Source organism: Rana temporaria, chromosome 1 (assembly GCF_905171775.1).
Source record: "Rana temporaria chromosome 1, aRanTem1.1, whole genome shotgun sequence".
In the NCBI taxonomy this organism is placed as follows: domain Eukaryota; kingdom Metazoa; phylum Chordata; class Amphibia; order Anura; family Ranidae; genus Rana; species Rana temporaria.
This window is the reverse complement of record NC_053489.1, coordinates 666,934,434-667,006,522: the sequence shown is the minus strand read 5'-3', so window position 1 is coordinate 667,006,522 and position 72,089 is coordinate 666,934,434. Positions and strand designations below refer to the sequence as shown.

The 72,089-nt window shown below is 46.4% G+C and overlaps 1 protein-coding gene across 1 annotated transcript; it reads right to left on the bottom strand.

The window, feature by feature from the left end:
* Positions 1-16,233: 16,233 nt before the first annotated feature.
* LOC120924586 lies at positions 16,234-62,021 on the bottom strand. The gene is made up of 9 exons (XM_040335572.1): positions 61,860-62,021; positions 52,596-52,889; positions 50,878-51,000; positions 42,603-42,683; positions 35,675-35,773; positions 32,758-32,856; positions 30,979-31,095; positions 23,461-23,544; positions 16,234-16,499 (listed from the first exon to the last, which is right to left on the bottom strand). Exons 1-9 carry the CDS (start codon positions 61,894-61,896, stop codon positions 16,435-16,437), a joined length of 999 nt encoding a protein of 332 aa, XP_040191506.1. The 5' UTR covers positions 61,897-62,021; the 3' UTR covers positions 16,234-16,434.
* Between the last annotated feature and the right edge of the window lie 10,068 nt (positions 62,022-72,089).

Genomic DNA, 72,089 nt, shown 5'->3' with positions numbered 1-72,089 from the left:
TCATGCAATGCATGAATGTATGTTATTTCAGTGGCGGTGCGGAGCCACCAGAGGGGGCGGCGCTCCAGTGCCCTCTATGGACGGACCGCCCCTGGTTGTATATAAAATGCACTTTTTATCCAGCAAAAAGTGTTTTCCAGCACTAAACCTTTCATCTTTTTTCTAAATTTCTGCATTTGTAAATTCCAAAAAAGTACCGATACCTGTGGGTTTTTAATCAATCTTGTTTTTTTTTTTTGTATAAAGGCACGGTTCCAATTTCGAAATAATTTTCGTACGAATTCTGCACCGTTAGTGGGCTGCAGCAACAGCCGATTTTCGTGCGGCAATCAAATTTGAGGAATCGGACATGTTGGAAATTTTTTGAAAAACGAACGATTTTCTAATCAATGATGGGAGAATCGTGCGAAAAATGTAATAGAAACAAAATGCGCATGTGTAAGAAAAGACATTTCCCGTAGAGAAAAGAATATTCCCGGACACGGAAATTATTTTCTGTAGCAACATGAAGGTTTGGTCGGCTGAATTTCGAAAATCAATGGTGGCATCATCAGATCAAAAAAACAAACAAACTTTCTGATTATGAAAAGAAAATTTGTTCGAAATTCGACCGTGTATGGCAGGGGTGTCCAAACTTTTTTCAAAGAGGGCCAGATTTGATGAAGTGAACATGCTCGAGGGCCGACCATTTTGCCTGACATTCTTTGAACCATTAAAATTATGCCTAAGTGTGTTCATCCGAGCAACTAATACACAGCCCAACAAGAATTCTCTTGCATTTGTGGCTGTGTGTGGAGAAGAGATGAGCTCAGGCGTATTATTTGGATATACCGTATTTATTGGCGTATAACACGCACCTTCACTTTAACCACTTGCTTACTGGGCACATAAACCCCCTTCGTGCCCAGGCGAAATTTCAGCTTCCGGCACTGCGTCGCTTTAACTGACAATTGACGCCCACAAGGTGTCTCTCAATTGCCAGGAGGATGTCTTTAGACGTCCTCGGCTCCTCCGGCCACTGGGGGGCTTGCGAGCGCCGCCGGCGGCGTGCGCCCGCCGCATCACTGAGATGCCGATGCGCGTGCCTGGCGGCCGAGATGTCCGCCAGGCACCCGCGATCGGCGGTTACACAGACAAGGACGTGGATCTGTGTGTGTAAACACAGAGCTCCACGTCCTGTCAGGGAGAGAGGAGACCGATGGTGTGTCCCAGGGGTCAAGTCCTGGGGAAAAAGTGTGGGAACTTCCACCCAAGATCCACTCCCCCCACCAAAAAAAAAAAAAAGATACACTCATATGCATAATTACTAATTACTAAATAATTACTAAATCGCATGTTTCTAAATCCCGCGATAACTGGCGGCAGACCTCCGCAATGTCTCCTGGGAACAATGACAAAAGCTCCCAGGAGACATTGCGGCATCAATGGAAGTGATGGAATACCCGCATACTACCCGATGAATCCATATACAGGAAGCGGCCAGTAACATAAAGGATTACTAAGGTTCGCCTGCCCCTGACAGTGACTCGAGCTGGCATCGCCGCTTAGTGAAGGATTGGCTCGGGCGGCTCAGCTGCTCTCGGCTGCTCTAGTCCTGCAAAGGGAACTGCGTTCCTGCTGTGAAAAAAGTGCAGGAACTCCGTTCCCACGCGTTCCCTCAGGACTTGAGCCCTGGTGTGTCCCCTGTAAATAGGGACACAGATCGGTCACCTCCCCCGGTCAGTCCCCTCCCCCCCAAAGTTAGAAACACTATGCAGGGTACACATTTAACCCCTTTCTCACCCCCCCTAGTGTTAACCCCTTCCCTGCCAGTCACATTTATACAGTAATTAGTGCATATTCATAGCACTGATCGCAGTATAAATGTGAATGGCGCCAAAAATGTGTCAAAAGTGTCCGATATGTCCGCCATAATGTCGCAGTCCCAATAAAAAAATCGCAGATTGCCGCCATTACTAGTAAAAAAATAATAATAATAATAATAATTCCGTCCCCTATTTTGTAGGCACTATAACTTTTGCGCAAACCAGTCGCTTATTGCAATTTTTTTTAACCAAAAATATGTAGAAGAATACGTATCGGCCTAAACTGAGAAAGAATTTTTTTTTTTTTTAACCACTTGCTTACTGGGCACATAAACCCCCTTCGTTCCCAGGCGAAATTTCAGCTTTCGGCACTGCGTCGCTTTAACTGACAATTGCGCGGTCGTGCGACGTGGCTCCCAAACAAAATTTACGTCCTTTTTTCCCCACAAATAGAGCTTTATTTTGGTGGTATTTGATCACCTCTGCGGTTTTTATTTTTTGCGCTATAAACAAAAAAAGAGCGACAATTTAAAAAAAATATATATTCTTTTTACTTGTTGCTATAATAAATATTCCAATTTTTTTTTTAAAAAAAACTATTTTTTTTCTCAGTTATGGCCGATACGTATTTTTCGACGTATTTTTGTAAAAAAAAAAAAAAATTGCAATAAGCGACTGATTTGCGCAAAAGTTATAGCGCCTACAAAATGGGGAACAGAATTATGATTTTTTTTCATTATTTTTTTTTTTTTTACTAGTAATGGCGGCGATCTGCGATTTTTATTGGGACTGCGATATTGCGGCGGACGTATCGGACACTTTCGACACAAATTTGCTATAAAAATGCACTAATTACTGTATAAATGTGACTGGCAGTGAAGGGGTTAACACTAGGGGGTGAGGAAGGGGTTAAATGTGTAGCCTGGGTGTGTTCTAACTGTGTGGGGGGAGGGGGGTGACTGGGGGAGGTGACCGATGCTGTGTCCCTATGTACAAGAGACACAGATCGGTCTCCTCTCTTCTGACAGCACGTGGAGCTCTGTGATTACACACAGAGCTCCACGTCCCTGCTGTGTTACCAACGATCACGTGTACCCGGCGGACATCGCGACCGCCAGGTACACGCATCGGGTCCCCAGCGATGCGGCGGCACAGTGGTTACCCGCCGCGCGCCCCCCAGTGGCGCGCGCGGGTAATGCATTCAAATGACGTCCAAAGACGTCCAGTTGGCACCTGAGAACCGCGCTGTTGACGTCTTTTGTCAATAGCGCGGGTCTCAAGTGGTTAAAGAAAATTTGTATATTTATTATAACAAAAAGTAAAAAACATTGTGTTTTTTTTTTCAAAATTGCCGCTCTTTTTTTGTTTATAGCGCAAAAAATAAAAACCGCAGAGGTGATCAAATACCACCAAAAGAAAGCTCAAGGACCTCAATTTTGTTTGGGAGCCACGCCGCACGACCGCGCAATTGTCAGTTAAAGCGACGCAGTGCCGGAAACTGAAATTTCGCCTGGGCAGGAGGGGGGTATATGTGCCCAGTAAGCAAGTGGTTAAAAAAAAACTGCTGCGCAAATACAGTGTCACATAAAAAAATGCAACAATCGCCATTTTATTCTCTATGGTCTCTGCTAAAAAAATATATATAATGTTTGGAGGGTCTAAATAATTTGTTTTTGCAAAAAATACAGATTTTTACTTGTAAACAAAAAGTGCAATAAAAAGTCTGGTTAGCAAGTTAAAATTATATGCAAAACCCAAAATAGAATAAAAACTAAGTAAAGAAAAAGGCTTATAGCTAGATTCAAGTATCCGTGCCTAACGTTAGGCAGGCGTAGCGTATCTCATATACGCTATGCCGCTGTAAGTTAGAGAGGCAAGTGCTGTATTCACAAAGCACTTGCGTAATAAGTTACGGTGGCGTAGCTTAAATGTGCCGGCCTAAGCGCGCCTAATTCAAATGAGGAACAGGGAGCGTGTTTTATGTTAATGAATCGTGACCCGACGTGATTGACGTTTTTAACGAACGGCGCATGCGCCGTCCGTGGACATATCCCAGTGCGCATGCTCCAACTTTACGCCGCAAAGACTTATTGGTTTCGACGTGAACGTAAATTACGTCCAGCCCCATTCACGGACGACTTACGCAAACGACGTCAAATTGTAAAAATTTGACGCGGGAACGACGGCCATACTTAACATTGGCTGCGCCACCTATTTGGTGGAATAACTTTAGCCTTGAAAACGCCTTACGTAAATGGCGTATCTTTACTGCGATGGGCAAGAGTACGTTCATGAATAGGCGTATCTCGCTGATTTACGCATTCTAGGCGTAAATCAGCGTCTTCACGCCCCTAGCAGCCGGCGGAAATAGACAGCTAAGATACGACCGCGCAGGCTGTCGTATCTTAGCTAGATTTAAGTGTATTTCAATTTGAGAATACACTTAAATTTACGACGGCGCAGATTCAGAGTTACGACGGCGTATCTACTGATACGCTGGCGTAACACTCTCTGAATCTGGCTATTAGTCTATGGGCTAGATTCAGAGAGACTTAGGCTGGCGTATCAGTAGATACGCCAGCCTAAGTCTGAATTTGCGTCTGCGCTAATTTAAGCGTATTCTGGTAACCAGATACGCTTAAATTAGGCTCAGATACGAGCGGCGTAAGTGTCTTACACCGTCGTATCATAAAGTGTAATTTTTAGGCTGACCGCTAGGTGGCGCTTCCATTGCGGTCGGCGTAGAATATGTAAATGAGTAGATACGCCTATTCACGAACGTACGCCCGGCCGACGCAGTACAGATACGCTGTTTACGTAACACATTATCAGGCCTAAAGTTATTCCATCAAATAGCTGGAATAGTAATGTTAAGTATGGCCGCCGTTCCTGCGGCGAAATTTGAAAATTTTACGATGTTTGCGTAAGTCCGTGAAAATTGTTTTACGTCATTTACGTCCACGTCGAAATCAATAGGACCGTGCGGCGTACTTTGCCGCAATGCACACTGGGATATGTAGGGGGACGGCGCATGCGCCGTTCGTAAAATACGTCAATCACGTCAGGTCAAGCCTCATTAACATAAAACACGCCCCCTCAGCCTATTTGAATTAGGCGCCCTTACGCCCGCTCGCTTTAGGCTACGCCGCCGTAACTTAGCAGGCAAGTACTTTGTGAATCATGTACTTGCCTCGCTAACTTACGGCGGCATAGTGTAAACATGATACGCTACGCTGCCGCAAAGTTAGGACGCCCTTTCTGAATCAACCCCTATGTATGGAAGAGCCCTGGGGCCATTATAATTTTTTTTTGTTTACAGAAATCTGTTTGGAAAAAAATGTAAAAACTTTTATATATGTATGAAACCATAGAACATGTAGAAAGATGATCATAAATAAAAAAGAAGACTTTATATTACACATGGAATTGAATAAGAATAATTTACTGATAAGGGGCTCCCTCTAGTGGGACTGCATGTAAATACACATAAAGAAAGAGAACAGTGTCATGTGGGAAGGTGGAGGCGCTTACACACCCATACCTCCCAACTTTTTGAGGTGGGAATGAGGGACACCTATCAGCAAAAGTATGTAGATATAGGACACACCCCTTGCCACACCCCCTTATAGGAGAATAAAAAAAAAAAAAAAGGTTAATTAAACCCACAAGTGCTTTTTTTTCACTACTATTCCTTTATATTGGCTCTTGGAATTTACAAATGCAGCAATTTAGAAATCAGATGAAAGATTTAGCGCTGGAAAACACTTTTTGATAGATGAAAGGTGCATTTTATATACATCTGTATAGATCAGACCAAAATGAGGGACAAATGAGAAGGAAAGAGGGACAGAGGGACATTGCTCCAAATCAGGGACAGTTGGGAGGTATGCTTTACCTGTTTCCACTAGAGCAGTGATGGTGAACCTTGGCACCCCAGATGTTTTGGAACTACATTTCCCATGATGCTCAGGCACTTTGCATTGTAGTGGAGCATCATGGGAATTGTAGTTCCAAAACAACTGGATTGCCAAGGTTCGCCATCACTGCAATAGAGCAGGGGGTGTCCAAACTGCGGCTCTGGGGCAGGATGCGGCCCTTTGCTTGCCTTTATCCGGCGCCCTTGGGGCACTATTCCATCCACTGACAATGACACTGACACTGACAATGGGGAATCATTCTTGTTGCTGAAACCACCAATGGGGCATTATTCATCCAACTTACACTATCAAAAGGGCACAATTCCTTCTATAGGCACCAATAATGGAGCGCTAGTCCTCCCACTGACACCAATGATATGGTATTGTATACTCCCACTGGCCCTAGTCCGGCCCTCCTAAAGTCTGAAGGCAGCACCGGCCCAAGACATTGTGCTGCCTGGGACCAAGAATGAAGTGCTGCCGCCCCCCCCCCCTCCAGAAAAAAAAACACGCCAACCAAAAGGCCCCCACATTCATTATTTTATATCATGATAACTAAAGGGGACCCGTCATGGCTCTATACATGTATATAGGACTATAAAGAGGACCTGTCATTGCTCTATACATGTATAAAGGAGTATAAAGAGGACCTGTCATGGCTCTATACATGTATAAAGGAGTATAAAGAGGACCTGTCATTGCTCTATACATGTATAAAGGAGTATAAAGAGGACCTGTCATGGCTCTATACATGTATAAAGGAGTATAAAGAGGACCTGTCATGGCTCTATACATGTATAGGAGTATAAAGAGGACCTGTCATGGCTCTATACATGTATAAAGGAGTATAAAGAGGACCTGTCATTACTCTATACATGTAAAGGAGTATAAAGAGGACCTGTCATGGCTCTATACATGTAAAGGAGTATAAAGAGGACCTGTCATTACTCTATACATGTAAAGGAGTATAAAGAGGACCTGTCATGGCTCTATACATGCATATAGGCGTATAAAGAGGACCTGTGCCTGGCTCTATACATGTAAAGGAGTATAAAGAGGACCTGTCATGGCTCTATACATGTATAAAGGAGTATAAAGAGGACCTGTCATGGCTCTATACATGTATATAGAGGACCTGTCATTACTCTTTACATGTAAAGGACCTGTCATGGCTCTATAAATGTATATAGGACTATAAAGAGTACTTGACATGGCTCTATACATGTATTAATTGAGTATAACGAGGGCCTGTCATGGCTCTATAGAGGTATAAAGAAGTATAAAGAGAACCTTTCATGGCTCTATACATGTATATAGAGGACCTGTCATTACTCTTTACATGTAAAGGAATATAAAGAGGACCTGTCATGGCTCTATACATGTATACAGGAGTATAACGAAGGCCTGTCATGGCTCTATAGATGTATAAAGAGGGCCTGTCATGGCTCTATAGATGTATAAAGAGGGCCTGTCATGGCTCTATAGATGTATAAAGAGGGCCTGTCATGGCTCTATAGATGTATAAAGAGGGCCTGTCATGGCTCTATAGATGTATAAAGAGGGCCTGTCATGGCTCTATAGATGTATAAAGAGGACCTGTCATGGCTCTATAGATGTATAAAGAGGGCCTGTCATGGCTCTATAGATGTATAAAGAGGGCCTGTCATGGCTCTATAGATGTATAAAGAGGGCCTGTCATGGCTCTATAGATGTATAAAGAGGGCCTGTCATGGCTCTATATATGTATAAAGAGGGCCTGTCATGGCTCTATAGATGTATAAAGAGGGCCTGTCATGGCTCTATAGATGTATAACGAGGGCCTGTCATGGCTCTATAGATGTATAACGAGGGCCTGTCATGGCTCTATAGATGTATAACGAGGGCCTGTCATGGCTCTATAGATGTATAAAGAGGACCTGTCATGGCTCTATACATGCATATAGGCGTATAAAAGGACCTGCCATGGCTCTATACATGTATCCAGGAGTATAATGGGACCTGTGAATTGCCGGTGGCCACAATGTCTTTTGCGCAAACTAATCAATGTACGCTAATTGTGTTTTTTTTTTTTTGGTACCAAAAATATGTAGAAGAATACATATTGGCCTAAACTGAAGAAAATAGTTTATTTTTCTAAATTTTGGGGATATTTATTATAGCAAAAAGTTAAAATATATATATATATTTATAGCACAAAAAATAAAAACCGCAGAGGTGATCAAATATCACCAAAAGAAAGCTCTATTTGTTCGGAAAAAAGGACATTGATTTTATTTGGGTGGTGGAACGGGCTGGCGGGCATCAATATGCTGCCCCCCCTAAAAGTGCTGCCTGGTACCCATGGTGCCACCCGGTTCCATCATAGGGCCGGCCCTGCCTGAAGGACAGTAAACTGGCCGTTTGTTTCGAAACTTTGGAGACCCCTGCACTAGAGCATCACCCTAGACCAGTGATGGCAAACCTTGGCACCCCAGATGTTTTGGAACTACATTTCCCATGATGCTCCACTACACTGCAGAGCATGAGCATCATGGGAAATGTAGTTCCAAAACATCTGGGGTGCCAAGGTTCACCATCACTGCCCTAGATCTCCAGTGCCAATGGAGCATGGTTATACAGGCGTTGAAGAACATTGGAGAATGGAGACCAGCCCCCAACTGGTCACCCACGATTAGAAAAAATGGACTATCTCGGTACCAAAATACACTGAAGAATTATAAAAATGTAGATTTTTATTTATACAAAAAAAATAAATAGGGGTATCCCAGTATGGAATAAAATAGGATAGACGTGGGATACCCCTATTTTATTATTTTTTGTATAAATAAAATTCAAATTTTTTATAATTATTTTGTGTATTTTGTCCAAGTTGGTACAGAGATAGTCAATGTTTTTCTAATTATGGGTGACCATTTGGGGACTGGTCTCCATTCTCCAATGTTCTTTAACACTTTTTGGATGATGGTACCTCCCATTGTTTCCATATAGCATACCCTAATAGAGGAGTTGGGGACTGCTCTCCCTTCTCCAATGTTCATCAGTTAGAGTCAGTTAGCACCAGTCCCTGATTGCCCGCCACACTATCACAGTCCCTCTATAAGTCGCTGATCACCACCATTGCTAGTATAGTGTCTATTCGGATCAGTATTGTGGTCACGGTCAGAACTATACTAGTGTCCCCAATAGTATAGTGAAAATGGCGAGTGGTGCTGCGCTGCCAAAAATATATACAAGATTACTATGAATTATATCAATCCAGGTACAATATAAAATATAAGCACATAAAAATAATACAGTGCAAAATATATAGCTGGATTCAGGTACATTGCCGCATCTTTGCGGCGGCGTAGCGTATCGTATTTACACTACGCCGCCGTAAGTTAGCTAGGCAAGTACTGTATTCACAAAGTACTTGCCTGCTAAGTTACGGCGGCGTAGCGTAAATGGGGCCGGCGTAAGCGCGCCTAATTCAAATTAGGCTGGGGGGGCGTGTTTTATGTTAATAGTGGGTTGCCTGACGTGATTGACGTTTTTTACGAATGGCGCATGCGCCGTCCGTGTACATATCCCAGCGTGCATTGCGGCACAGTACGCCGTAAGGACGTATTGGTTTCGACGTGGACGTAAATTACGTCCAGCCCTATTCACGGACGACTTACGCAAACAACGTAACATTTTCAAATTTCGACGCGGGAACGACGGCCATACTTAACATTACTAGTCCAGCTATTTGATGGAATAACTTTACGCCTGAAAATGGCTTACGTAAACAGCGTATCTTTACTGCGACGGGCGCACGTACGTTCGTGAACAGGCGTATCTAGTCATTTACATATTCTATGCCGAACGCAATGGAAGCGCCAGCCTAAATATTGCACCCTAAGATAGGACGGCGCAGGCTGTCGTATCTTAGCTAGGTTTAAGTGTATCTCAGTTTGAGAATACACTTAAACTTAGGACGGCGCAGGTTCCGAGTTAGGTCGGCGTATCTACTGATACGCCGGCCTAACTCTCTATGAATCCACCTAATAGTCTGCAAAACAAAATCATGCAAACGATATGTATCACATCACTGAATATATATAAAAAAGGATTGTAAAGTGCAGCCAATGCAAGTGAATCAATACCATGCAAACATGTCTATCAACATTTCTATCAATTGGTGATCAAATATATATAAGTGGCATCCAATTAATACATGAATAAAGTGCAAAGTGAAATAATTAAAGTTCTAAGCAGTCCAATATATTGTAATAAGATGTAACAGTCGATTACGGAAGTCTCGTGGGTAGGTGTATCCCTTCACCATGGTCAAAGATGTGTGTCTTCTTCTTTCTCCACTGTGACCCCTCTATGTTCTGTAGCCTCTCACCTTAGAGATGCTTTGATTAAAGCATGGGTCTTCAAACTACCGCCCTCCAGTTGTTCAGGAACTACAATTCCCATCATGCCTAGTCATGTTTGTGAATGTCAGTGAGTTACAATGCCTCATGGGCTGTGGAGGGCCGTAGTTTGAGGATCCCTGGATTAAAGCATATACTGTAGACATCCTCTCCATTGGTGGTCTCTCCATACGCGTCTAACTCTAGGGGTCCTCGTATGATCCTCCCTTCCTATTGGGACTCTATGGTGTATGGAGCATCCTCTATGGTAAATCTTGGTCTGCATTTACAGGTGCATCCCAGGTTGTATAGGTATGAAAAAGAGACTTCCCATAGTGTGGTAACACTTGATAAAATAATTATTACAAACTAAAAGCAGTGTTACATTTAAAACAATGTACAGTGTGTAGTATCCACGAGTAGCAAACTTGTACGTCTGTTGACGTCACTTCCGGTATGCTTCCGCTCACAACCTACGCGTTATGCCACGGGCACGTGACTTCTTCAGGGGGCCCTGAAGAAGTCACGTGACTGTGACGCAACACGTAGGACGTGAGCTCCAAAAAAAAAAAATGTGGTGATCAAATAGCACCAAAAGAAAGCTCTATTTGTGTGAAAAAGTTATATACCCGTATATACTCGAGTATAAGCCGACCTGAATATAAGCTGAGGCACTTGATTTTACCACAAAAAAATGGGGAAACTTATTGACTCGAGTATAAGCCTAGGGTGTCCATCTGCATGCCCCACTGTGCCCATGTCCATGCCTCACTGTGCCCATGCCTCACTGTGCCCATGACTAGACTGACGTTTAACATGGGAGTCTATGAAAGGGGTACCCGGTTTGAAAAATCGGTGCTGCCCAGCCGTAGTTCTCCCAGACAACAAACTTTGTACACTTGTAGAGGAGAAATGGGACTATATGTGCGACAAGATCCGGGTCCTGGGGACCTACGACCGGCCGGTACCGGGTCCCCAAAGTAACTGGAGAAATGACCGTTTAACATGGGAGTCTATAGAAGGGGTGCCCGGCTTTGAAAAATTTGTGCTACCCAGCCGTAGGTCCCCCAGACAACAAACTTTACACACTTGTAGAGGAGAAATGGGACTATATGTGTGGCAAGATCCGGGTCCAGGGGGGCCTACGACCGGCCGGTCCCCAAAATCTCCAAAGAAATGACTGTTTAACATGGGAGTCTATGGAAGGAGTGCCCGGCTTTGAAAAATCGGTGCTCCCTGGCCGTAGGTCCCCCAGACAACAAACTTTGCGCACTTGTAGAGGTAGAGGGTGGCTACATGTGTGCCAAGCTTGGGGTCCAGGGGCCAGTACCGGGTCCCCAAAGTCCGGGAGATCAGGCGCAAAAAGGTGACTCGAGTATAAGCCGAGGGGGGCATTTTTCAAAAAAAATTCCCGAAAAACTTGGTTTATACTCGAGCATATATGGTAAATGTTATTTGGGTACAATGTTGCATGACAATGCAATTGCCAGTTAAAGTAGCACAGTTCTGAATAGCAAAAATATATCCTGATTATGAAGGGGCTAAAGCCTTCCAAAAGTCAAGTGGTTAAATATATAAAATATTTTTATTTTTTTATTTTTACTGACTATTACACCACCTCTTTTAGTACTTGCTGTGACGGCTACAGAGGACAGAGTGGTTGGCTGGAAAAAGGAGGGTTAACATTTAAAAATAACCACACAAAAGAAAAAAAACACAAAAATGTTAATCCTTTAAAAGCGCATTTATTTAACAAATGAAAAATTCACAGCCGTGTTTTGCACCTTGCAAAAAAAGCATGGGTCCCTAGAACAGTACATTGTAAGAAATACAGTAACTAAAAAAGCAACAGTCATTGGGCCAGATTCACAAATGAGATACGACGGCGTTTCTCCTGATACGCCGTTGTATCTCTGTTTCTATCTATGTGACTGATTCATAGAATCAGTTACGCATAGATATCCCTAAGATCCGACAGGTGTAATTGTTTTACACTGTCAGATCTTAGGATGCAATACCGCGGCCGCCGCTGGGGGGAGTTCGCGTTGTAAACCAGCGTCGGGTATGCAAATTAGGAGTTACCGCGATCCACAGCGGTTTTTCGCGTTCGCTACGTCGCCGCTAGTCTAGTTTCCCGTCGCAAAGTTAGTCGTCGTTTTTTGGTGCCCTAACTTTAGTCAGCAAACGTATTGCTGTCTAAAGTATGGCCGTCGTTCCCGTGTCGAAATTTAAAATTTAACGTCGTTTGCGTAAGCCGTCCGGGAATACGGAAGTACACTACGCGCGTCGCCGTTCAAAAAAATGACGTCACGGCACGCAAAGCACGGCGGGAGTTAAGAAATGGAGCATGCGCAGTAGGTCCGGCGCGGGAGCGTGCCTAATTTAAATGGCACACGCCCATTTAAATTTGCCCGCCTTGCGTCGGAGGCCGCCGGCGTAGTTTTCATCGCAAGTGCTTGGTGAATCAGGCACTTGCGATGAAAAATTGCGGCGGTGTAACGTATCTAGGATAAGTTACGCCGCCGCGATTCTACGTGAATCTGGCCCATTGAGCTCATAAACCCTTTCCTAAAGCTAAAAAATGCAGTAAGAATGTGAGGTTTACATCAAGTTTCTACCAGGTCAAGGGCTATGTGGTAACAAAATATAAAATAAAACAAATGACAGATGTAAATAAACATAAACTAAGTTAGAATAATAAATTCAAGTTAAATAGGTAAAACAAAATATCTTTACACTTGACCTGGGTTTTTCCAAGACAGTCTTGCTTTTTCAGGACAGTTTCGTGACATCTGTGTCCTGGGATTAAAGGCCAGGGCATGGGGAGGGGGGCAGGAAAAGCATTAAATAATGGATATTAAATAAACTTCCCCCCTTCTCCGCCCCTCCTCTACACAAATAGGCCCCTTTTCTGCCTATTTAACCTTTTTCATGTAAAGTCTCCGGCCTGCCCCCCCCCCCCCCCCCAAGCAAGTCACTCTCCTACAGGGGCGGACTGACCATTGGGACTCTCGGGCACTGCCCGGGGGCCCTATGCCACTAGGGGGCCCCATCAGGGTTGCCAGGCTCAATAAAACCAGGGACAGTATGTAAACATCTGTGTTTTTTTTTACATCTGTCCCTGATATGTCCAAAACCGACGTGCTTTTAATGTGAAAATCCTGAGATTTTATCTGCCCTGCCTATGCAATGCCTCCTGGCGTGGTGGCCATCTGTAAGCCCGGGGGCCCCATAATCTTCTATTGCCCAGGGGCCACATGAGTTGTCAGTCCACCCCTGCTCTCCTAGATGAATGATCTGCACAGTAGACAAAAGATATCTCCCATGGGACTTTGTTGCAGCAATAGAAATCACACAATTACAAGTTGGTATATAAAAAGTAGAAAAACTTTTATTGGACAACAGGTTTAAAAAAAATTGGCTGGACTAGACACGTCACTTCCTGACCTACAATGTACATATACTGCAGTGATATGTGAAATTATTAAAAATATATTGCATTTCCACCAAGTCAACTCTACGCGTTTCAACTTATTTAACGTCTTCATCAGAGAATAAAGGAAGTGGAAGCAATCAAAGATATAAACGTGACTGGATGTCCAGACCGACAGGTAATGGCTCAGTGGTGCAGACCACACGTGTCTCAGCCCAACCCGGACCTCAAGCCCCACAGAAGATCAATAAATATCAAGGAGAAGGCAACAGAGGCGGCTTGCTGGCATTCACTAATGGAAGAGTAAGAGGCCACAAAACATATATGTATAAAGCTGGATGGTAGACAACCGCAGCAAAAAGGAGAGCAATCTCCTATAAAGCCATCCAGCATGGGTTGACAGTATGGACTTTACTGGTTCCACTCAAGAGATGTAAATAAACATAAATTAAGTTAAAATAATAATTTAAAGTTAAATACGTAAAAAAAAAAATATCTTCATACTTGATCTGGGTTTGCCGGGACAGTCTTGCTTTTTTTGGTGTTTTGTGACATCTGTGTCCTTGGCTGTGTCCTGGGATTAAAGGCCAAGGCATGGGGACATCTGTGTTATTGGCTGTGTCCTGGGATTGAAGGCCCAGGCATGGGGACATTTGTTTCTCTGGCTGTGTCATGGGATTAAAGGCCAAGGCATGGGGACATCTGTGTTATTGGCTGTGTGCTGGGAATAAAGGCCAAGGCATGGGGACATCTGTTTCTCTGGCTGTGTCCTGGGATTAAAGGCCCAGGCATGGGGACATTTGTTTCTCTGGCTGTGTCCTGGGAATAAAGGCCAAGGCATGGGGACATTTGTTTCTCTGGCTGTGTCCTGGGATTAAAGGCCCAGGCATGGGGACATTTGTTTCTCTGGCTGTGTCCTGGGAATAAAGGCCAAGGCATGGGGACATCTGTGTCCTTGGCTGTGTCCTGGGATTAAAGGCCCAGGCATGGGGACATTTGTTTCTCTGGCTGTGTCCTGGGAATAAAGGCCAAGGCATGGGGACATCTGTGTCCTTGGCTGTGTCCTGGGAATAAAGGCCCAGGCATGGGGACATTTGTTTCTCTGGCTGTGTCCTGGGATTAAAGGCCCAGGCATGGGGACATTTGTTTCTCTGGCTGTGTCCTGGGAATAAAGGCCAAGGCATGGGGACATCTGTGTCCTTGGCTGTGTCCTGGGATTAAAGGCCCAGGCATGGGGACATTTGTTTCTCTGGCTGTGTCCTGGGAATAAAGGCCAAGGCATGGGGACATCTGTGTCCTTGGCTGTGTCCTGGGATTAAAGGCCCAGGCATGGGGACATTTGTTTCTCTGGCTGTGTCCTGGGAATAAAGGCCAAGGCATGGGGACATCTGTGTCCTTGGCTGTGTCCTGGGATTAAAGGCCCAGGCATGGGGACATTTGTTTCTCTGGCTGTGTCCTGGGAATAAAGGCCAAGGCATGGGGACATCTGTGTCCTTGGCTGTGTCCTGGGATTAAAGGCCCAGGCATGGGGACATTTGTTTCTCTGGCTGTGTCCTGGAAATAAAGGCCAAGGCATGGGGACATCTGTGTCCTTGGCTGTGTCCTGGGATTAAAGGCCCAGGCATGGGGACATTTGTTTCTCTGGCTGTGTCCTGGGAATAAAGGCCAAGGCATGGGGACATCTGTGTCTTTGGCTGTGTCCTGGGATTAAAGGCCCAGGCATGGGGACATTTGTTTCTCTGGCTGTGTCCTGGGAATAAAGGCCAAGGCATGGGGACATCTGTGTCCTTGGCTGTGTCCTGGGAATAAAGGCCCAGGCATGGGGACATTTGTTTCTCTGGCTGTGTCCTGGGAATAAAGGCCAAGGCATGGGGACATCTGTGTCCTTGGCTGTGTCCTGGGATTAAAGGCCCAGGCATGGGGACATTTGTTTCTCTGGCTGTGTCCTGGAAATAAAGGCCAAGGCATGGGGACATCTGTGTCCTTGGCTGTGTCCTGGGATTAAAGGCCCAGGCATGGGGACATTTGTTTCTCTGGCTGTGTCCTGGGAATAAAGGCCAAGGCATGGGGACATCTGTGTCTTTGGCTGTGTCCTGGGATTAAAGGCCCAGGCATGGGGACATTTGTTTCTCTGGCTGTGTCCTGGGAATAAAGGCCAAGGCATGGGGACATCTGTGTCCTTGGCTGTGTCCTGGGATTAAAGGCCCAGGCATGGGGACATTTGTTTCTCTGGCTGTGTCCTGGGAATAAAGGCCAAGGCATGGGGACATCTGTGTCCTTGGCTGTGTCCTGGGAATAAAGGCCCAGGCATGGGGACATTTGTTTCTCTGGCTGTGTCCTGGGAATAAAGGCCAAGGCATGGGGACATCTGTGTCCTTGGCTGTGTCCTGGGATTAAAGGCCCAGGCATGGGGACATTTGTTTCTCTGGCTGTGTCCTGGAAATAAAGGCCAAGGCATGGGGACATCTGTGTCCTTGGCTGTGTCCTGGGATTAAAGGCCCAGGCATGGGGACATTTGTTTCTCTGGCTGTGTCCTGGGAATAAAGGCCAAGGCATGGGGACATCTGTGTCTTTGGCTGTGTCCTGGGATTAAAGGCCCAGGCATGGGGACATTTGTTTCTCTGGCTGTGTCCTGGGAATAAAGGCCAAGGCATGGGGACATTGTGTCCTGGGATTAAAGGCCCAGGCATGGGGACATCTGTGTCCTTGGCTGTGTCCTGGGAATAAAGGCCCAGGCATGGGGACATTTGTTTCTCTGGCTGTGTCCTGGGAATAAAGGCCAAGGCATGCGCCACGTCATCGGGAGGCCCGCTGCTTCTTCCAGGCTCAGCCCCCGATGACGTCACAAAGAACACGAAGGTATGGGACCGAGCGGTGGCAGAAGACAAAATTAAATTTCATAACGGACCTCCAGCATCCAACTTGGACTCTTCATTCGTGTTACTTTTCCTTTTCTTCCAGCCTAAGCAACAAAATACATAAATAAATAAAATGTTAAAGTGGAACTCCAGGAGTTTTCTATAACGATGGTTATCATTCATACTGGATATTACCGTCAGCCCTGATATTCTGGCATTGCAGGTCTCATACATTGAAGAGAGACTATTGTTTACCCTTCCTTTCCCTGTATCCATTCACAAATTACAAAGCTTTCTATGAATGGACAAGGGAAGAGGGAAGGGAGGGTAAATGGCAGGATCTTTCCTTGTCTACTAACCCTTCCTGCCCAGCGTATACTAATATGACGTCCGCAGGAACCTCTTGTCCCTCCGGGGCGGACGTTATATGACGTCCGGGCATTCCCGGCCGTCTAGGGGGTGCGCACCTGCCGCATTGCTCGGGACACGGTGCGCGTGCCCGGCGGACGCGATGTCCGCCGGGCACCCACGATTGCCCGTAATCACGGCAGGACCATGGATCTGCGTGTGTAAACACACAGATCCATGTCCTGTCAGAGGTGAGGAGACCGATGTGTGTTCCCAGTACAGAGGAACACACATCGGTCTCCTCCCCTTGTGAGTCCCCTCCCCCTACAGTTAGAATCACTCCCTAGCCACTTCAGCCCCTGGACCATATTGCTGGTCAATGACCGGGCCACTTTTTGCGATTCGGCACTGCGTCGCTTTAACTGACAATTGCGCGGTCGTGGCTCCCAAACAAAATTGACGTCCTTTTTTTCCCACAAATAGAGCTTTCTTTTGGTGGTATTTGATCACCTCTGCGGCTTTTATTTTTTGCGCTAAAAACAAAAATAGAACGACAATTTTGGAAAAAAAATTATATTTTTTACTTTTTGCTATAATAAATGTCCCCAAAAATATATAAAAAAAATGTTGTTCCTCAGTTTAGGCCGATACGTATTCTTCTACCTATTTTTCGTAAAAAAACTCTCCCTATGATGCCAACGATGGGGCACAATTCTTCCCAAAAACACAATTTTTTCCAACACACCAACAATGGGGCACAACAACACCAACGATGGGGCACAATTCTTTCCACTTACACCAAAGATGGGCTGTTCTTTTTTTCCACTGACATCAAGACCTTTTCTACACCCAATGACCAAAGTCCGGCCCACCTTATGTCTGAAGGAGCCATAAATTGGCCCTTTTTTTTTCGAAAGTTTGGAGACCCCCTGGATTAGACCATCTATTTTATAAAAGCTTTTTTTTTTTACATATAAACTTTCCCATAACATGGGTTTTTTATTTAGACCATCTTTTATTGTTCACAGATATTCCAGCATGCGCTCCTAATGGGTTGGATTTCTGACGAAACGCGTCGAGTTTTGAAGATACAGTCCCCATTTCCTTCATTGCTTTTATGGTCAATTATTTGTCCATCACAAGGTTTATTCCATCACACTCATGTACTATGTATACTTGCTTCCCTATTATGGCAATCATGTTTTACATTATGGTTATATGTATGAAATGCATTACACTCAGTGGCCCAGATTCAAGTAGAATTGCGCAATATTTGCGGGGGAGCAGGGCAACGATTTTGCCTTGCGCCCCCGCAAATATTTTGCGCTGCCCCCTTTAACGGAGCAGTAGCTACGTGAATTGCGAGGGCGCGCCGGCAAATTTGCCCGGCGTAAGCGCGCGCAAGTTAAATGATCCCGCCGGGGGCGGGATTCATTTAAATTAGGCGCGCTCCCGCGCCGAGCGTACAGCGCATGCTCCGTCGGGAAACTTTCCCGACGTGCATTGCGGCAAATGACGTCGCAAGGACGTCATTTGCTTCTAAGTGAACGTGAATGGCGTCCAGCGCCATTCACGTTTCACTTACGCAAACGACGTGAAATTCAAATTTCACGGCGCGGGAAGGCCGGCTATACTTTAGCATTGGCTGCCCCTACTATTAGAAGGGGCAGCCTTGCGCTAAAAGTAGCCGTACGGAAACTCCGTACCTGGCTTGCGCGGGGCAAGCTTGTGAATCAGTGGTAGTATGCAATTTGATACACAACGTGAACGCCCCCTAGCGGCCCCCGCAAGAATGCAGCCTAAAATCTGCGAGGCATAAGAGCCTTATGCCGCGTAGATTTTAGCCTGCAGTCGGTGTAACGAGGTTCCTGAATCAGGAGCACTCGTTACACCGGAGCAAGTAAGCACTTGCGCTGCGTAACCTATGGTTGCGCGGGCGCAAGTGCTTCTTGAATCTGGGCCATTATTTTAGGGTCTTTGTATATGCTTTGAGTATTTACTTTTCATGAACAATGCTGCGCATCTTGGGCCGGATTCAGAAAGAGATACGACGGCGTATCTCCTGATACGCCGTCGTATCTCTGAGTTCCGCCGGTCGTATCTATGCGACTGATTCAGAGAATCAGTTACGCATAGATATCCCTAAGATCCGACAGGTGTAAGTGACTTACACCGTCGGTTCTTAGGCTGCAATTCCAGGCTGGCCGCTAGGTGGCGATTCCGTATTTTTACGCGAGGAATATGCAAATGAGGATTTACGCCGATTCAGAAACAAACGACCGCCCGGCGCTTTTTTTTTTACGTCGTTTGCGTTCGGCATTTTCCGGCGTATAGTTACCCCTGCTATATGAGGGGTAGCTAATGTTAAGTATGGCCGTCGTTCCCGCACCGAGTTTTGAAATTATACGTCGTTTGCGCGAGTCGTTCGCGAATACGGCTGGACGTAATCCTTGCGACGTCATTTAGAGCAATGCACACTGGGATATTTTACGGACCGCGCATGTGCCGTTCAAACAAAACGTAAAAAAACGCGGGGTCAACACACATTGTAATAAAACACGCCCCCTACATCCCCATTTGAATTACGCGGCCTTACGCCGCAACACATACGTTACGCCGCCGTAACTAAGGGCGCAAGTTCTTTCTGAATAAAGAACTCGCGCCCAAAGTTAGAGCGGCGTCACGTATCGGAGATACGTTACGCGGGCCGGACAGATACGCCATTGTATCTGAATCCGGCCCATTGACACTTATGCCAATAAATATTTACTCCCAAATTGTGTTTCAGCCTCCCTCACTCAAAGTCCCATACTTTTTTTATTCTTTTGAATTCCAATAACGAGGAAAGGGAGGGTAAACAACAAGATCTACCCTTGTCCATTCACAGAACACCTTGTAATCTTTCACAAAATACAACGGCCCAGATTCAAGAAGCAATTGCGCCCGTGTAACCATATGTTACACGGCGCAATTGCTTACTTGCTCCGGTGTAACGAGTGCTCCTGATTCAGGAACCTCGTTGCACCGACTGCAGCCTAAAATCTGCGCGGCATAAGGCTCTTATGCCTCGCAGATTTTAGGCTGCATTCTTGCGTGTGCCGCTAGGGGGCGCTCCCATTGTGATCTGTGTATAGTATGCAAATTGCATACTACCAACTGATTCACAAACTTGCGCGGGCCCCGCGCAAGCCAGGTACAGAGTTTCCGTACGGCAACTTCAGCGCAAGGCTGCCCTTTCTAATAGCAGGGGCAGCCAATGCTAAAGTATAGCCGCAGCTCCTGCGCCGTGAAATTTGAATTTCACGGCGTTTGCGTAAGTGATTCGTGAATGGTGCTGGACGCCATTCACGTTCACTTTGAAGCAAATGACGTCCTTGCGACGTCATTTGCCGCAATGCACGTCGGGAAAGTATCCCGACGGAGCATGCGCTGTACGCTCGGCGCGGGAGCGCGCCTAATTTAAATGATTCCCGCCCCCGGCGGGATCATTTACATTGCGCGCGCTTACGCCGGGCAATTTTGCCGGCGCGCCCTCGCAATTTACGGAGCTACTGCTCCGTGAATCGAGGGCAGCGCAAAATATTTGCGTGGGCGCAGGGCAAAATCGTTGCCCTGTGCCCGCGCAAATATAGCGCAATTCTACCTGAATCTGGGCCAACGTTTTCTGTAAATGGACAAGGGTAGAGGGAAGGGAAGATAAATGACAGGACCTCCCCTTGTCTATTCTGAGAACGCCTAGTAGCTTGTAAACGGAATTCAAGATGATTTGTGAATAGACAAGGAAAGATGAAATGGAGGATAAACTATAGGATCGTCGCTTGTCTATTCACAGAACATCAGGGGGCAGATCCACAAAGAGAGTACGCCGGCATATCTACTGAAACGCCGGCGTACTTTCAAATTTCCTGCGTCGTATCTTTAGTTTGAATCCTCAAACCAAGATACGACGGCTTCTGGGTTAGATCCAACAGGTGTACTTCATACGCCTTTGGATCGTAGATGCAATACTTCGGCGTCCGCTGGGTGGAGTTCGTCGTTTTCCGCGTCGAGTATGCAAATTAGCTATTTCCGACGATCCACGAACGTACGCACGGCCGTCGCATTCTCTTACGTCGTCTCTAGTCGGCTTTTTCCGGCGTATAGTTAGAGCTGCTGTTTTGCGGCGTATAGTTAGACCTGCTATGTTAAGTATGGCCGTCGTTCCCGCGTTTCATTTGAATTTTTTTTTTTTTGCGTAAGTCATTCGTGAATCGGGATGGACGTAATTTACGTCCAGATCAAAACCAATGACGTCCTTGCAACGTCATTTAGCGCAATGCACGGCGGGAAATTTAGGGACGGCGCATGCGCAGTTTGTTCGGCGCGGGGACGCGCTTCATTTAAATGAAAGACGCCCCCCTACTCGCCGATTTGAATTAGGCGCCGTTACGCCACAAGAGATACACTACGCCGCCGTAACTTACGGCGCAAATTCTTTCTGGTTTCGAACTAAGGACAAGTAAGTTACGGCGGCGTAGCGTATCTCTGATACGCTGCGCGGGTGCAGATCTCTGTGGATCTGCCCCCTTGTATTTTGTAAATAGAATACAAGACAATTTGTGAATAGACAAGGGTAAGGGAAGGTAAGAGTAAATTACAGAATCTCCACTTATCTACCGTATTTGCCGGCATATAAGACGACTGGGCGTATAAGACGACCCCCTAATTTTCCAGGTAAAATGTTGGTTTTGGGATATACCATATTTATCGCGGTATAACGCGCTCCCGCGTATACCGCGCACCCCCAAAGTTGACCCGAATCCTGTGGAAAAAAAGTTTTTTTGTGGTTTTTGTACTTACAGTTTTGGCGTCTTGCGCGGAGTCCATCGGCGGCCTCGTCGGGTCCGGCGTTCGTCTGCGGCTTCGGGTGTCCTCTTCGGCGGGTCCGGCGTCCTTCTGCGGCTTCGGGTGTCCTCTTTGGCGGGTCCGGCGTCCTTCTGCGGCTTCGGGTGTCCTTCTGCGGCATCCTCGCGTCCTCCCCGCTCGTTTCCCGCGCCGAGTTTGAATACTGCGCCGACATATACAGAGCGCAGTACACTCGTGTATTGTCGGCAATGCTCGGCTACTCGCGCTGACGTCCTGTACGTCCAGGACGTGAGCGCGAAAGGAGACGAGACTGCCCGACTATACCCGAGTGTACTGCGCTCGGTATATGTCGGCGCAGTATTCAAAACTCGGCGCGGGAAAGCGGGTATCGGCGTATACCGCGCACCCACGATTTTGCCCTGATTTTCAAGGCAAAAAAGTGCGCGATATATGCCGATAAATACGGTACTCACCATATAAGACGACCCCCTTCCTACTAGTCATGCCTCGCCTCACCTCACTGTGCCATTACATGCCTCACTGTGCCACCGATACATGCCTCACTGTGCCACCGTTACATGCCTCACTGTGCCACCGATACATGCCTCACTGTGCCACCGATACATGCCTCACTGTGCCACCGATACATGCCTCACTGTGCCACCGATACATGCCTCACTGTGCCATTGATACATGCCTCACTGTGCCATTGATACATGCCTCACTGTGCCATTGGTACATACCTCACTGTGCCATTGATACATGCCTCACTGTGTCACTGCATGTCTCGATCCCTTACCTTATCCCTGTACCCTGACATGCTGAATCTCAGACCGTGGCCGTCCATTTTTCAAAAGCCGCGCCTCCTCCTTCTGCTGTTGTGTGATAGGCAGAACACACAGCTTCCCAGGAGACACTGGGGCAGATCAGGTACCGCTGCGCACTCCTTACGGAGGCGCAGCGTCCCGTTTTTGCCCTGCGCCCCCGCAAATTATTTGCGCTACGCTTCATTCACGAAGCAGTAGCCACGTAATTTGCGTGGGCGCTCTTCAAAAATGCCCGGCGTAAGGGCGTGTAATTTAAATGATCCCGTAGGGGGCGTGGATCATTTAAATTAGGCGCGTTCCCGCGCCGAGCGTAGTGCGCATGCTCCCTCGGGAAACTTTCCCGACGTGCATTGCGGTAAATGACGTCGCAAGGACGTCATTTGCTTCAAAGTGAACGTGAATGGCGTCCAGCGCCATGCACGATTCACTTACGCAAACGACGTAAAATGTAAACTTCGTGACGCGGGAACGACGGGTATACTTTAGCATTGGCTGCCCCTGCTAATAGCAGGAGCAGCCTTACGCGAAAACCGACGTACGCAAACGACGTAAACTGCGTACGCAGGGCTCGCGTAGGGTTGTGAATCCGCGTTAGTATGCAATTTGCATACTATACGCTGACCACTACGGGAACGCCCCCTAGCGGCCATCGTAAGAATGCCGCCTAAGATATGCGGGCATAAGAGCCTTATGCTAGTCATATCTTAGGCTGCAGTCGGCGTAACGAGGTTCCTGAATCAGGAGCATTCGAAACGCCGGCGCAAGTAAGCAATTGCGCTGCGTAACTATGGTTACGCAGACGCAATTGCTTTTTGAATCTGGGCCACTGTGTTCAGTGTTCCGCCTATCACGGATGCCCTCTCGTCCGAGGACGAGAAGGCATCCGTGATAGGCGGAACTGGCGTAAAAGACGACCCCCAACTTTTAAGAAAAATTTCAGGGGTTAAAAAGTCGTCTTATACGCCGGAAAATACGGTAATAAAACAAAGAAATATCGTAATTAATTGTGCCAAAACAGTGTTCCTAAAACAAATATAATACTTACAGCATAGAATGAAGATCCCGATTTTCAAAATCACGAGCACCAGAGGGAAGGCGATCAGAGCCCAAAGAGTGACATTTGCCGCGTCTGGAAAACAGATATCATGACTATTAAGGAATCATGGATGATGATCTTTTAGTATCTTTATTCCTGCTGAACCGGCCAAAATTGTGCCTGGCAGGAAAAATCGGCCTACCAGCTAGAGCTGCACGATTTTGGACAAAATGAGAAGCGCAATTATTTTTTCTTGCTTAGAATAAAGATCACGATTCTCGGCGTAACATCATCTTTTACATTATACCAAATAATTTCAGCTAGCTTTACTGTTTTTTTTTATTGATGGAAGTGCATTTTCTCCCAAAAAAAATGCATTTGAAAAGCTGCTGCACAAATACGATGAGACATAAAATATCGCAACGACCGCCATTTTATTCTCAAGGGTCTCTGCTAATATATATATATGTGTGGGGGTTCTAAGTAATTTACTAGCAAAAAAAAAAAAAATTACGGATTTTGGGCCAGATTCACAAAGGAGATACGACGGTGTATCTACAGATATCTACAGATACACCATCGTATCTCTGACTTACACTGGTCCTATCTATGCACCTGATTCATAGAATCAGATACGCATAGATAGGGCTAGATCTGACTGTGTTACACTGTCGGATCTTTTTTTCAATTTAAAAATGGCGCCGGGGGCGTTCCCGCTGATTTACGACAAATAATATGTAAATCAGCGAGATACGCAAATTCGCGAACGTACGCGGACCCGTCGCAGTGTTCTTACGTCGTTTCCGTAGTGGTTTTCCGTCGTATACTTACCCCTTCTTTTATCAAGCGCAGCCAATGTTAAGTATAGCCGGCGTTCCCGCGTCGAATTTGAATTTTCCTACGTCGTTTGCGTACGCCGATTCACGAACACGCGCGTCGCAAGTCCCGCTGCAACCACTGACGTCCTAGTGACGTCAGTGGGAGCAATGCACGCCGGGAAATTCCCCGGACGACGCATGCGCATTTAAATCGGCGCGGGAACGCGCCTGATTTAAATATGACACTCCCCTAGCCGCGGAATTTGAATTCCGCTGGGGGATTTAGGATCCGCCGTCGCAAGTTTGGAGGTAAGTTGTTTGTGAATTAGCCACTTGCCTCTCAAACTTGCGGGAGCGGATCTTAATTCACGTAGATCGAGCGGATCTATAGATCCGCTGCGCTACGTGAATCTGGCCCTTTAACACTAATAGGTAGATTCACAAAGAGTTAGGCCGGCTTATCTACAGATAAGCCGACCTAACTCTGAATCTACGCCGACCTATGTTTAAGCGTATGCTCAAACAGAGATAAACTTAAACATACCTAAGATAGGCTGGCTTGCGCCATTCTATGTTAGGTTGCAATGTTTCTTTTGGCCGCTAGATGGCGCTGCCATTGCGGCCGGCCTAGATTATGTAAATGAGGGGATCCGCCGATTCCCGATGATTTACGAGCGTACGCCGGGCCTACACCGTCGAGTTACGTCGTTTCCGTACGCGATAGGCCGCCTAAAGTTATTCCACCTATGAGGTGGAATAACAATGTTAAGTATGGCCGCCGTTCCCGCTGCGAGGTTCGAATTTTTTACGTCGTTTGCGCAAGTCGTCGGGATTTACGTTGTTTACGTACGCGTCGAAATCATCCCGTACGGCCTACTTAGCTGGAAAATGTAGTCGCCCGGCGCATGCGCAGTGTAAAAAACGTCAAAAAACGTGAGGTCAAGCCTTATTTCAATAATACACGCCCTCCTCCCAGTCATTTGAATTAGGCGCGCTTACGCCCGCTCATTTTAGGCTACGCCGCCGAAAATTTGAAGGTAAGTGGTTTGAGAATCACTTCTAACCTAAATAATTTTCGGCGGTGTAGCCTAAAAAGAGTAGGCTAGGCCGTCCTAATTTTAGGAGCCCCTACGTGAATCTACCCATAAATGTCAGAAAAAGGCTCATGCCTGACGAAGGGGCCCTGCGTGGCTCCGAAATGTTGCACTCTCTTTGTGTTGTGATTATGCAATAAAACATCCGTTTGGACGCTATTTACGTCGTTCCATGGTGTGCCGGAAAATATTCCTACTTAATCACTTGAAGACCCCCTCACGCCGATATACGTCGTCAGAAGGGCACGGCTGGGCATAGGTACGTCGCCTTTAAGAGCCCAGCCGTGGGTCGCGCACGTGCTGCCGGCGGTGCGCTCGCGACCTAGTCCTGAGCTCCGTGACCGCGCCCGCGGGACCCGCAGACCCGATCGCCGCTGGTGTCCAGCGTTTGGATCACAGGAGCTGTTCTTCTCTGTGGTTTGTCATTGATCGTCTGTTCCCTGTCATAGGGTACAACGATCAGTGACATCACATGTCCAGCCACGCCCCCCTACAGTAAGAAACACACAATAGGACACACTTAACCCCTACAGCCCCTACCTAGTGGTAAACCCCTTCACTGCCATCGTCATTTTCACAGTAAGCAGTGCATTTTTATAGCACTTTTCGTTGTAAAAATGACAATGGTCCCAAAAATGTGTCAAACGTGTCCGATGTGTCCGCCGTAATGTCGCAGTCGCGAAAAAAATCGATGATCGCCGCCATTACTTGTAAAAAAAATAAATATTAATAAAAATGCCATAAAACTGTCCCCTATTTTGTAAACGCTATAACTTTTACGCAAACCAAGCAATAAACGCTTATTGCAATTTTTTTTACCAAAAATAGGTAGAAGAATACGTATCGGCCTAAACCGAGGAAAAAAATTTTTTTTTATATATTTTTTGGGGATAGTTATTATAGCAAAAAGTTAAAAATGTTGCATTTTTTTCAAAATTGTCGCTCTATTTTTGTTTATAACGCAAAAAATAAAAACCGCACAGGTGATCAAATACCACCAAAATAAAGCTCTATTTGTGGTAAAAAAAGGACGCCAATTTTGTTTTGGAGCCACGTCGCTAGACCGCGCAATTGTCAGTTAAAACGACGCAGTGCCGAATCGCAAAAAGGGCCCAGGTCCTTTACCTGCATAATGGTCCGGGGGTTAAAGCGGAGTTCTACCAAAAAATGGAACTTGTGCTTAATCCACTCCTCGCCCCCTTACATGCCACATTTGGCATGTCATTTTTTTGAGGGGGGGGGGGGGGAGTGGGGGCTTCAGGAGGAGTGGGACTTCCTGTCCCACTTCCTCATTCCGCCCAGGGACTGCCTAGGCGTTACGTCATATCGCCTTTTAGCGGCCCCTCCCTGTAGGCGATCGCCTGGGAAACGTGACAGGTTCCAGGAGATCGCCTGTCCAATCAGGTAGTGCAGAACTGCACGCGCATGCGCAGTGAATGCCTGGCCATGAAGCCGAAAGCTGTCACGGCCGGGTGCCCACAGTTAGGATGGAGGCGGGGGAGAGGAGCAGAGCTCCGGGAGGAACGTCGCTGGACCATGGAGCAGGTAATTGTCTGTTAATTAAAAGCCAGCAGCTACACTTTTTGTAGCTGCTGACTTTTAATAAACATCAAAAAAGGCGGGAACACCCCTTTAAGTGGTTAATCACTTGCCGACCAGCCACAGAATATATACTGCAGCAGCTCAGCTGTGCGAAACTATGTACCTGTATGTCATTTTGTGTAATAGACAGCGGGGGTGCCAATCAGCGGGTCCGATGGACGCGATATCTGCCGGCCACCCAGGATCGCTTCCCAGAGAGGCAGAACGCAGGTCTGCCTATATAAACAAGGCAGATCCCTGTTTGAAAAGGAAGAACACAGTGGCCCGGATTCAGGTAGATTTGCCCCTTATTTACGGAGGCGCAGGGCAGCGTTTTTGCCCTGCGCCCCCGCAAATTTACTGCGCTACCCGCGATTCACGGAGCAGTAAATTGCGTGTGCGCTGTGTAAACTTGCCCTGCGTAAGGGCGCCTAATGTAAATGATCCCGTAGGGGGCAGGAATTATTTAAATTAGGCGCGCTCCCGCGCCGAGCGTAGAGCGCATGCTCCGTCCGGAAACTTTCCCGACGTGCATTGCGGCAAATGACGTCGCAAGGACGTCATTTGCTTCAAAGTGAACATGAATGGCATCCAGCGCCATTCACGATTCACTTACGCAAACGACGTAAATTTCAAATGTTGCGACGCGGGAACGACGGGTATACGTAGCATTGGCTGCACCTGCTTTTAGCAGGAGCAGCCTTACGCGAAACCCGACGTACGCAAACGACGTAAACTGCATACTCAGGGCTCGCGTAGGGTTGTGAATCGGCGTTAGTATGCAATTTGCATACTATACGCTGACCAGAACAGGAACGCCCCCTAGCGGCCAACGTAAGAATGCAGCCTAAGATATGCGGGCATAAGAGCCTTATGCCAGTCATATCTTAGGCTGCCGTTGGTGTAACGAGGTTCCTGAATCAGGAGCATTCGTAACGCCTGCGCAAGTAAGCAATTGCGCTGTGTAACTATGGTTACGCAGACGCAATTGCTTCTTGAATCTAGGCCACTGATCTTGTGTTCCTGCTAAGCAGAAACACGGATCTCTGTGTTCATCCAGTTAATCCATCCCCCACACAGTTAGAAAGCACCACCTAAGGAAACAGTTAACCCTTTGCTCGCCCCTGATGTTAACCTCTTCTCTGACAGTGTCATTAGTACAGTAACAGTGCATATTTTTTAGCACTGACCACTGTATTGGTGTCACTTAGACATGTGCAATTATTTTTGTTCCAAATTGGGGGGGCGAAGGAGAGCCTCGGAAACACTCGGAAAGGCCCAAGGACAGCTCGTCTGAACCCAAACCTTGGAAAGGCTCGGGAACGGATATTTCTGAGGTTTCCCAAGCATTTCCGAACGGCTCCGCCCGCCTCTTGCGCCCCCCACCTTAGGCCAAACGCTGTGGCTTGAATTCTGCTCGTTTTGCGAAACAACACTTAAAAATACAGTGCTTGTATTGCGAAACACTCGTTAACCACGTTACTCGCAATCCGAGTTTCCATTGTACTATAAAAAAGGTTCTGGGCGGAGTAAGCCTTTAATTGCATTTCACCCGTCAGCTGTAATTGCTCCCATATCAGAGGTGTATTTAGGTTTTGTGCTGCCCTAGGCCTGACTTTGCACCTCTGTCCCCTCCTCGCACCTCTGTCCCCTCCCCGCACCTCTGTCCCCTCCCCGCACCTCTGTACCCCCTCCCCGCACCTCTGTCCCCTCCCCGCACCTCTGTCCCCTCCCCACACTTCTGTCCCCTCCCCGCACCTCTGTCCCCCCTCCCCGCACCTCTGTCCCCTCCCCGCACCTCTGTCCCCTCCCCGCACCTCTGTCCCCCCTCCCCGCACCTCTGTCCCCTCCCCGCACCTCTGTCCCCTCCCCGCACCTCTGTCCCCCCTCCCCACACCTCTGTCCCCTCCCCGCACCTCTGTCCCCTCCCCGCACCTCTGTACCCCCTCCCCGCACCTCTGTCCCCTCCCCGCACCTCTGTCCCCTCCCCGCACCTCTGTCCCCTCCCCGCACCTCTGTCCCCTCCTCGCACTTCTGTCCCCTCCCCGCACCTCTGTCCCCCCTCCCCGCACCTCTGTCCCCTCCCCGCACCTCTGTCCCCTCCCCGCACCTCTGTCCCCCCTCCCCGCACCTCTGTCCCATCCCCGCACCTCTGTCCCCTCCCCGCACCTCTGTACCCCCTCCCCGCACCTCTGTCCCCTCCCCGCACCTCTGTCCCCTCCCCGCACCTCTGTCCCCTCCCCGCACCTCTGTCCCCTCCTCGCACCTCTGTCCCCTCCCCGCACCTCTGTCCCCTCCCCGCACCTCTGTACCCCCTCCCCGCACCTCTGTCCCCTCCCCGCACCTCTGTACCCCCTCCCCGCACCTCTGTCCCCTCCCCGCACCTCTGTCCCCCCTCCCCGCACCTCTGTCCCCTCCCCGCACCTCTGTCCCCTCCCCGCACCTCTGTCCCCCCTCCCCGCACCTCTGTCCCCTCCCCGCACCTCTGTCCCCTCCCCGCACCTCTGTCCCCCCTCCCCACACCTCTGTCCCATCCCCGCACCTCTGTCCCCTCCCCGCACCTCTGTACCCCCTCCCCGCACCTCTGTCCCCTCCCCGCACCTCTGTCCCCTCCCCGCACCTCTGTCCCCTCCTCGCACCTCTGTCCCCTCCCCGCACCTCTGTCCCCTCCCCGCACCTCTGTCCCCCCTCCCCGCACCTCTGTCCCCTCCCCGCACCTCTGTCCCCTCCCCGCACCTCTGTCCCCCCTCCCCGCACCTCTGTCCCATCCCCGCACCTCTGTCCCCTCCCCGCACCTCTGTACCCCCTCCCCGCACCTCTGTCCCCTCCCCGCACCTCTGTCCCCTCCCCGCACCTCTGTCCCCTCCCCGCACCTCTGTCCCCTCCGTCCCCGCACCTCTGTCCCCTCCCCGCACCTCTGTACCCCCTCCCCGCACCTCTGTCCCCTCCCCGCACCTCTGTCCCCTCCCGCACCTCTGTCCCCTCCCCATACCTCTGTCCCCTCCCCGCACCTCTGTCCCCTCCCCGCACCTCTGTCCCCTCCCCGCACCTCTGTACCCCCTCCCCGCACCTCTGTCCCCTCCCCGCACCTCTGTCCCCTCCCCGCACCTCTGTCCCCCCTCCCCGCACCTCTGTCCCCTCCCCGCACCTCTGTCCCCTCCCCGCACCTCTGTCCCCCCTCCCCGCACCTCTGTCCCCTCCCCGCACCTCTGTCCCCTCCCCGCACCTCTGTACCCCCTCCCCGCACCTCTGTACCCCCTCCCCGCACCTCTGTCCCCTCCCCGCACCTCTGTCCCCTCCCCGCACCTCTGTACCCCCTCCCCGCACCTCTGTCCCCTCCCCGCACCTCTGTCCCCTCCCCATACCTCTGTCCCCTCCCCATACCTCTGTCCCCTCCCCGCACCTCTGTCCCCTCCCCGCACCTCTGTCCCCTCCCCGCACCTCTGTCCCCTCCCCGCACCTCTGTCCCCTCCCCGCACCTCTGTCCCCTCCCCGCACCTCTGTACCCCCTCCCCGCACCTCTGTCCCTTCCCCGCACCTCTGTCCCCTCCCGCAGCTCTGTCCCCTCCCCATACCTCTGTCCCCTCCCCATACCTCTGTCCCCTCCCCATACCTCTGTCCCCTCCCCATACCTCTGTCCCCTCCCCGCACCTCTGTCCCCTCCCCGCACCTCTGTCCCCTCCCCGCACCTCTGTCCCCTCCCCATACCTCTGTCCCCTCCCCATACCTCTGTCCCCTCCCCGCACCTCTGTCCCCTCCCCGCACCTCTGTCCCCTCCCCGCACCTCTGTACCCCCTCCCCGCCCTTCTGTCCCCTCCCCGCACCTCTGTCCCCTCCCCGCACCTCTGTACCCCCTCCCCGCACCTCTGTCCCCTCCCCGCACCTCTGTTTATGTCTGTACCCTCCCCCTAAATTTATGAGGGAGCCGGAAGGCGGACGTGGGAGCCGTGGGTGCCGCCCCCCGCAAAGTGCCACCCTAGGCCTAGGCCAAGATACATCCCTGTCCCATATCCCTTGTGGAAAGTTCTACTTACACAGAGAGAAATACAAGAAGCATATGCAAAATGGAAATGCCAGTGACTGCGCACACTCCATAACACAGCGGCATCGGGCCAGATATTTCTTCACAAGATTCATATTTCCTCCATCACCTGGAAAATAACATTTGTACTAAGCCTATATAGATAGATACTGTAGATAGATAGATAGATAGATAGATAGATAGATAGATAGATAGATAGATAGATAGATAGATAGATAGATAGATAGATAGATAGATAGATAGATAGATAGATAGATAGATACTGTAGCTACAGTGCCTTGAAAAAGTACCACTTGAAATTTTCCATATTTTGTCATGTTACAACCAAAAATGTAGTGAAGTGGAAGGAAAATTATAAATGTTTTTTTTTTTTTACAAATAAATATGTAAAAAGAGTGTGAGGTACATTTGTATGGCGCCCCCTTTACTCTGATACCCCCAACTAAAATCTAGTGGAACCAATTGCCTTCAGAAGTCACCGAATTAGTAAATAGAGTCCACCTGTGTGTCATTTAATCTCAGTATAAATACAGCTGTTCTGTGAAGCCCTCAGAGGTTTGTTAGAGAACTTTGGTGAACAAAGAGCATCACAAAGGCCAAGGAACACACCAGACAGGTCAGGGATAAAGTTGTAGAGAAGTATAAAGCAGGGTTAGGTTATAAAAAAAATCTCCCAAGCTTTGAACATCTCACAGAGCCTCTGTTCAATCCATCATCAGAAAATGGAAAGAGTACGGCACAACTGCAAACCTACCAAGACATGGCCGTCCACCTAAACTGACCGGGCCGGGCAAGGACAGCATTCATCAGAGAAGCAGCCAAGAAGTCCATGGTAACTGGAGGAGCTGCAGAGATCCACAGCTTAGGTGGGAGAATCTGTCCACAGGACAACTATTAGTGGTCTCTCCACAAATCTGTCCTTTATGGAAGAGTGACAAGAAGAAAGACATTGGTGAAAGAAAGACATAAGAAGTCCTGTTTGCAGTTTGTGAGAAGCCATGTGGGGGACACAGCAAACATGTAGAAGAAGGTGCTCTGGTCAGATGAGACCAAATCTGAACTTTTTGGCCTACAAGCAAAACACTATGTGTGGAGGAAAACTAACACTGCACATCACCCTAAACACACCATCCCCACCGTGAAACATGGTGGTGGCAGCATCATGTGGTGGGGATGCTTTTCTTCAGCAGGGACAGGGAAGCTGGTCAGAGTTGATGGGAAGATGGATGGAGCCAAATACAGGACAATCTTAGAAGAAATCCTGTTAAAGTCTGCAGAAGACTTGAGACTTGGGTGGAGGTTCACCTTCCAGCAGAACAACGACCCTAAACATACAGCCAGAGCTACAATGGAATGATTTAGATCAAAGCTCATTCATGTGTTAGAATTTGCTGTTCACAAACACTCTCCATCCAATCTGACAGAAATTGAGATATTTTACAGAGAAGAATGGGCAGAAATGTCCCTCTCTAGATGTGCAAAGCTGGTAGAGACATCCCCAAAGAGACTTGCAGCTGTAATTGCAGAGAAAGGAGGTTCTACAAAGTATTGCCTCCGGGGGGCGCCATACAAATGTACCCCCCACACTTTTCATATGTTTGTAAAAAAAAAAAAAAAAACATTTATCATTTTCCTCCCACTTCACAATTATGTGCCACTTTGTGTTTGTCTATCACATAAAATCCCAATAAAATACGTTTACGTTTTTGGTTGTAACATGAGAAAATGTGAAAATTTTTGATAGGTAGATAGATAGATATTGGTAACTTACATTTCCATGCAAAATATATCCAGACACCAGTAAGAAAGACTTCCGTTACTGTAAATGAAGCAGCAGCAGCTATGAACCTGTTTGTTTTATATATATCACCTGGAGAGAGAGAGACATTACAGTTACCTTGTGCTTGGAGGCCACCTTATGGAACAGACAAGAGCCATACAGAGGATATTATACCGGCGGGCACATCAATCTCCACACCAGAGGAGCTTACACTCTAATGTCTTATAGGTAGATTCAGGTAGAGTTAGGCCGGCTTATCAGTAGATAAGCCGACCTAACTCAGAATCTACGCCGACTTATATTTAAGCGTATGCTCAAACAGAGATACGCTTAACCACTTAAGCCCCGGACCAATATGCTGCCTAAAGACCCAAGGGGTTTTTACAGTTCGGGACTGCGTCGCTTTAACAGACAATTGCGCGGTCGTGCGACGTGGCTCCCAAACAAAATTGGCGTCCTTTTTTCCCCACAAATAGAGCTTTCTTTTGGTGGTATTTGATCACCTCTGCGGTTTTTATTTTTTGCGCTATAAACAAAGATAGAGCGACAATTTTGAAAAAAATTCAATATTTTTTACTTTTTGCTATAATAAATATCCCCCAAAAATATATAAAAAAATTTTTCTTCAGTTTAAGCCGATACGTATTCTTCTACCTATTTTTGGTAAAAAAAAATTGCAATAAGCGTTTATCGATTGGTTTGCGCAAAATGTATAGCGTTTACAAAATAGAGGATAGTTTTATTGCATTTTTATTATTTTTTTTTTTTTTACTACTAATGGCGGCGATCAGCGATTTTTTTCGTGACTGCGACATTATGGCAGACACTTCGGACAATTTTGACACATTTTTGGGACCATTGTCATTTTCACAGCAAAAAATGCATTTAAATTGCATTCTTTATTGTGAAAATGACAGTTGCAGTTTGGGAGTTAACCACAGGGGGCGCTGTAGGATTTAGTGTACACTTAGTGTGTGTTTACAACTGTAGGGGGGTGTGGCTGTAGGAATGACGTCATCGATCGAGTCTCCCCTATAAAGGGGATCACTCGATCGATGCAGCGCCATAGTGAAGCACGGGGAAGCCGTGTTTACATACGGCTCTCCCCGTTCTTCAGCTCCGGGGAGCGATCGCGACGGAGCGGTAATAGACAAATAGCCGCGCTAGGCGCCCGGCGCATGCGCAGTGAACAAAAAACGTCAATCACGTCGGGTCAAAGCATATTAACATAAAACACACCCCCTCAGCCGAATTTGAATTAGGCGCGCTTGCGCCCGTCGCATTTACGCTACGCCGCCCTAAGTAAGGAGGCAAGTACTTTGAGAATACAGTACTTGCCTCTCTTACTTAAGGCGGCGTAGTGTAAACACGCTAGGCTACGCCGCCTTATAGTTGCGCGCCCCTACCTGAATCTACCTATTAGATTTTAGATTTTTATATAAGATTGCATTTTGAAAAAAGGCTGCATGCATGGGTAAATGTGTAATGGTTTCTTAGCCTGATGCCGCATACACACAGTTGTTTCTCAGCATGAAAAAAAAAATGACATTTTTCAGCATGTCCAAAAAACGACGTTTTTCCAACGACGTTGCCCACACACCATCGTTTTTGAAAAATGATGAACAAAGCGCGGTGACGTACAACACGTACGACGGCACTCTAAAGGGGAAGTTCTATTCGCCTGTGGGTTGCTCTTAGCTGATTCCTTGATTCCTTTTTTGGGAGCATCCAATCTGATGCTCCCAAAAAAGCCACCACATAACCGCTTTACTCACTGACAGTACTTGTCCTGCACCATGTCCACAGCCCATGATCTCCTGTACCATGTCCACAGCCAGTCAAAGCCAGTCCACATAGGAGGCTTATATTTAATGCTAGAGGAGGAGCAGCTGTGGGGATCCTGAAGTAAGGGGAAGCTCTCTGGGGACTCTGAAGTAAGGGGAAGCTCTCTGGGGACTCTGAAGTAAGGGGAAGCTCTCTGGGGACTCTGAAGTAAGGGGAAGCTCTCTGGGGACTCTGAAGTAAGGGGAGGCTCTCTGGGGACTCTGAAGTAAGGGGAGGCTCTCTGGGGACTCTGAAGTAAGGGGAAGCTCTCTGGGGACCCTGAAGTAAGGGGAAGCTCTCTGGGGACCCTGAAGTAAGGGGAAGCTCTCTGGGGACTCTGAAGTAAGGGGAAGCTCTCTGGGGACTCTGAAGTAAGGGGAAGCTCTCTGGGGACTCTGAAGTAAGGGGAGGCTCTCTGGGGACTCTGAAGTAAGGGGAGGCTCTCTGGGGACTCTGAAGTAAGGGGAAGCTCTCTGGGGACCCTGAAGTAAGGGGAAGCTCTCTGGGGACTCTGAAGTAAGGGGAAGCTCTCTGGGGACCCTAATGTAAGGGGAGGCTCTCGGGGGACCCGGATGTAAGGAGGGGTTCTCTGGGGACCCTGGTGTAAGGAGGGGTTCTCTGGGGACCCCGATGTAAGAGGGGGATCTCTGAGGACCCTGGTGTAAGGGGGGGGGCTTTCTGGGGACTCTGATGTGAGTAGGGAGGCTCTCTGGGGGCCCTGGTGTAAGGGGGGGGCACCCTGATGTAATGATTGGTTCTCTGAATGAATGAAAACTTAGCGCAACACATGCGAACTTAATCGCCTCTGGGGCCCTAATGTAAGTAGGCAGGCCGTCTGGGGACCCTGATGTAATAAGGGGAGCTCTGGAGACCCTGATGTAAGTGGGGGGCTCTCTGAGGGACCCTGATGTAATAAGGGGAGCTCTGGAGACCCTGATGTAAGTGGGGGGTGGGGGGCTCTCTGGGGACCCTGATGTAACAAGGAGGGCTCTGGGGACCCAATCAATCAATAATAACAAACTATGAAGACATGAATTCAGAAGACATTCGGCGGTCTAATAAATGGTGTTTTTGGTCTACTCACCACAACAGGCCAGTGAGATGAGGCTGATGATCTGGAAGACCAGAGAAAATACTTTAATGGAGATACAAGCGGGTTTTATCCAGGTCCTGTCCTGTTTACCTAAAAGGTAAAAGACAAAGATTCATTCTAACACACCCATTTTATAAAATACTATTAATATAAAAATGTAAATTGTCTACTTTTTTTTTAACTACTTCAATACCGGGCTTTTATACACACCTCCATACCAGGCCCATTCTGGCACTTCTTTCCTACATGTACAAATCACATTTTTTTGCTAGAAAATTACACAGAACCCCCAAACATTATATATGTTTTTTTAGCAGACACCCTAGGGAATAAAACGACGGTCATTGAAACGTTTTATCTTGCACGCCATTTGCGCAATAATTTTTCAAACGCCTTTTTTTGGGAAAAAAATTGTTTCATGAATTAAAAAAAATAACAAAACAGTAAAGTTAGCCCAATTTTTTTGTAAAATATGAAAGATGATGTTACACCGAGTAAATAGATACCTAACATGTCACGCTTTAAAATTGCGCACACTCATGGAATGGCGCCAAACTTCGGTACTTAAAAATCTCCATAGGCAACGCTTTGAATTTTTTTACAGGTTACCAGTTTAGATTTACAGAGGAGATCTAGTGCTAGAATTGTTGCTCGCACTCTAACGCACGCGGCGATACCTCACATATGTGGTTTTAACGGTGTTTACATATGTCGGCGGGACTTGCGTGTGCGTTCGCTTCTGCACGCGAGCTACCGGGGACAGGGGCGTTAAAAAAAAATGTTTTATTTCTTTCTTTTTTTTTTACATATTTATTTATTTTTTTACACTTTTTTATTTTTTATTTTATTTTTTTTATTATCACTTTTATTCCTATTACAAGGAATGTAAACATCCCTTGTAATAGGAATATGTGTGACAGGTACTCTTTATGGAGAGATGCAGGGTCAATAAGACCCCACATCTCCACGTGTAAACACACCTTCCCCGTGCTTCACTGTGGCGGCGCATCCATCGTGTCATCCCCTTTATAGGGAGACACAATAGATGACGTCAGTCCTACAGCCACACCCCCCTACAGTTGTAAACACACACTAGGTGAAACATAACCCCTTCAGCGCCCCCTGTGGTTAACTCCCAAACTGCAACTGTCATTTCCACAATAAAGAATGCATTTTAAATGTATTTTTTGCTGTGAAAATGACAATGGTCCCAAAAATGTGTCAACATTGTGCGAAGTGTCCGCCATAATGTCGCAGTCACAAAAAAAATCGCTGATCGCCGCCATTAGTAGTAAAAAAAAAAAATTAATAAAAATGCAATAAAACTATCCAATATTTTGTAAACGCTATAAATTTTGCGCAAACCAACCGATAAACGCTTATTGCGATTATTTTTACCAAAAATAGGTAGAAGAATACGTATCGGCCTAAACTGAGGAAAAAATATATTTTTTTAATATATTTTTGGGGGATATTTATTATAGCAAAAAGTAAAAAATATTGATTTTTTTTCAAAATTGTCGCTCTATTTTTGTTTATAGCGCAAAAGATAAAAACCGCAGAGGTGATCAAATACCACCAAAGGAAAGCTCTATTTGTGGGGAAAAAAGGACGCCAATTTTGTTTCAGTACAACATTGCATGACCGCGCAATTACCAGTTAAAGCAGCGCAGTGCCAAATTGTAAAAACACCTCTGGGCATTTAGCTGCATATTGGTCCGGGGCTTACATGGTTAATAAAGTTTATGTCAGAGGATCATTTTGAGCAATGGCTTTTTTTTGTATTCTTGGTCTGGATGCAGTTTGGCAAAAGGACTGTTGCAGGGAACCAGTAGGGTAGAGTGGAGTAGAGTGGAGTGAGCTGGATGTGGGGTTAGAGCCTCCGTCCCTCTGTGATTTGTATATATTATATTGAGGGAAGTCTTTGCATAAATATGTCTTGCCTCCAACAGAACAGGTTTTTTTTTTTTATATACGGAAAAAGAATGGCATCTCCGTCCATCCAGTCCTGAGATATACACAGCTCTGTCACACAGCATAGTGAACTGATTTTTATTGCAAAACATCTAGGTCACCTTCCTGCCCCAGCCTGTGACTGGACAGTGAGCAGCAGAATACTAATGAGGTCACTTTGTGCTCTCCTTCTATCACTTTAGCCCTGGTTCACACTGGGCTGCGGGAGTGAAGCCGTGCGAGTTCAGCTGAACTGGCACGATTTCACTCCCGCCGGCAGTCCCGATTTCGGACACGATTTAAGAGACATCTGTGCAGGTTTCTGCACAGATGTCTATGTAAATCGCGGCCCGAAATCGCAAAAAGTAGTACAAGAACTACTTTTTGAAATCGGTGCAGCGCCGCAGATGCGGCGTCGCACCGATTAGGACGGCGCCATTGCCGACAATTGGCGGCATTTGAGATGCGATTTCACATGTGAAATCGCATCTCAAATCGAATGAAATCGCACCCAGTGTGAACCTGGGCTTAAGGCCGGATTCACAATTTCAGCTTTCTTATCTCTGCAGAGAGATAAGAGAAGTGTTCAGCAGATCAGCTCTGTTTTTTTAAATGCAAATTTAGAGACCTGGGACAGGGGAGGGGGGAAGTGTATTGAGCTGAATGAGAGAATTCCTGAAGAGAAATGAACACATCTGCGAATCAGATGCGTGCCCATAGAAGATAATGGGCCTGAATTCGCACCTGAGCCGCACCGCAATGCCTAGAAAACGCACACGTTTTTTTCGGCAATGCGAATGCATCGCACATATGTGAACCAGCCTCATTGAAATCAATGTATTTTATAATGTTCTGTGAATTGGATGCGGTTTAAGCCGCAACCAATTCGCATAGGTGTGAACCCGGCCTAAAGGTCAGGTTCTAAACCAGTAGCTATAGCAGTAGAGAGGCTCCCACTGACCAGAAGGATAGGTGCAGCATCAGGTTACCCTGGCAGATGACACAGGCTCATCCGATATGCGAGGTCTGAGCATTAACCAGTGCTCACCAGAGCTCCTAATGGTGGAGGTGGGTTTTGCTGCGCGTTAGTACCAGGTTGCGGTCCTTTATAGGGATGCACCAATATATATCGGCTGCAAAAAATTATCGGCTGAAAACAGGGCTTTCGGCGTTTTGACGATAAAAAAAAGTGCTGATAATAGTATGCTGCGTCCCATTGACTTCAATGCAGGGGCGTTGCTACGTGGCAAAAAGACCAGGGGCTTCAGCCCGACGTCCAAGGCCGGAACTGGGGGGGGATTAGTGGTGTTGTATGTGGCGTAGCGGTTTTTGGGGCTGGGTGGTGGGGTTGTGTGACTTACCAGTGCCCATCAATGCTGACCCCTGACCTACCTGACCTACATACACTGACCAGTGACCTGCATGACCTTAACACACACTGACCTACTGACAATGGCATAGATACACACACTGACTTACCTGAGCTCAGCCTGTGGTGTGCGGTCACAGCAGGGAGCAGGCAGTCAGTCACTCGTCACTGTCAGAGAGGAGAGGAGAGGAGCTGCCAAGCCAAGGAGGAGAGGGAGGAGAGCTGCCCGAGCAGGGATATTGTCCGGCGGCTGAATTTAAAATTCCCGCCTTCTGGAGACTATGAAGGCTATGATGGACACACGACACGTCCCATGGTCCTCTTGGCATTGGCACTGCAGGCTCCAGAAGGCGGGACCTATGGCACTCGACTCCAGCCGCAAACGGCCACAGCCACACTCGGCCACCATTTTGACTATGATGCAAAATTGAATCCCATTGACCTCAATGCAAAAACGTCTCTTCTATTGACTTTAATGCAAAATAGTGTCCCTTTGACTTCAATGCAAAAACACCAGACACATTAATTCAATTATTATTATATATTTGTTTAACCACTTAAGCCCCGGACCAATATGCTGCTAAATGCCCAAAGGCGTTTTTACAATTTGGCACTGCGTCGCTTTAACAGACAATTGCGCGCTTGTGCGACGTGGCTCCCAAACAAAATTTGCGTCCTTTTTTCCCCACAAATAGAGCTTTCTTTTGGTTGTATTTGATCACCTCTGCGGTTTTTATTTTCTGCGCTATAAACAAAAATAGAGCGACAATTTTGAAAAAAATTCAATATTTTTTACTTTTTGCTATAATAAATATCCCCCAAAAACATATATAAAAATTTATTTTTTCCTCAGTTTAGGCCGATACATATTCTTCTACCTATTTTTGGTAAAAAAAAATCGCAATAAGCGTTTATCGGTTGGTTTGCGCAAAATTTATAGCGTTTACAAAATAGGGGATAGTTTTATTGCATTTTTATAATTTTTTTTTTTTTACTACTATTGGCGGCGATCAGCGATTTTTTTCGTGACTGCGACATTACGGCGGACACTTCGGACAATTTTGACACATTTTTGGGACCATTGTCATTTTCACAGCAAAAAATGCATTTAAATTGCATTGTTTATTGTGGAAATGACAGTTGCAGTTTGGGAGTTAACCACAGGGGGCGCTGTAGGAGTTAGGGTTCACCTAGTGTGTGTTTACAACTGTAGGGGGGTGTGGCTGTAGGACTGAAGTCATCGATCGAGTCTCCCTATAAAAGGGATCACTCGATCGATACGCCGCCACAGTGAAGCACGGGGAAGCCGTGTTTACATACGGCTCTCCCCGTTCTTCAGCTCCGGGGAGCGATCGCGACGGAGCGGCTATAAACGAATAGCCGCGCCGTCGTCCCGGATCGCTCCCCGCGGGAATCCGACCGCCGCATGTAGCGGGGGGGGGTCCCGATCGGACCCCCCACCCGCTAGAAGGCAAGGACGTACCTGTATGCCCATTTGCCTGTATGTGCCATTCTGTGGACGTACATATACATGCGGCGGTCGGGAAGTGGTTAAACTGTCTCGGTGCATCCTGAATTTTCAGTTTGGTGCATCACCAACCCTAAAGATCGCCCACTAGGAGGTGAGCAAGCCAGGGTCCAGTAGCAGATATGGATGGCAGCAGGAGTGACAGGAGCGTCATATTGGCTGGAGAGAGTACAATAATCTGGCAAACAGGAAGTACAAACACATTGCTACAATAGGATGTTCATGGGAGGAGCAAAAAGTTCAAGGGTCAAAAGAAACAAGATTCAAAGGAAGAGCATTCAAGGAATTGTCCTGCATCCCAGGTGGCTGAGCAAGAAGAGACATTGCCAGGCGAAGCAGAGGTCGCAGGTTTAGACCCTGGTCCTGACAGTCAGGATGTTTGTTGTGAGCACATGTGCATGCAAGACCCCCTGATTGTCTCTAAATGCTAACCAAGGTCACAGTGGGAAAGGATTAGAGCCTCTCTCAGGTTTTTATTGCGGTTTGTGTTTTTATTGGGACAGATTTTCTCATTTATTCCAGGTAAAAAGTGGAAACCGTATTTTAGGAAAAAGAAATAAGGAAATTGCAATTGTTTATGGTACACGGTGCTTTATCCCTGCCACACTGTTAGGGATTACCGTATTTGCCGGCGTATAAGATGACTGGGCGTATAAGATGACTGGGCGTATAAGACGACCCCCTAATTTTCCAGCCAAAATGTTGGTTTTGGGATATACTCACCGTATAAGACTACCCCCTTCCTACTAGTCATGCCTCGCCTCACGGTGCCACCATTACATGCCAGACTATGCCACTACATGCCAGACTGTGCCCCATTACATGCCAGACTGTGCCCCATTACATGCCAGACTGTGCCCCATTACATGCCAGACTGTGCCCCATTACATGCCAGACTGTGCCCCATTACATGCCAGACTGTGCCCCATTACATGACCAGACCGTGCCCCATTACATGACCAGACCTGCCCCATTACATGACCAGACCGTGCCCCATTACATGACCAGACCTGCCCCATTACATGACCAGACTGTGCCCTTACCTTATCCTAAGACATGCGAATCGCGGCCGTACATTTTTTCAAAAGCCGCGCCTACTACGTCTTCTGTTGCGTGATAGGCGGAACATTCAGCTTCCCAGGAGACACTGTGTTTAGTGTTCGCCTATCACGTCCGAAGACGAGAGGGCCTCCGTGATAGGTGGACACCAAACACAGGATGAGAGGGCCTCCGTGATAGGCGGACACCAAACACAGGACGAGAGGGCCTCCGTGATAGGCGGACACTGAACACAGGACGAGAGGGCCTCCGTGATAGGCGAACACCAAACACAGGACGAGAGGGCCTCCGTGATAGGTGGACACCAAACACAGGACGAGAGGGCCTCCGTGATAGGCTGACACTGAACACAGGACGAGAGGGCCTCCGTGATAGGCGGACACTGAACACAGGACGAGAGGGCCTCCGTGATAGGCGGACACCAAACACAGGACGAGAGGGCCCCCGTGATAGGCGGACACTGAACACAGGACGAGAGGGCCTCCGTGATAGGCGGACACTGAACACAGGACGAGAGGGCCTCCGTGATAGGCGGACACCAAACACAGGAGGAGAGGGCCTCCGTGATAGGCGGACACCAAACACAGTGCCTCCTGGGAAGCTGATTGTTTCCGCCTATCACGGAACAGAAGACGTCGGAGGCGCGGCTTTTGAAAAATCGTACGGCCGCGATTCTGGGATAAGGTAAGGTTAGGTTACCGGCGTATAAGACGACCCCCGACTTTTAAGAAGATTTTAGGGGTTTGAAAGTCGCCTTTTACGCCGGAAAATAAGGTAGATCTACCCTGGAGTGAATAAGCATAATCCACACATATAGTAAGGCTTTTAACAACTGTGAAGCATGGTGTGAAAATTATAAGTGGGGGAGGGGTAAGAAAATGTCTGGGAGTGACTTGGTCACAAATTAAATTTGAGAATTAAGGGGATGGTTTTCCTACGTGAAGTACAAAAAAATCGAATGCGTAAGTAGTCCTAAAACAGAGAAATATAATTTTTTAGGTTCCTCTTACCCAAGAAAAAAGCAACAACCTTCTGTGTGTGAGAGACAACAGTCTCGCCATGAGTCCAGCGTTTTTCCTTCATGGTCATAGCTGAAATACAAGAAAGTAGGTTACAGGCCAGTACTATAGCAAAAGCAAAATATATAGATTAAGTCAATTTCAATATTTTTTTTTTAATTTATATATTATTTTTTCAAGTTTTAAACTACTTGCTGTAAATGACTCCCGGAGCACTGTGGTTTAGCTAAAGAGAAGGAAGCTGTTTTCTTTCAGGCATTCTGTCTCTGATTAAAACCTCAGATGAAGCTGTATGGAGTAGAGACAGGTAAGCAGTGGCAGCTGGTGGGTTCTTCTTTGGGGGGCGGCAAACAAACAACACCCTGCCCCGGCGGCAATGAAACAGAAGCCTCCGCGATTCTGCACTTACTCGCTTGTGTGGCAGGTCTGTGGTCTCCTCTCCTGGAGTGTGGGCAGTGGCGGTGGCAGGCGGCGGCTCCGGTGTCCGCTCCTTCAGCTTCCTCTGCCGCGTGTCTCCTCTTCTGCCAAAGCTCTAGGCATCCAATAGGATTGCCTGACGCTTTGGCCAATTGGGAAACAGGTCTGACAGACCTGCCTCCTGATTGGCAGGGAGGAACTTTAGTGTGATAATAGCGAAAATTAATTCGCTTATCGTCACACAACTGGATGGGGCCGACCCTTTTTTGAAGCCTGTTAGAGTCTCTGGCTCTAATCAGGTGCTTAAAAAAGAACACCCCGCTGCATTGGAATCCATGGTTTGGCAACACTGATATGTAGATCAGGGGGCCGGAGGCATGGATAGGGGAGGCGGCACATGTGTGTCCTTTGGACGGGTTGCCACTACAGGTAAGGGTCTATACACATGTGTAGGTAAGGGTCTAGGTAGGTAAGGGTCTATTCACATGTGTAGGTAAGGGTCTATTCACATGTGTAGGTAAGGGTCTATTCACATGTGTAGGTAAGGGTCTATTTACATGTGTAGGTAAGGGTCTATTCACATGTGTAGGTAAGGGTCTAGGTAGGTAAGGGTCTATTCACATGTGTAGGTAAGGGTCTAGGTAGGTAAGGGTCTATTCACATGTGTAGGTAAGGGTCTATTCACATGTGTAGGTAAGGGTCTAGGTAGGTAAGGGTCTATTCACATGTGTAGGTAAGGGTCTATTCACATGTGTAGGTAAGGGTCTAGGTAGGTAAGGGTCTATTCACATGTGTAGGTAAGAGTCTATTCACATGTGTAGGTAAGGGTCTAGGTAGGTAAGGGTATATTCACATGTGTAGGTAAGGGTCTATTCACATGTGTAGGTAAGGGTCTATTCACATGTGTAGGTAAGGGTCCAAGTGGGTAACGGTCTATTCACATGTGTAGGTAAGGGTCTATTCACATGTGTAGGTAAGGGTCTAGGTAGGTAAGGGTCTATTCACATGTGTAGGTAAGGGTCTAAGTGGGTAAGGGTCTATTCACATGTGTAGGTAAGGGTCTATTCACATGTGTAGGTAAGGGTCCAAGTGGGTAACGGTCTATTCACTTGTGTAGGTAAGGGTCTATTCACATGTGTAGGTAAGGGTCTAGGTAGGTAAGGGTCTATTCACATGTGCAGGTAAGGGTCTATTCACATGTGTAGGTAAGGGTCTAGGTAGGTAAGGGTCTATTCACATGTGTAGGTAAGGGTCTATTCGCAGTGTAGGTAAGGGTCCAAGTGGGTAACGGTCTATTCACATGTGTAGGTAAGGGTCTAGGTAGGTAAGGGTCTATTCACATGTGTAGGTAAGGGTCTAGGTAGGTAAGGGTCTATTCACATGTGTAGGTAAGGGTCTATTCACATGTGTAGGTAAGGGTCTAGGTAGGTAAGGGTCTATTCACATGTGTAGGTAAGGGTCTAGGTAGGTAAGGGTCTATTCACATGTGTAGGTAAGGGTCTATTCACATGTGTAGGTAAGGGTCTATTCACATGTGTAGGTAAGGGTCTAGGTAGGTAAGGGTCTATTCAGTGTAGGTAAGGGTCTAAGTGGGTAAGGGTCTATTCACATGTGTAGGTAAGGGTCTATTCAGTGTAGGTAAGGGTCTAAGTGGGTAAGGGTCTATTCACATGTGTAGGTAAGGGTCTAGGTCAGGGGCAGACTGACAACTCATGGGGCCCCCAGGCAATAGAAGATTATGGGGCCCCCGGGCTTACAGATGGCCACCACACCAGGAGGCAGTGCAGAAGCGGGGACAGATGTTAAAAAAAACACAGATTTTTACATACTGTCCCTGGTTTTACTGAGCCTGGCAACCCTGATGGGGCCCCCTAGTGGCATGGGGCCCTCGGGCAGTGCCCGAGTGACTCAATGGTCAGTCCGCCCCTGGTCTAGGTAGGTAAGGGTCTAGGTAGGTAAGGGTCTATTCACATGTGTAGGTAAGGGTCTATTCACAGTGTAGGTAAGGGTCTAAGTGGGTAAGGGTATATTCACATGTGTAGGTAAGGGTCTAGGTAGGTAGGGTCCCGTGGAGGAAGCCTGAAAATAGGCTTCCTACGACCGACGTAACTTGCCTACGCCGTCGTATCGTGGGCGCATATTTATGCTGGGCGCATTTGCCACTCCCATTGATTTTCTATGCACATATGGAAATGAGGGAGATACGCCGATTCACAAACGTACTTGCACATAATATACGCGGTTTGCGTAAGTCGTACGTCCGGCGTAAAGTTATTCCCCATATATGAGGCGCAACCCATGCAAAGGTATGGACCAGGGAACACAAGCCGTCGTATCTTTTGTCGTTTACGTTGTACGTGAATATGACTAGGCGTAGGTTACGTTCACGTCGTAGGCAGTGATCCGTCGTATCTTGACGTGATTCTGAGCATGCACACTGGATGCGTCCACGGGACGGCGCATGCGCCGTTCGTTATTCGTATCTTTATGGTGCTCGGCCCTTCATTTGCATGGGGTCACGCCTCATTTGCATGGCTCACGCCCACTTCCACTTACTACGACTTACGCCTAAGAAACCCAGCGCAGATTTAGTGGCAAGTGCTTTGTGAATCCAGTGCTTGCCTCTCTGCGCTGCGTCGGCGTAGAGTAAAGAAGATACGCTACGGCGGCATAAATATGCGCCGATGTATGTGAATCCGGGCAAACATATCTCCGTTCTGCCTAGTGACACTGTCAGTGATCGTGTTCCCTGTCATCGGGAACACGATCAGTGATGTGTCACAGCAAGCCACGCCCCCCTACAGTAAGAATCTTGCCTTAGGGAACGCTTAACCCCTACAGCGCCATCTAGTGGTTAACCCCTTCACTGCCAGTGTCATTTTCACAGTAACCAGTGCATTTTTATAGCACTGATCGCTGTAAAAATGACAATGGTCCCATAAATGTGTCAAAAGTGTCCGATGTGTCCGCCGTAATGTCGCAGTCACGATAAAAATCGCAGATCGCCGCCATTACTAGTAAAAAAAAAATATTAATAAAAATGCTATAAAACTATCCCCTATTTTGTAGACGCTATAACTTTTGCGCAAACGCTTATTGTGATTTTTTTTTACCAAAAATATGTAGAAGAATACGTATCGGCCTAAACTGAGGGAAAAAAATATGTTTTTATATCTTTTTGGGGGATCTTTATTATAGCAAAAAGTAAAAAATATAGCTTTTTTTGTCAAAATTGTCGCTCTGTTTTTGTTTATAGCTTAAAAAATAAAAACCGCAGAGGTGATCAAATACCACCAAAAGAAAGCTCTATTTGTGGGGAAAAAAGGACGCCAATTTTGTTTGGGAGCCACGTTGCATGACCGCGCAATTGTCTGTTAAAGCGACACAGTGCCGAATCGCAAAACCTGGCCTGGGCATTTAGCTGCCTAAAGGTCCGGGTCTTAAAGTGGAGTTCCACCCATTTTTTTATGTTTGTCTGTGCTGCATGCCCAAATCTCATAGTGTTCAGAATGGCCAATTTTTATTTATTTTGTTGCTTGTAAATACCTTTATTTTGTAGTCCTTCATTACTTCCTCCTCCTTATTAGCCTAGGCTATTAAGTCACAAGGCTATTCGCAAGGGTTTCTGGGATAGGCATCATGTATCCCAGTAGTCCTTGCAAATAGCCTATTTGCATAGAGAAGGGGCGGCAACTTCCTCTGACACTCCCACTGCTATGGAAACCTGACTTAAACCTATTACATCGCTTGTGCAGCACTGAGCATGTGCGAGATCTGCAAGGCTGAAATCCAGGAAGTCATACAGTCTGGCTTCATGATGCCCACACTTAAGATGGCCATGTTCTATTTCTAGATTATAAACTAACTAAATGCTGTAACAACCTAACAAAACGGACCTTAGTTTACAGACTAACTTTACTAGAATACATTAGGCTTGTGTATTACAGGGGTATTTATATTTAACCACTTGACCACCGCCCCATGTCAAAAAGACGTCCTGTTTTTAAAGTTGAATATCTCGATAACGGCAGCAGCTGCTGCCACAACCGAGATATTCATCTTTTCAGGGGGCGGTGGTGTACACGATAACGGCGGTCTCCGCGGCGGATTCGTCGCGAGATCACCGTTATCGGTGGCGGGAGAGGGCCCCCCCCCTCCCGCCGCTCTCCCGCGCCCTCCGCCGCTTACCGGAGCCGTCGGTAGCGGCGGAGGGGATCGGATGTGTCCGGCAGCTGAGCGGGGACGGGACTGAAGGAGAAATCTCCTTCACCCGTCCTCATAGCTCTGCTGGGCGGAAGTGACGTCAAAACGTCAGTCCCGTCCCAGCCTCTTAAAGAAACATTTTTTTTTTTGTCATTTGAAAAAATGACATTTTTTTTTTTTTTTTTGCATTTAAGTCTAATTATGAGATCTGAGGTATTTTTGACCCCAGATCTCATATATAAGAGAACCTGTCATGCTTTTTTCTATTACAAGGGATGTTTACATTCCTTGTAATAGGAATAAAAGTGATAATTTTTTTTTTTTTTTATTTCAGTGTAAAAAATTATACAACTAAATAAAACTAAATAAGAAAACCCAAAAATTTTTTTTTAAAGTGCCCCATCCCGACGAGCTCGCGCGCAGAAGCAAACGCATACGCGAGTAGCGCCCGCATATGAAAACGGTATTCAAACCACACAAGTGAGGTATCGCCGCGATCGTTAGAGTGAGAGCAATAATTCTAGCCCTAGACCTACTCTGCAACTCCAAAAATGCAACCTGTAGAATTTTTTAAACGTCGCCTATCGAGATTTTTAAGGGTAAAAGTTTGACGCCATGCCACGAGCGGGCGCAATTTTTAAGCGTGACATGTTGGGTATCATTTTACTCGGCGTAACATTATCTTTCACAATATATAAAAAAATTGGGCAAAATGTATTGTTGTCTTATTTTTTAATTAAAAAAAGTGATTTTTATCCAAAAAAAGTGCGCTTGTAAGACCGCTGCGCAAATACGGTGTGACAAAAAGTATTGCAATGACTGCCATTTTATTCCCTAGGATGTCTGCTAAAAAAAAATATATAATGTTTGGGGGTTCTGATTAATTTTCTAGCAAAAAAATAGTGATTTTCACATGAAGGAGAGAAGTGCCAGAATTAACCCGGTGGGCAAGTGGTTAAAAAGTGAAATTGTGTCCGGAACTCCGCTTTAAGTGGTTAAGTGTCATTGAGTAAGTATAATTAATCAATGCATTGTTTCATTTTTGATATTTCATTCATATGTAGATAACATTTCTGATTTAAATAGGAGATTAGTTAAAAAAAAACTACAAGCAAAAAATAAAATAAAAAATAAAATGTATTCCTATTTAAACACTTAATATGCCTTAGGGCCCTTTCACACAGGGCGGATCAGTAATGATCTGCCTCCGTGTGTCCGTCAAGCTCAGCGGGGATCCTCCGTAAAATCCCAGCTGAGCCGTCGACTGACAGGGCGGTCCCCGAACACTGTGCAGGGACCGCCCTGTCTTTTCTCCGCTCTCCCCTATGGGGGGATCGGATGAACACGGACCGTCTGTCCATGTTTACCCGATCCGATCCGCCAGACGAAAGAAAAATAGGATTTTCTTCCATCCGAAAAATCGGATCCGCATATGCATTATTTTAAATTTTTCTACATTGAACCTCATTTGCCATGTATTTGCCCCCCCCCCCATTAATTTGTTCAGATCTTTTTGCAAGGTTTCCACATCCTGCGGAGAAGTTATTGCCCTGCTTAGCTTAGTATCGCCCGCAAATACAGCGATTGTACTGCTTACCCCATCCTCCAGGTCATTTATGAACAAATTAAATAGGATAGGTCTTTTTTTCTGATTATCTTCTTTGTGTTCTATTCTTTCTTATTTAGTACTTTATTTATTTTTTCAGTGTCATGTGAAAAAGTGCAAAGACCTTTTGTCATGCTTTGTATCATAAACATAATTTTAGTGTAATTTTAAATGGAACAACATATTGAATAAAATATATACCGTATTTATCGCGGTATAACGCGCTCCCGCATATACCACGCACCCCTAAAATTGGCCTCAATCCTGTGAAAAAAATTTTTTTTTTGTACTTACAGTTTTGGTGTCTTGCGCGGCGTCCATCGGCGGCCTCGTCGGGTCCGGCGTTCGTCTGCGGCTTCGGGTGTCCTCTTCGTCGGATCCGGCGTCCTTCTGCGGCTTCGGGTGTCCTCTTCGTCGGGTCCGGCGGCGTCCTCGCGTCCTCCCCGCTCGTTTCCCGCGCCGAGTTTGAATACTGCGCCGACATATACAGAGCGCAGTACACTTGTGTATTGTCGGCAATGCTCGGCAACTCTCGCGCTGACGTCCTGTACGTCCAGGACGTGAGCGCGGAAGGACCCGAGACTGCCCGACTATACCCGAGTGTACTGCGCTCGGTATATGTCGGCGCAGTATTCAAAACTCGGCGCGGGAAAGCGGGTATCGGCGTATACCGCGCACCCACAATTTTGCCCTGATTTTCAGGGCAAAAAAGTGCGCGGTATACGCCGATAAATACGGTACTTATTTTTTATTTAAAGCATTTTTTTAAAACTAGGGCCTCTTTCACACTGGGCGGATCAGTAATGATCCGCCCGTGCACCTCCGCTTGCTCAGCGGGGATCGCTCCGTTGATCCCCGCTGAGCCGGCAGATGGCAGGGCGGTCCGCGCACACTGTGCAGGGACCGCCCTATGTTTTCTCGTATGTCTCGTATGTATGTCCGTGTTCACCCGATCCGATCCGCCAGACGGAAGGAAAAGTAGGTTTTTCCTCCGTCACACTTTGGCGGATCGGAGCGGGTCGAATGTTAGTGGGCATGTCACCGCTGACATCCGCGGCTCCATAGAGGAGCACGGAGCGCCCGTACAGGTCCGCAAAAAAAAAACCTGACAGACGGACCTGTGTGAAAGAGCCCTAAAGTTAAAATATAAAAATAAAAAAAGTGTATTTTTGTCTATGGATCAGGAGACAATAATGCCCCAAAAAAGCTAGTTTGTCCCAAAATGTACCCGTATATACTCGAGTATAAGCCGTCCCGAATATAAGCCGAGGCACCTAATTTTACCACAAAAACTGGGAAAACTTATTGACTCGAGTATAAGCCTAGGGTGTCCATCTGCATGCCTCACTGTGTCCATGTGCACACTGTGCCCATGCCTCACTGTGCTCATGCCTCACTAGGCCCATGCCTCACTGTGCCTCACTGTGTCCATGACTAGACTGACGTTTAACATAGGAGTCTATGGAAGGGGTGTCCGGCTTTGAAAAATCTGTGCTCCCGGTCGTAGGTCCCCCAGACAACAAACTTCGCACACTTGTAGAGGAGAAATGGGGATATATGTGTGCCAATGTCCGGGTCCAGAGGACCTACGACCGGCCGGTACGGCGTCCCCAAATTCACCGGAGAAATGAGAGTTTAACATGGGAGTCTATGGAAGGGGTGCCCGACTTTGAAAAAATCGGTGCTCCCCGGCCGCAGGTCTCCCGGAAAACAAACTTTGCACACTTGTAGAGGAAAAGGGGGGGCTACATATGTGCCAAGTTTGGGGTCCAGGGGACCTACGGTTGGCCGGTACCGGGTCCCCAAAGTCCGGGAGATCAGGCGCAAAAAGGTGACTCGAGTATAAGCCGAGGGGGGCATTTTCAGCACAAAAAAATGTGCTAAAAAACTGCTTATACTCGAGTATATACGGTATATGTTATCTAAAGTAATGACAACGTTATAGCGGAATATTCAAGCCCATAATGAAGGTGTACTAATTGCTCTGGGGTGTACAGGTATGAGAGATGAAGTGGTTAAAGAGTGATTGACCAAACTCACCAAAAATGATGAAGATAAGGCAAATAAATGGGTCCATTGAGAAGCCAAGAGCGAAGAGCCCCGAGGTACATCCATCAGAGGTGTGTTCATCAGAGGTGTGTTCATCAGGGGTGTCTATAACAGCTAGGAAAGAGAAAGTCACATACCCCAATCAGTACATAATATTCTCATATAAGCAGCGGGTCCAGTGTAACTATTCAAAAAACACCTGTCATTAAAGTCAATGTAGATTCTGTATGTGTATGTAGAGAAAGGACTCCCCATGAATGACCACTTCCAGTCTGGGCCTTTTTTGGCACTGATATGTGGCACTGATGAGGCGGCACTGATGGGAACTGAGAGGTGGTACTGATGGGCACTGGAAGGTTGTCCTGATGGCCACTGATAGGCGGCACTGATGGGCACTGATAGGCAGCACTGATAATGAGGCACTGATCGGTGCCAATTGTGGGCATTGATTAGCAGCACTGGTGGGCAATGTTGGGACCGATGTCGGTTATCAGCTTTCTTCTCCTCTCCTCATGCTGTCAGCGTGAGGAAGGGAAAGCCAATAACTGGCTTCTGTTTACATACTGTTTACCAGGAGGGTGTACATGGATGTCCTTCTACACTGTGATCACCAAGTCCTTTGGACTCCACTGATCACAGATCAGGGTAAAGGGCCAATTACAGTGGCTTTTTACCACGCGATCAGCTGTCAGCCAATGACAGCTGATCGCGTGGTAAAAAGCCACTGTAATTGGCCCTTTACCCTGATCTGTGATCAGTGGAGTCCAAAGGACTTGGTGATTACAGTGTAGAAGGACATCCATGTACACCCTCCTGGTAAACAGTATGTAAACAGAAGCCAGTTATTGGCTTTCCCTTCCTCACGCTGACAGCATGAGGAGAGGAGAAGAAAGCTGATAAGAGGCTCCTGTTCATTCATAAACTGAAGCAGAGTAAACACAGTTTTCATAGGACACAGGAGTGATCAGTAGCGATTGCTCACTGTGTCCAATTTAGAAAAGGAAGGGGTCGGTAAATGACATATTTACCAGTCCCTTTCTCCGCTTTCCATCCTGACAGTTACCCCGCAGCGGTTGGGAGAGGAGAGGAGGGAAGCTGGCTGCGGGGGATGAGGGGGGGAGGGGCGGAGGAGGAGGAGTACAGGGGATCAGAGGAGAACACGGGGGGGGGGGGCGTAGGAGGACACGGAGGGGGCCGGAGGAGCACAGAAGGAACAGCCAGGAATGATCAGTGCGGCGGGAGGGACAGCTGTGAACACCGATCTCCCTGTATAGCTTTTTAGTCGACACCTGTGGGAGGGAGAGAATGAGAAGCGGCTGTTGGCTAAAAAAAAGGCCATGCAGGGAGATTGGTGTTCCCAGTAGTCCCGCCACGCCGATCATTCCTGGCTGTGAACCAGGGGACCATCCAGGATTGGCCCTGCAGCCAGGATATCACAAGTGCCTCACAGGTGTCTGGGAGCCGCAGTCATAAATGCGGGAGACTCCCGCACCACGCGGGAGACTTGGGATGTATGGAAACCGGCCCATTGAGCCATCGGCCCACCGGGAAACTCTCAGTAATCTTGATGGCCAGTACATGCCTGGGCCACAAGCACTACCGTTGATGAGGTTTTATACACAAGGCTGGAAAGGAATGCAGCTATCACTGAAATGCATATTGACACCATGACACACCAAGGATCCTACTATGTCATCTCAGGAACTTACCAGGAACATGGACTTCGAAGTCCATACTGTTTTTACGTTCAAATCTAACGAATGTGAAATTATGAGCGTCCGCCTCTGAGAAATCCTTTAATGTGAATGTGCAGTTCTCGCGGTCAAAGTGAAGGCGATTGTTATAACTATTAAAACCCTGTAGAAAGGAATCATGGAAGTTGCCGATACGAGTCCCTCCACCATAGATATCGAAAAACTGTTCTTGGCATAACGGTGACAGAGGAAAGTGAAGATCGGAGCCGTATTGCCCGGAGATCTGCTGCCTCAATGAGCCTGCAACACCTAGAGAAGAAAATAAAGTCATTAGAGAAGATGATCATTGTATGCAAGACATAAGCCAACTAAGCCCTGGTTCACACCGGCAGGGCTGTGGATAAGGCGGTACCGCCAGCCCTCCTATATGGGGCCCAGACAGCTGGTTTAATGGCACAGTGTTGGAAGCGGGAGCAGATCCCCTGTGTGGCTCTCTCTGCAGCAGCTGAAAGCTGGATTCTTCTCCTCTCTCTCCTGCCAGCTTTCAGCTACTGCAGAGAGAGCCATACAGAGGATCTGCTCCAGTAATCATTAGTGTTGCTCACGAATATTCGTATTGCGAATATTCGGCTCGAATATGGCATATTCGAGTATTCGCGATATATTTCGAATTTCGCGGTGAATATTCGCTATTCCGAATATTCAAATTTTTTCAATTTTATTTTTAGAACAGATCACATCCTAGAGATCTCCATCGACGTCTAAAAGCATTGCTGGTATGATTAGAGACCTTGGGCCGAGTAGCTGAAGCGATCACTTTATCTTGCCGAAAAATCGCAATGCGATTATTCGGCAATCGGAATATCGCGCGATTATTTTCTCCGCCCTTCTTTTGCATCAGAGCCAATCAGAGTTCTCCTACCGCAGTTGTCGAAATTCCGCAATAAATATCGCATTCGCATTTTGCGAAATTTCGATAAAATATCACGAATATTCTGAGCCAATCAGAGGGCTCCTACCGCAGTTGTCGAAATTCCGCAATAAATATCGCATTCGCATTTTGCGAAATTTCGATAAAATATCACGAATATTCTGAGCCAATCAGAGGGCTCCTACCGCAGTTGTCGAAATTCCGCAATAAATATCGCATTCGCATTTTGCGAAATTTCGATAAAATATCACGAATATTCTGAGCCAATCAGAGGGCTCCTACCGCAGTTGTCGAAATTCCGCAATAAATATCGCATTTGCATTTTGCGAAATTTCGATAAAATATCACGAATATTCTGAGCCAATCAGAGTGCTCCTACCGCAGTTGTCGAAATTTCGCAATTATTTTCGCATTCGCAATAGCGAAATTTCGCAAACATTTCATTTCGATAAAATATCACGAATATTCGAATTTAGCGAATATTTCTCGAATATTCGGCTATATATTCGTGATATATCGCGAAATCGAATATGGCGTATTCTGCTCAACACTAGTAATCATCCACTTATTGCCATACGAATCCCCTTCCTACTGCACCATACATTTCCTCCTGCCACCCAGGCCCCTCTGTGTGCCCTTCCCCTGCAGTGCTGCTGACTTCCCTCCTCTCTCCTTCCGGCAGCTACAACAGGATCCTTCAGGATGGAGAGTGGGGGGAAGGATCCAATAAATACCCCTTCCTTTCATGAATGAACACAATTGGTACTGATCACTTACTGCGTTTATTTTGAGGGGGTGTATGGGACCCCGTGGTTTCTTACAGCAGCCCTGTCATGTGATTTTGAACCGACACATCGTACCCCATTGCTGGCAATAGAACCGTTCTAATCGGTGCGACTCAAGTCGCAGCGACTTTGAAAAACGTTTCCTGCGCTACCTTTTTGGGATTTTCATTGCGACATGCATAGACTTCTGTTAAATGAAGTCGCAAGCTGCAATGAAATCGGAGGTCCAAATCGTACTGATCTGCCGCTGTGAAATTATGCTGAAGTAGCGCGATTTCAAAGCCGCACTGGTGTGAACCAGGGCTTAAAGGAGTTGTAAAGGAAAACATTTTTTTGCCTAAAATGAATGTCTGCAAGGTAGACAGACAGAATAGTGTAATGATTCTGTTCAAAAACTAGTAAATACCTATTAAATTCCTTCATCTATATCACCTCCGGCGTTCTAGTTTCTGTTCTCTCATTCACTTCCTGGTTTGCATCGCTCGTTCATGTAAGAACTACATTTCCCAGTATGCATTGCGGCACGCCCAGTAATTCACACCTCCTTGAAATCTCTAACACGTAGAGAGCGTCCTGCCGCACAGATGTAGTTCCCAGGAGGGGGCGAGCACGTTACTGACCACCGCAGTAAAGCCTCCCTTCACGGTGGCGAGTAACAATCAGACAAGCAGGAAGTGAACAGAACAGAGAAGAAATAGAGCAACTTCTGAGCAAAAACGAACAATGAGGAAGTGAAAAGAGGAATGTCTGCAGGTAAAGGATTCTTATTATGAAAAAAGAAATCATTTACAACCCCTTTAATGTAATTGGCTAAAAACTGATGTCAACCGAACTGGAGGATGTTTCTTTTCTTGAAGCTCTGTGTATTATACAGACTTTTAAAGCTGAACTTCAAGCAGATATAAAAGATGCAAATAAATGCAAGATGTAGTGTACAGCAGGGCTGAAGTGTGGGAGGAACAAGCAGTAAAACAAGCCAATCAGATCGCCGCCATTACTAGTAAAAAAAAAAAATAATAATAATAAAAATGCCATAAATCTACCCCCTGTTTTGTAGACGCTATAACTTTTGCGCAAACTAGGGTTGTCCCGATACCACTTTTTTAGGACTGAGTACAAGTACCGATACTTTTTTCAAGTACTCGCCGATACCGAATACCGATACTTTCTTTTAAATTTTGTCCCCAAATGCAGCCGTGTCCCCCACATATGCAGCCATGTCCCCCCACATATGCAGCAATGTCCCCCCACATATGCAGCCATGTCCCCCACATATGCAGCCATGTCCCCCACATATGCAGCCATGTCCCCCCACATATGCAGCCATGTCCCCCCACATATGCAGCAATGTCCCCCCACATATGCAGCAATGTCCCCCCACATATGCAGCCATGTCCCCCACATATGCAGCCATGTCCCCCACATATGCAGCCATGTCTCCCCACATATGCAGCCATGTCCCCCACATATGCAGCCATGTCCCCCCACATATGCAGCCATGTCCCCCCACATATGCAGCAATGTCCCCCCACATATGCAGCAATGTCCCCCCACATATGCAGCCATGTCCCCCACATATGCAGCCATGTCCCCCACATATGCAGCCATGTCCCCCACATATGCAGCCATGTCTCCCCACATATGCAGCCATGTCCCCCACATATGCAGCCATGTCCCCCACATATGCAGCAATGTCCCCCCACATATGCAGCCATGTCCCCCACATATGCAGCCATGTCCCCCACATATGCAGCCATGTCCCCCCACATATGCAGCCATGTCCCCCCACATATGCAGCAATGTCCCCCCACATATGCAGCAATGTCCCCCCACATATGCAGCCATGTCCCCCACATATGCAGCCATGTCCCCCACATATGCAGCCATGTCTCCCCACGTATGCAGCCATGTCCCCCACATATGCAGCCATGTCCCCCCACATATGCAGCCATGTCCCCCCACATATGCAGCAATGTCCCCCCACATATGCAGCCATGTCCCCCCACATATGCAGCCATGTCCCCCCACATATGCAGCAATGTCCCCCCACATATGCAGCCATGTCCCCCCACATATGCAGCAATGTCCCCCCACATATGCAGCCATGTCCCCCACATATGCAGCCATGTCCCCCACATATGCAGCCATGTCTCCCCACATATGCAGCCATGTCCCCCACATATGCAGCCATGTCCCCCCACATATGCAGCCATGTCCCCCCACATATGCAGCAATGTCCCCCCACATATGCAGCAATGTCCCCCCTATATGCAGCCATGTCCCCCCACATATGCAGCCATGTCCCCCCTATATGCAGCCATGTCCCCCCTATATGCAGCCATGTCCCCCCTATATCCAGCCATGTCCCCCCTATATCCAACCATGTCCCCCCATACCTTGATGCCGCCGCCGCCTCCGCCTCATGGGTTAAACAGCGTGCGGGGAACATCACAGCTTTCATTTGAATAGCTGTAGTATTCCCGCTGCGCCGCGTATAGACACTCCCCCTTGCTCGGGATTGGACAGATCACGAGCAAGGGGGAGTGTCTATACGCGGCGCAGCGGGAATACTACAGCTATTCAAATGAAAGCTGTGATATTCCCCGCACGCTGTTTAACCCATGCGGCAGCGGCGTTGTTGCGGTATGCGACGGGGTCGGCGGCGGCATTCGTTGCGGCGGCGGCGGGGGGGGGGGGTTTGTGTTATCATCAAGTATTCTATTTAGGTATCGGGGGTATTTGCAGGAGTACAAGTACTCCCGCAAATACTCGGTATCGGTCCCGATACCGATACTGGTATCGGTATCGGGAAAACCCTAGCGCAAACCACTCAATATACGCTTATTGCGATTTTTTTTTTACCAAAATATGTAAGAGAATACATATCGGCCTAAACTGAGGAAACAATTTAATTTTTTTAACCGGGGATATTTATTATAGCAAAAAGTAAAAAATATAGTTTTTTTTCTTTTTTTTGTTTATAGCGAAAAAAATAAAAACCGGAGAGATGATCAAATACCACAAAAAGAAAGCGCTATTTATGGGGAAAATAGAGCGTCAATGTTGTTTGGGTACAACGCCGCACGACCGCGCAATTTTCAGTTAAAGTGACACAGTGTCGAATCGCAAAAAAGTTGCCCCGGTCATTTGGCAGCCAAATGGTCCGGGGCTGAAGTGGTTAAAGATGAATATGTATAAGCCTGGTCATTATGGAAACAATTTTTATATTTTCCATATATATACTTAATCGCATACTGCTATAATCGCATCTCATTTAAGGTCCCAACCCTCCATTTTTTAACCCTTGCAGGGATGGAGGCCTGTGGTGGTGCATGCCACGTGCCTCATACAAAGTCCCAACCCCATTTTATATTTTTTTAAAGATAATTATGTATAGCAGATGTTAAAGCGCTTCAGCCATAATGGCCTTGTTCACAACAGTTCTGTACAAAAAGAGTGTATACTCTTCATTGGTCACAGAGATTTTCCATTAACCTAATGTTTGTCAAATTGAAACAATGAAACCAGAAAGAGAGGAGGATTAAAATTGCTCTGAAAAAGCAACTTCTAGAGATTCATATATTTGTTCAGTGAATAGATCAGAGAATATGTGTTAAAATATATTTTTATTATAAATAATTTAAAATCACATGACTAAAAGGTTGAATCAATAGTTACCGTATATACTCGAGTATAAGCTGAGTTTTTCAGCACATTTTTTGGTGCTGAAAATGCCCCCCTCGGCTTATACTCGAGTCACATTTTTGCCCCTAATCTCCCGGACTTTGGGGACCCGGTACCAGCCAATCTTGGCACAAATGTAGCCCTACTCTTCCTCTACAAGTGTGCAAAGTTTTTTTGCCCGGGGGATCTGCGGCCGGAGAGCACCGATTTTTCAAATCCGGGCACCCCTTCCATAGACTCCCATGTTAAGCAGTAATTTCTCCAGTGATTTTTGGGACCCGGTAGTAGCCGGTCTTGGGTCCCATGGACCCGAAACTTGGCACATGTAGCCCCATTTTTCCTCTACAAGTGTGCAAAGATTGTTGTCTGTGGGACCTACAGCTGGGCAGCACTGTTTTTTCAAAGTCGGGCACCCCTTCCATAGACTCCCATCCCATGTTAAACAGTAATTTCTCTGGTAACTTTGGGGACACGGTACCGGCCGGCCGTAGGTCCTCTGAACCCCATGTAGCGCCAGTTCTCCTCTACAAGTGTGCAGAGTTTGCTGTCTGGGGGACCTATGGCCGGGGAGCACCGATTTTTCAAAGCCGGGCGCCCCTTCTATATACTACCATGTTAAACGTAAGAGAAGTCAAGGACACAGTGAGGCATGGACACAGTAAGGCATGGGCACAGTGAGGCATGGGCACAGTGAGGCATGATCGAAAAGAGAAGAATGGAGGGCGCATATGGCTAGAATGAAAAGAGAAGGCAGGAGGGATGGACACAGTGAGGCATGGGCACAGTGAGGTATGGACACAGGTAGGCATGGACATGGACACAGTGAGGCAAAGTGAGGCATGCAGATAGACACCCTAGGCTTATACTCGAGTCAATACTTTTTCCCAGCTTTTTGTGGTAAAATAAGGTGCTTATATTCGGGATGGCTTATACTCAAGTATATATGGTAATTATTACAGCAACAATCATATATAATCATCTGCCTTTCCCCTTAAAGCGGAGGTTCACCCATAGAGAACACTTTTTCCCCTTAGATTCCTGCTCGTTTTGTCTAGGGGAATCGGCTAGTTGTTTTAAAATATGATCCGTACTTACCGTTTACGAGATGCATCTTCTCCGCCGCTTCCGGGTATGGGGCTTCGGGAATGGGCGTTCCTATTTTGATTGACAGTCTTCCGAGAGGCTTCCGACGGTCGCATCCATCGCGTCACGATTTTCCAAAAGAAGCCGAACGTCGGTGCGCAGGCGCAGTATAGAGCCGCACCGACGTTCGGCTTCTTTCGGCTACTAGTGACGCGATGGATGCGACCGTCGGAAGCCTCTCGGAAGACTGTCAATCAAGAAGGAACGCCCGCTCCCGAAGACCCATACCTGGAAGCGACGGAGAAGATGCATCTCGAAAACGGTAAGTACGGATCATATTTTAAAACAACTAGCCGATTCCCCTAGACCGAACGAGCAGGAATCTAAGGGGATTGTTTAAAAAAATAGATTAATGGGTGAACTCCCGCTTTAATATTCTGAAATTTCTTAATATACAAATGTATATGTGTATCTAACAAGAGACCACTTTATTGTAGCTGCTTTTCCAATAGTGTAGATGGCAGATTCACATTGTAGCTGAACATTTCGCAGATAAAAACTCTGCTTCCTCAAGCAGAAGGCAACGGAAACCAAAAAGTAAATCTGCGGCTTCTCAAATGACGCCAAATATAACACTTCCCCATGGGACTGCACGGCGGATGAACATTAAAAGGCAGTTCCACCGCATGCAACACCTCCTGTGTATTTAACGTTTTTTGACCAATAAGAATTGAAATCAGTTACCGGTATATTAAACTTCACCACTAGGTGTCACTCAGGATTCTTCGTAGAACATCCACAGTTATTAGATACAGTGCATGCATGCAGATTTTGTCTTTCAATATACAGAGGAAAAAGCCCACCTCAATACAGCACATCCAGTACATATGTAGCACTTCCCCCGGAGGAGCTGCTGGATGTTTGGGCAGCGTGTTACCTCTCGGCTCCTCCGAATTCCTAGGGGTGAATGATGCGTATTGCATATAGTGGAAGTAAAGCAATGTCCACGACAGGTGCTCTTTGCTGTGCTCTTTATTACCCAGCCGGGTAAAAACAATAACTTGTGGTGAGGAAAGTAAAGTTGAAGAAGAGAGAGAACTGCAGATTCAGGCGTGATAATAAGGAAACAGTCCTGCTCCCAAACGTAACACTTCTCTGCGCCACTCCCGCCAGAGTGGGTTTAGTGTACCCGGACCGGCCTCTCTTACTGACCTGGCAGCCGGAGTATCACTTGGACAATTGTAGGAGAAAATCTCTGCCACAGACCCTCCTCAGTGAGCCTCAGAAAGATACCTCTTCCACAGGTCCTCTCTGGATGGAATTCTTGGAGATAATCCTCCTTAGATGAGTTACGCCTGGGTCTCCTTCAACTTGTCGCCCAGGTACCGACTGACAGGTGATCAATCCCTCAGTGTCTGGCTACCTCGATCCCCGGTGGTTTGTCCAGGCCCTTTTGGACCGCCAGCCTCTCAATGGCGCTCCTCAGACGGACTCCCCACTGAACAGAAATACAGCTTGGGATCTTCAAAGGTGGGAACCCAGTCACTCACTGGGTCCCCGTCGCTGCTCAGATGCTCCGGGCCAGCATGGCTCCGGAACCAGGAACACCACGTGGCACGCACGCCAATTAGGCCATAACGCCGGGGCGCCGTGGTGTGGCCACCCTAAAGGTTTGTGCCACACTGGACGAAGAAGACTCAGAACCAATGGCGTCTGCCTCATAAATATCCCTCCCCAGCATGCACAGCGAGGCCAAACCCTCCTGATTGACTGCTGGGGAAGAGCACCCAAACCCTGACTACACTGCTGCCACCTGCAGCACCGGGGCTGGAAGAACACCCCAGTACAGCAGAATAAGCCCACAGCACAGCCAAGCCGAGACAGAGACCCTGTTTTGCATTTAACAATCTGGATCAGAGTTTAACTACACTCTGATCTACACATAAATTTAACTAGCACCGGTACTATAAAGTACATAGGCGCTACATATATATGGGGGATCAGACCACGTTGTGTTCATTTTGATGATAGAACATCTGCCCGTCTGTCCAACCGCTCCTCTAGAGCAGCAGTCTCCAATCTGCGGCCCGGGGGCCAGATGCGGCCCTTTTGCTTGCTTTTATCTGTCCAAATGTTCAGTGTCTGCCACCCCTCTCTGCGAATCCCTCTGTTAGCTTCCGATTACCCAACAAATAAAATTCAAAATACTATCAACAGACTACAAAGCCATCCACATCTCCAGCTACATCACCAGCCTCAAAATGTCAAAATATTTCTCAACCCGTCCTCTCCGCTCCTGCCAAGACCTTGTGCTCTCCAGCTCCATTGTCACCTCCTCCCATGCTCATCTCTGGGAACTCTCCTGACCCTCTTCCATCCTCTGGAACTCTCTACCCCAACCTGTTTCGTTATCTCCTACTCTGTTCAACTTTAGGTGACACCTGAAGACTCATTTCTTTAGCGCGACCTATCCCGTCTCTAACTAATAAACTGTACTTTTATTTCACCATCAGATCATCCCTAGCAATTATTACCTTGTGCCACTATATAAATCCTGTATAACAATATAGTGCAGAGATCGGATTATGCACTTATTGAAGTGATAGAGCCAGCATGATCACATCACAGAGGTGTCCAGTAGGTGGCCACATTATAAAGAAATTCTGCTCAAACAAGCGTAGTAAAATACATTGCGAACAGATTGCATCAGTCAAAAAAAGATTACAAACTACGGAAAACAAATACTAAACTAATAATAATAAAAAGTTCAGAAAAGTAAAATAAAGAATGACTTACAGGACAGCATGGCGAGCAGGATTGTTAGCAACAACATTTTAAGGAACTCTCCAAAAAAAACAACCAGGTCCTCCTCTGTGGTACGCGTGTGAAGTGTTGGGCTTCTTAATGAATGAGTTTATACTGTATGTACAGTAGCAGCTCCTCCCTTGCCCTCCCCTTGTTCTCTGACCTGGCCTATGAATCATTGTATGTACTTACTGACTTTTTTTTTCACATACATTTTCACACGTGCACTCTTTTTTTTACATGAAAACACCATTAACCACTTCAGGAAGAATTGGCCCCTTAAAGACCAGAACACTTTTTACAATTTGACACGGCGCTGCTTTAACTGGTAATTGCGCGGTCATGCAATGTTGTACCCAAACTAAATTTGCGTCCTTTTCTTCCCACAAATAGAGCTTTCTTTTGATGGTATTTGATTGCCTCTTTGATTTAATTTTTTTTCAATATAAACGAGAAAAAAAAAGAAAATTTGGAAAAGAAAATAAAATTTTCTACTTTTTGTTATAAAAAAAAAAAAATCCAATAAACAAAATTCCATTCATACATTTAGGCCAAAATGTATTCAGCTACATGTCTTTGAAAAAAAAAAAATCGCAATAAGCGTAAATTTATTGGTTTGCGCAAAAGTTATAGCGTCTACAAAATAGGGTAAATATTCTGGAATTTACGCAGCTTTTAGTTTATGACTGCCTATCTCATTTCTTGAGGTGCTATAATGGCAGGGCAGTACAAACCCCCCCCCCCCAAATTACCCCATTTTGGAAAGTAGACACCCCAAGGAAATTGCTGAGAGGCACGTTGAGCCCATTGAATATTTTAAGACTTAACACTTTGTGTTAATTTTTATGATTTTTTTTTTTGTCATTTTTCAATCACTTAAAAAGTGATTGAAAGGGGGGCGTGGTCTAGCTGAGCTCAGGAATGGCAGCTTGAACGGAAAGCTCCCGCCGCCACGAACAAAGTTCTGAACCTATAGGCGCCGGTAAGAGGACCGATCATCCCATCTTTGCCACCTGACACCCCGTAACCTCGGGGAATCTTTTGTTACCAATTTCGCCCATAACGGAGTCTTTTTAAGGGAATTATCACTCCTTAGATTGCTGAGCCCAGTACCGCAATGGCGGAACCACATATTCTCCCCCTTGGGAACAACGGAGCCCAATCACTGGGACTTAATCCGGTCCCCTCGTACACCGAAAGGGGACCGACAACCACAAACGAGATACCACACAATCTCAGCATAGATGACCTTCACATAGTAGCGGCTGACATTAAGACCACCCTGACAGCTGTCATTGCTGAATTGAGTGTGGAGATACGCGCAGTTACAGAGCGAGTTCAGGAGGTGGAATTAACTAATGCGCAACAAGGAGCAGCGCTGCGACATGTAAACTCCAAAGTCAATGCCAATACTTTTCACCTTAGAGAATTGAATCGCCAAGTAGAGGAATTGGAAAATCGCAGCAGGAGACATAATATAAGAGTGAGAGGGCTCCCCGAATCGGTAGAAACTGATTAACTCACCCCAATAATAACAGAAATATTTAACAACTTACTGGGGCGACCCCCGCTCACTACCATCAAAATGGAGCGCATCCATAGAGCGCTTAGACCGAGAGGAAAACCGTCTGATCCCCCCAGGGATGTAATCTGTCACATAGACGATTTCCAGCTTAAGGAAAACATACTCAGAAATGCCAGACTGAGAGCTAAATATGTGTATGAGGGTCACACCATATCCTTTTATCAGGACTTGTCTCATATTACCCTGCAAAATAGGAGGGAGCTGAAACCACTGTTGGACAATTTGCGTGACAAGGGGATCATTTACAAATGGAGGTTTCCGTTTGGTCTACAAGCCAATTATCAGGGACGTATTGCAATTCTAAGAGTACCGGAAGACCTTCAGGCATTCTGTAAAACGATGGACATGCAATACATGGATCTACCGAATTGGTATGCCGACTTCCGTGCTAAGACCCCTGCAAAAGACACTGCCAGAGACGAATTGATGGAGACAACTTCCACTAGATCCCGGAGACGACGATCCCTATCATCTGATAATAGACTACCATCCAGCGCTGATTCAAAGACCTATCCTCGAGTGGCAGCTTCACCTAAGCCCAGGAGGGCAAGGAAAGAATGTTAATATTTTATGTGATGTTTCATTTTGCCCTTAATGTGTATTCAGTTCTTCCTCTTCCCCTAATTTCCCATTCCCTCTCGAAGTTACATCTGATGGGTATTGAAGAGAAATGGCTTATCTCTAGTTATGTTAATTCCCAAATATTATATCTAATTTCACAGTATGTTAGGTCTGTAACGCTCCTTGTATGATCACATAATCCAAGCTACAAGTTATGGCTGTTAAATGAATTCATTTTCTTTTATAACCCCGCTTTGCATTAGTGGAGTGTGTACCCTACACGGGCAATATGTTTGTTTGCATTTCGGCTGATGATTCGCATGATTACCAGCTGTGTGGTAAGCAAACAAAGTAAGTTAACCAGAAAATACAAGAAACACTTGTGATTCTTGTTATTTATTTATTTATTTGTCTTTCAATAAAAATAGTGGTTAGCTACTATAATATATCCGCCTTGTTAAGTACAAGTTATTTGTTAAACAAGGTTGTGGCGGCGGGCAGTGTTTAAGTCTTATTGTTATTTTTGGACTTGGCTATATTTCAACCCCCAAGTAGCTACTATCTTTGCCTATTTCACCTTTTTGGTTTAGGGCAAGGAGACGTTGTTACATTTTATATTTTTTGTATCTATCCTCCTGCAGGAGGTTTCAGATATACTGTAGAATATCTCTTATTCTTTTTTTTTTATTTATTTTCAATTTATATTATCACGACCCTTTCTGGGTTCGTTTAGTAGAGAGGAATCTGTTTGAGAAAGACCCTTTTTCTTTCCTCCCATTTTTTATTTTCCTCAGTTGTTGTCATTTGAGTTTTTCCCCTTCTTTAGGAACTAATTACCCAATTCCATTCTATTAAAGCGGTAGTTCACCCCCCCCCCCCGACACATTTTACCATCGAGACAGGCATTGTAGCGCGAGCTACAGTATGCCTGTCCCGATTTTTTTAACCCCGTACTCACCTTGTACTCGGACATCGTAGATTTCGGCTCCCGCGGGGAATGGGCGTGCCTATGGAGAGGGAGGATGATTGACGGCCGGCCCTGGCACGTCACTCTCCCCGAAGACAGCCGGAGTAGGTCTCGGCTCTTCACGGCGCCTGCGCACAGGCTATGCGCACGCGTCGTGAAGACCAAGCCTATTTCGGCTATTTCCGGAGAAGTGTGACGCGCCAGAGCCGGCCGTCAATCATCCTCCGTCTCCATAGGCACGCCCATTCCCCGGTATCTTCGATGGACGACTACAAGGTGAGTACGGGGGTAAAAAATTCGGGACAGGCATACTGTAGCTCGCGCTACAATGCCTGATTTTAAGGTAAAAGAAAATTTTTTTTTTTTTTTTTCGTCGTTAGGGTGAACCCCCGCTTTAACTAAAATGTCCTCTTTCACTGGCAATGTGGCTGCTTCGAAACGGAGGATCAAATTATACTCCATGAACACCAAAGGCCTCAATATACCGGAAAAAAGATCAAAACTGTTGTTGCTTCTAAAAAGATCTGGTTCAGACATAATTTTCTTACAAGAAACACATTTCAAAACCGATAACTATACCACCTTTACCGATAAATACTTTTCCCACATAATACACGCCACTAACTCAGACTCCAAAAGCAAAGGGGTTTCTATATTAATATCAAGGCACTGTCCTATCCAAATTTTAGATACTAAAGTAGACAGAGAGGGTAGATTCTTGTTCATAAAGGGCACTCTCTATAATAAGTCTGTGACCCTGGCTAATATCTACGCCCCCAATAGACTTCATGCCCCATTCTTTCAAGATATAATAGAATCACTAGAACTCTTTGCTTCTGGTCTAGTGATATTAGGTGGGGACTTTAATTTAGCACTCAACCCCCTTCTAGACACCTCATCGGGCACATCCAAGACCCCATATAGGACATTGAACTTAATTAAAAAATTATTACACCGTCTATCGTTACACGACTCCTGGCGCACCATGAACCCTTCTTCAAAAGACTATACCTTCTATTCCCCCCCACATAATTCCTACTCTAGGTTGGACTATTTTTATATATCACAAAAAGGACTGGAATTGCTTGAATACACTTCTATTGACCCCATGATAAAATCTGATCATAACCCTATTACTATGTGTCTGTCCTTCGAAGACAAACCCCTTTCTCGAAAACCTTGGAGACTAGACAATTCATTACTGAATGATAAAAACATCGTCCAGAAAGTAGATTCTGTAATTTCATTTTACTTCAAGGAAAACTCAACGTCTGATGTACAACCTCCCACCTCATGGCTTGCTCATAAATGTGTGATCAGGGGCGAGCTGATTTCCTTGTTGGCAAAAAGAAATAAAGATAGGCGGGAACATATAAAACTACTTACTGACCGAATAGAGTTATTAGAGAGAAATCATAAACACTCACTCGCCTCAAAAGTACTCGCTGACTTAACTAATGCCAGGAATGAGCTACTTCAAATCCTGGAAGAAAAGATTAAACGTAACAATGCAGAAATTCTTTTATGAATATGGCAATAAAACTGGCAGACTCCTCGCTAATTCCCTGAATGCTTCAAAAAAGAAATTCGACAACATCCACTCTATTAATGACTCAGCAGGTAAAAAACTAACATGTACTTCTGAGATTGCCAGACAATTCCAAATATTTTATTCTAAATTGTACAATTTGCAAATTTCAAAACCAATTAACAACTCACTTTCGAGGGATTTCATGATTATTGACTTTCTAAACTCTTACTGTCCTAACCCAATTGACCCGAAGATAGCCAATAACTTAGATAGACCCCTGGAAACAGATGAAGCTCTTAGAGCTCTACAACAACTTAATGTCGGCAAAAGCCTGGGCCCAGACGGTTTCTCGGTCAATTACTACAAGACCTTTAAAGAACTCCTTATCCCCCATTTTGTAAAAGCATTTAATTCTGCACCTGCCCAATGGACTTCAACCAAAGACCTGCTCGAAGCACATATAGTGATGGTCCCAAAACCAAATAAGGACAAAAATCTAGTATCCAACTACAGACCCATCTCACTCCTTAACGTAGATGTGAAGCTGTATGCAAAAGTATTGGCGAACCGCCTTTTACCCCTTTTGAATAACTTAATCTCTTTGGATCAAGTGGGATTCACTCCTGGGAGGGAAGCCAGGGATAATACCATCAAAGCCCTTAACATTCAAAATTGGTTGCTGGAGTCTAAGTTCCCCGGGTTTATGCTTTCATTGGACGCAGAGAAGGCCTTCGATAGGATAGCGTGGGATTACATGCGCGCAGCGCTGAACTCTCTGGGACTAAATGAACGGATGCTACAATATATCAACCTTCTATACTCAACCCCAACAGCAAGGATCAAAATAAATGGCACCATGTCGGAGGCTTTCTCTGTGTCCAATGGAACTCGTCAGGGATGCCCATTATCTCCAATCATATTTATTTTAATATTAGAACCCCTCCTATGTAGACTCCGAGCCAACCAGGACATAGTAGGGATAACCATAGGGAATAAACAATATAAATTAGCTGCATTTGCTGACGATGTGCTACTATTTCTAACTAACCCTGTCATTACACTCCCCAATTTGTTGAAAGACTTTTCCACATTCCGAGACATATCCAACTTAAAGATTAATTTTGCGAAATCCAGGGCCCTAAATATCTCCCTGCCCCCAGACCAGGTTAATCTATGCAAACAAAACTTCCCATTTCTTTGGGAAGATAAAGTACTATCCTACTTAGGCATTAATTTATCCTCCAATTTAAAAGATATATACTCTAATAATTTTATACCATTATTAAATGTAGTTAAATCTGATTTGACAAGGTGGGATAAGGGGTTGTTTTCATGGTTTGGCCGGGCAAACATACTTAAGATGAACATCCTCCCGAGATTTCTATACTTATTCCAGACCTTACCCGTTTGTATCCCCGGCTCTTTCTTCACGTCATTTAGGAAACTTTGCTTAAACTTTATTTGGGGAGGGAAACAACCTCTAATTAAATGGGACAAATTGGTGGAACCAAAGCCTTTGGGTGGTATCGGGTACCGGATTTGCGCAAATACTATTGGGCCAGTCACCTTTCCAAAATAATTGACTGGCAAGTACATACTCAATCCAAAGACTGGATAGCATTAGAGGAATTTTCCTGTTTTTCTATTGCACCTATAAGACATCTACCATGGGTCAACCCCAAAAAGATTCCTTGTATAACTAAAACACATCCCATGGTGGGTACAACCCTGAAAATATTCAGAAACCTATGTAAGACGAAGAATTTATCCTCCATGTATGGACCATTTACCCCGATCACACTAAACCCTGAAATTCATCTTCCTGAATGTAGCGCTTTGCTGTCCAATGTTTCTACAGTGACGATATATAGGGCTACCGATTTCTTTGATCGTAATAACCATATATCTTTTGAAACCTTCAAATCTACCAACCCTAATTGTAATATTTCCAAGATCAGTTATGATAAAATCACTAAATTTCTTGGAAAATTACATCCTATGAGAGACTGGTGCAGACCAAAGACATCATTTGAAACAATTTGCCTCAGGGAATCCCCTCAGAGACATCTTATTTCTCTCACATATAACCTTCTAAACTCTGACATAGACCCTCAATTGGATAATACAAATCTTAATTGGGAAAAAGACCTTCAAATTTCTGTGACGAATGATCAATGGGCGACCGTATTCAAACGATTACACAAAGGCACATTGAACATTTGTACACAGGAAAACGGATACAAAATCTACTCGAGATGGTATAAGACCCGCTTGGTCGTTCACAAATTCGACCCAGATACGTCACCCCTATGCTGGCGATGTAAGGAAGCACCGGGTAGTTTATTACACATTTGGTGGGGATGCAATAAAATAGCTGGATTCTGGAGGGAAGTCCATAGACTAATCACACAAATAACTACTTATTCTCCCGATTTTACGGCAGAACAATTCTTACTACACCTTTCTAGCCTTTCCCACTCAATCTACAAAGACACCATTATAATGCACCTCATCAACGCGGCAAGACTATGTGTCCCAATAAAATGGAAACAAAGTCTCCCACCTACCATTCCAGAATGGATACACAAGGTAAACCACATTGCCAAAATGGAAGAATTAATACATCAATCAAGAGACTCTTCTAGAATGTACCTCGATAATTGGTCTTGTTGGACACACTTTATGCATTCCGCTGAGTGTCGTGCCTTACTAGAGTCCTGATAGGGTGATATAATTAGGATTGACCTTTCTACTCGAAGTAGCTACTCAGCGCATTACAGTTTGGAATTTTAGAATATATCCATTGATACACAATGTCCAATTCCCGTTGCAATAAGTGGAACAACCTTTCCCTTCTCTCTTCTTTTCCTTTCCCCTCCCCATTTACCTAAGTTTTGCTTTGAATAAATTTACATGTTATAGTTTATAATATATTTATTCATTTGACCTTATGTAAGACAGTAGATCAGCGTTTTTTAACGCAACATTTTATATGTTATGCCTTATTGTAATTGCATGTAAGCATATATTTTGAAAAATCCAATAAACCAATAAACATATTTAAAAAAAAAAAAAAAAAAAGTGATTGAAAAATGACAAAAAAAATCATAAAAGTTAACACAAAGTTGTCACTAAATGATATATTGCTCACACATGCCATGGTTATATTTTGCATTAAAAGTTTATATACTTTTTTGGGCGCCTAGCCACCATGTACAGGAACCCAAAAACCAAGCACGGCCTTCAGGATTTCTAAGGGCGTATATTTTTGATTTCACTCCTCACTACTTATCACAGTTTCGAAGGCCATAAAATGCCAAGATAGCACAAAACGTATATTCCATGGAAATACACCCCAAAATACATTCTGCTACTTCTCCTGAGTACGGGGATACCACATGTGCAAGACTTTTTGGGAGCCTAGTCACATACAGGACCCCGAAAACCAATCACCAACTTTAGGCTTTCTAAGGGCGTAAAATTTTTATTCCACTCCTCACTACCTATCACAGTTTCAGGGACCATGGAATGCCAAGATAGCACAAACCCCCCTCCAAATGACCCCATTTTGGAAAGTAGACATCCCAAGCTATTTGCTAAGAGGCATGTCGAGTCCATAGAAAATGTAATATTGTCTAAAAGTTTCGGGAAAATTATAAACTTTATCTATTTCTTTTTTTTTGCACACTAGTTGTCACTAAATGATATATTGTTCAAAAATGCAATGGTTATATGTGGAATTACACCCCAAAATACATTATGCTGCTTCTCCTGAGTATGGGGATACCACATGTGTGGGACTGTTTGGGAGCCTAGCCGCGTACGTGACCCTGAAATCCAATCACCGCCTTCAGGCTTTCTAAGGGCGTAAAATGGGGATTTCACTTCCTCACTGCCTATCACAGTTTCGGAGGCCCTGAAATGTCAAGATAGCACAATCCCCCCCAAAATGACCCCATTTTGGAAATGAGACACTTCAAGCTATTTGCTGAGAGGCATGGTGAGTCCATGGAATATTTTATATTTTGCCACAAGTTTCAGGAAAATTAAAAATAAATATTTTTGTTTTAAACAAAGTTATCACTAAATGATATATCGCTCACACATGCCATGGGCATATGTGGAATTACACCCCAAAATACATTCTGCTGCTTCTCCTGAGTACGGGGATACCACATGTGTTTGACTTTTTGGGAGCCTAGCCGCGTACGGGACCCCGAAAACCAAGCACCGACTTTAGGCTTTCTAAGGGCGTAAATTTTTTATTTCACTCCTCACTGCCTATCACTGCCTATCACAGTTTCGGAGGCCATGAAATGCCAAGATGGCACAAACCCCCCTCCAAATGACCCCATTTTGGAAAGTAGACAACACAAGCTATTTGCTGAGAGGTATGGTAAGTATTTTGCACATCTCGCTTTTTGTCACAAAGCTTTAAAAATGTAAAAAATAAAATAAAAAACTTTTCTTTCTTAATTTTCAAAAACAAATGAGAGCAGCAAAGTACTCACCATGCCTCTCATCAAATAGCTTGGGGTGTCTACTTTCCAAAATGTGGTTATTTGTGGGGGTTTTGTGCCATCTGGGCATTCCATGGCCTCTGTAACTGTGATAGGCAGTGAGGAGTAAAATCACAATTTTATGCCCTTAGAAATCCTGAAGGTGGTGCTTGGTTTTTTGGGTCGTGTATGCGGATAGGCTCCCAAAAAGTCTTAAGCCCTGTACGTACGGCCCAAAATCTCGTCAGGAAAAAAACGAGTGTACAGACGTAGAACCGCCGTTCTTTTGAATAGCACGATCTCGGTGACGCCATCGACTATGACGAGCATGCGCTCGTCACATTCAATGCCGTCGCCGCCATCTTGCTTCACCCTACCTATGCCTTGGAAGCTACCGCGTATGCGTCAAAGTCATTTCGAGCATGTGCGGGTTTCCACGGCGACAGGTAAGTATACAGACGCTCGGATTTCTTGTCGGGAAACAGGCCGACAAGAATCCCAATGAGAAAATAGAGAGCAGGTTCTCTATTTTTATCGTCGAGATTCTGGGCAGATTTCCCGACGAGAAACCTCAAGAAAGCTCTGCCAGCAGTTTTCTTGCCGAGAAAACCGTACGTGTGTACGAGGCTTCACACATGTGGTACCTAGGGTGACCACGTGTCCCGGATTGCCCGGGACAGTCCCGCATTTTGCAGGTCTGTCCCGGGCACATTCATTCCAGGACAATACAGTGTCCCAGAATGAAACTGACACAGCCACCCCCCGGGCCAATCTAATGCCCCCAAGGAGGAGGTGCCGAGGTGGGTGGGGACAGCAGTGCTGCACTAGGTGCAGGCCTCGCTCCCGGTCTCACTGTCTGAGAGTAAATTAACACCGGTTGCAAGATGCCAGGCAACGCTGGCCCTAGCAACCACTGCCGGAAATGTAGTTATTAGTTAGTAGGGGGTGGCTGTGTCCTCCATTTCATTCGGGGACATTGTATTGTCCCGGAATGAAGGTGCCCGGGACCCAGGACAGACATGTCAATTGCGTGACAGTCCTGGGCAATCCGAGACACGTGGGCACCCTAATCTGATTG

Bases quoted from the DNA above. Each gene is read 5' to 3' on its own strand.
- LOC120924586 (XM_040335572.1), bottom strand. From the start codon at position 61,896: ATGTTGTTGCTAACAATCCTGCTCGCCATGCTGTCCT. The intron at 51,001-52,595 runs GTAAGTTCCTGA...TCTCTTTCCTAG, and splicing joins CTTCGAAGTCCATGTTCCTG to CTGTTATAGACACCCCTGAT. The intron at 42,684-50,877 runs GTGAGTTTGGTC...CTTGTATTTCAG, and splicing joins CCTTATCTTCATCATTTTTG to CTATGACCATGAAGGAAAAA.